The following is a 72,089-nucleotide window of genomic DNA, read 5'->3' as shown; positions in this document are numbered from 1 at the left end:
TTCGAGCTCAAGAGCGGGGAAAGGAGAAGGTCGGGGAGGAGGATGGGCCGAAGAAGTACACTCCGCACGAGACATTGTGGCTTGCGAGGAACTACATCGATGTCGCCGAGGATCCTATCATCGGCAACCAGCAGACCGGAAAGGCTTTTTGGGAGCGGATTGCGCAGAAATATAACGCTGGCCGTCCGGAAGGGTCGATCGAGCGTAGCTACGTGAAGCTGCGCAAGCATTGGGGCCGGGTCCAGGCGGATATGAGCAACTGGAACGGAAAGTGGGCCAACGTAGTCCGTATGTGGCCGAGCGGGCACAGCGAGGCGGACCTCGTCGAGAAGGCGAAGGATGCGTTCTTCACTGACGGGAAGAAGACCTTCAAGTACTTCGAAGTTTGGAAGCTCGTCGAGAAGAGCCCGAAGTACACCAGCGGTGCCGAGCCGGCGGCAACAGGTGCGGCGAAGAGAACCAAAGTTTCCGCCTCCGGAAACTACTCTTCGAGCGAAGGAGGTCCGGCGATCGACCTCAACGTGACGGACGACGATGTCTTCTGCTCCTCTCCTAGCATTCAGAGCCGCCCGATAGGAACAAAGGCGGCCAAGAGGAAAGCAAAGGGGAAGGCAGCTGCGAGCAACTCCGCTATGGTGCCACCGCCGACCAATCCGTCTCTGGATAAGATGGCCGACACTTTGTCGGAGATGAATATTACATGGCGGATGAGCCAGCTGACGGAGTTGACATCGAGGGATACATCGAAGATGTCGGACGAGGAGATCGAGTTGCACCGTGAGATGATCGCCTACCTTCGCGCCCAAATGAAGAAGTAGTAGTCGTGGCCCGGGTTTCTTGTATTTCAAATTTGCTTCGTCTAGTAATGTAATGTTAATTTCTAATGAACAATGCATTTTCCCGGTTTCAATTGTTCAACGAATTGCGTTTACGAGTTAAATAGGTTGGAGTTGTGAATAGTGTCATTTATTTGTTGCGGCCCGGGCCGCAACCTACAGGGTTACAGCAGTTGGGGCCTGGGCCGCAACTGTAGAGAAATGATGACGTGGAGGGGACTTGGGGCCGGAAATGGGGACGGGGTTAATGATGCCCTTAGGACCAAATTAAGATGGAACTTCTATAGATGTGATGTACTAATGAATCAAAATTGGACCATGAAAGACTGGTCCATGTTCTATAAAAGGCTTTTATTAATAGGTATAATGATTTTAAGATTTTGATCACGCATGAAGTGCGCTTATTGGTAGTACTCCCTCCGTTCCATAGTAGTGGAGTCATTTTGCCATTTTTGTACATTCCATAGTAGTAGAGTCATTTCCCTTTTTAGTAAAAGTTAACACATTTCTTCTCACTTACTTTACTCTCTCTTACTTTATTATCTCTTCATCTCTCTACTTTCTTAATCTCCGTGCCGAAAAGAAATGCCCCCACTACTATGGAATGGAGGGAGTACTGACCACGTGATAATACTCTGCAAATGAATTGTAGCATTAGATACCGACACTTTGAAATTATGTTAAGATAATTTTTCATTATCATTTTTTTATGTTGAGATATATAGTTGTTGTCACGTAAAAACCCTTTATTTTGCTATTTCTCCACTACTTTCTGATTTATCCATCTTTTTCCTTAACCATAAAGGGTCTAGCAAAAGATCATGAAGCTTTTTCTTGATTGAATATGAGGAAGCTAATACTATATGCTGATTGTGATAAAGAAATGTGGAGACTTAGGCCACCCGCAACGCGTCACGCGGGTGGCCCGTAATCCGTCACTAAGGGACGAGACGGCGGCGTGACGCGTTGCAGCGCCCCGTCTCGTCCCCAGCCCACCACTCGTTCCGTCCCGCCGTGACGGATGGCGAGACGTCTCGCCACGCGCCAGGGCGACTGGCGCGCTCCGGCGCCTTGCGTGACGCCCACTCGCCGACCCGCGAGTGGGCATTGTCACGCTGACGCAATAAATCAATTATTTTTAAATCCGAATAAAAAAATTTTAAAAACAAAAAACGGTAATATTACCGTTTTTTCTTTTTTATTTATTTTTTATTTTTTTACTCTATAAATACTCATAATCCATCCTCATACGATCCCATCGTCGGGAATCTGACAAACTCATAATTTAGGATGGTGTTGTGGGTAATGAGATGGTGATTTTGATGATTTAAGGTGTTTAATTTAGGTTTTTATCCACACATACACTAATTAGTGTTTTGACGAGTTTGTCGAGTGTTTGGAGCTAAAACAGGTGAAAATGACTTGAAAACGAGCTTGAAGGAAGAATAGCCCACTATATTATTCAAGTCATCCGCGCTTCAATGCGCGACTTTCGTATAATAGCCATAACTCTCTCATCCGGACTCCGATGGGGGCGTGCAAGATACTCACGCGAAGCCCTTTCGAAGACGAAGACAATGCTTTTGGAGGATTTCAGAGAAAACGCCCGACCGGGCGATTTTTATGGGGAAAACGCCCGACCGGGCGTTTTAGTCGCGAACTCCAGAAAGTTCGCCCGACCGGGCGTTTTGGCGACTTAAAATCGCCCGACCGGGCGATGTGTTCTGCGAGGCTTTACGTCTGTATTTCCGCCCCGGGTATAAAAGAGACCGAGGGTTTTCGTCTCCCACATCTCAGAGCCTCCAATCCTTCCCCCTCTACACATTCTTCCATTCCATCTTCCACACATAATTCATCCATCTTCCATTGGAGCGGAGCTCTGCAGATCCAGGCAAGAAAAGACTGAAGATTGAAGATTCAACCTTGGGTTTTATCAATTTCTTTCATGTCTAGTACTTTTATTATTGTTTTTACTATTTGTCTATGAGTAGTTAAACATCATTTGTTGAGCTTTTGGTGAAAACTATTATGAATATGTTTTGATGTATTAAATTGAACCTTTTCCTAGCTCTTGTGATTATTTTGCTTGTTCTTGTGCTTTTATTGTTCTTTTGTCTGGCCAACTTGAGAACTATGTTCGTTTAACTAGATTAATCGAGAGATAACTAGTTTTACGTGGTAAAAGGAACGAGTACAACACATAGGTTTATCTGCACTCGAGAGAGGGGACCCTTTGTGAGGACTTAAGTCTTAGGAACTTAAGGAGTTAGAATCTAATATATTGGAAGGAGACTTTGATAGTTAGAGTCTAATCTACTGGATAGGTGCACTCGAGAGAGGGCTTGTCCTAGAATCGCGACTTTCCTAATAATCCTAGAGACACATAAAGGTAAAGGTTCTGTGAGATTAATCATCACTAGGTCGTAGTAGTTGGATCCTAAAACTCTACAATCTTTAGCCTGCTTTGTATCTTTTTGTTTTTATACTTTTTTTTTATATATTTTTTGTCTAGTTTATAAAACCAAAACCAAAAATACTCTGTGTCTCTAGATAGTATATGACGCTTAGTATATGATAGCCAGCTGCAATCTTATTCCCTGTGTTCGATATCCGGTACTGACCTTTAGCTATACTAAATCTACCCTGTATGCTTGCAGGTATTTTTAGTGCTAATAAATAGTGTATCAAGTTTTTGAGCCTTTAAAGCCTTTTTCTTTGAAAGCTAAATAAAGGGGAATATTCATACACTCTTGAAGAAAGTTAGTTCATATCTAGTGAAAAGAGTCGGAGAGATAAGGTAGAAAGAAAAGTAGTGTGCTTACTTGTGAAAAGTGCATAGACATCTGTGGTTTGAATAAGATAATTGGTCGTGCACAAGAAAAAAAAAAAAAAAAAAAGAGGATGTGCAAAAGAAAAAAAAGGGAAAATAAAAAAAAAATCAAAGGAATTTGGGAAGTGGGAAGAAATTTAGACTAAGTCTAGAATTTACTGAGATATGAATTGTTGGTGGGGTGCTAAGTTTGATGTAGTAGAAATTGATCACTTTTGCTATGTTTGGGTTTAGTCACTTGTTAGCCATATTTCCTCACCTTACCAAAAAGCCTACATTATAACCTTAAATAAAGACCTTTCGGATTTTTGATTTTAATCACATAAAGTAGAGGAGAGATTAGACTTCGAGCAAGCCTATGGTAAACTTTGCATGTTGCATGATCTGAGAGCATATACTTTTTCCAATATACACTTTGTGAGTGAGTGATAAACACACTTCTAAACACTTGTGAGCGCATGTACTTCAAGGTGATCAACGAGCTAGTAATGAAAATGCACTAATAAGCTTTGCTTGATTTGATTTGTATTCTTGTCAAACTCTTTATTTCTTGTTACAATTTTTGAGGCAACTATGAAGTCTAGTTCTTAGCATCCGTGTTTCTTTATTAGTTTTTCTCTTGTTTTGTTTGAGGACAAACAAATATGCAAGTTTGGGGGAGTTGACAAACTCATAATTTAGGATGGTGTTGTGGGTAATGAGATGGTGATTTTGATGATTTAAGGTGTTTAATTTAGGTTTTTATCCACACATACACTAATTAGTGTTTTGACGAGTTTGTCGAGTGTTTGGAGCTAAAACAGGTGAAAATGACTTGAAAACGAGCTTGAAGGAAGAATAGCCCACTATATTATTCAAGTCATCCGCGCTTCAATGCGCGACTTTCGTATAATAGCCATAACTCTCTCATCCGGACTCCGATGGGGGCGTGCAAGATACTCACGCGAAGCCCTTTCGAAGACGAAGACAATGCTTTTGGAGGATTTCAGAGAAAACGCCCGACCGGGCGATTTTTATGGGGAAAACGCCCGACCGGGCGTTTTAGTCGCGAACTCCAGAAAGTTCGCCCGACCGGGCGTTTTGGCGACTTAAAATCGCCCGACCGGGCGATGTGTTCTGCGAGGCTTTACGTCTGTATTTCCGCCCCGGGTATAAAAGAGACCGAGGGTTTTCGTCTCCCACATCTCAGAGCCTTCAATCCTTCCCCCTCTACACATTCTTCCATTCCATCTTCCACACATAATTCATCCATCTTCCATTGGAGCGGAGCTCTGCAGATCCAGGCAAGAAAAGACTGAAGATTGAAGATTCAACCTTGGGTTTTATCAATTTCTTTCATGTCTAGTACTTTTATTATTGTTTTTACTATTTGTCTATGAGTAGTTAAACATAATTTGTTGAGTTTTTGGTGAAAACTATTATGAATATGTTTTGATGTATTAAATTGAACCTTTCCCTAGCTCTTGTGATTATTTTGCTTGTTCTTGTGCTTTTATTGTTCTTTTGTCTGGCCAACTTGAGAACTATGTTCGTTTAACTAGATTAATCGAGAGATAACTAGTTTTACGTGGTAAAAGGAACGAGTACAACACATAGGTTTATATGCACTCGAGAGAGGGGACCCTTTGTGAGGACTTAAGTCTTAGGAACTTAAGGAGTTAGAATCTAATATATTGGAAGGAGACTTTGATAGTTAGAGTCTAATCTACTGGATAGGTGCACTCGAGAGAGGGCTTGTCCAAGAATCGCGACTTTCCTAATAATCCTAGAGACACATAAAGGTAAAGGTTCTGTGAGATTAATCATCACTAGGTCGTAGTAGTTGGATCCTAAAACTCTACAATCTTTAGCCTGCTTTGTATCTTTTTGTTTTTATACTTTTTTTTATATATTTTTTGTCTAGTTTATAAAACCAAAACCAAAAATACTCTCTGTCTCTAGATAGTATATGACGCTTAGTATATGATAGCCAGCTGCAATCTTATTCCCTGTGTTCGATATCCGGTACTGACCTTTAGCTATACTAAATCTACCCTGTATGCTTGCAGGTATTTTTAGTGCTAATAAATAGTGTATCAGAATCAACAACCCCGGAAGTGCTTCTGGGAAAAGGGCACCGAGGCCTACCACGAGATTAAGCCGAAGGGGTCTCGCCGCCGCACATATAAGATGCTCCGCGCTCACTTTGACCGAATCGACAGAGAGAGGTCAAAAAATTATGCGTCATCTACAAGAGTGAAGCGACTGACTCATTACCAAAGCGGAGCCACGAGAGTCGACATTTTAAGGTCGGCTTTGCGAGTCTACTACAATGACACCGCCAAACAATTCAAATATGTAGATGTTTGGGAGGTCGTCAAAAACGAGGAAAGGTGGGACGGCGGTGTCCGGTCCAGCTCGGGCTAGACCTCGAAGCGCACGAAGCACACGGCGGGTGGCCAATACTCGTCTACTGAGGGCGGTTCGGGCAGCGCCGCACAAGAGTTTGCCTCGCAGGAGGTTGAGGCATGGCAGACGATGCCGGGGGTCCTCCCGTGGGCGCCGTCGGCCGCAAGGGAGAAATGCGGCGAAGGCGGCTAGAGGGAGGAGGGGCCGAGCCGAATCAAGCCAGGCGGGCTCGGGCTTGGGGGCACCCTCGAACTCCCTAATGTCCATGTACATGACCGCCACAATGGCGAACACTTCCCGCATGACGCATCCCCAATATCAAACCTATCTTGCCGGAATTGAGTTTATGACAAGACAACTTGGTATTCCGCCTCCAGGTGGCTTCAGTGCACCTCCACCGCCTTCGGGGGATGATTCGCCGGAGGAGTAGTTTTTTTATTTTCTATAAAATTGTATTTTAAATTATCTAATTTTTATTTTTTTAGGATTTTAACTATGTGTTTTTTTTTTAATTTTTTTGAATTCTAAGTTGTATTTTTATTTTATGTTGTAATTTTATTTTATTTTTAATGAAGTGTGTTTTTATTAATTGAATTTGTTGGAAATAAAAATTAAAAATGAAATTGAATGAATAGTAATTTAAGGGACGGTTCAGGGACGGATAAGAGATGGAGGGTTGGAGGTTTCGTCCCTTAGTTAAGAGCTGGAGTAAAAAAGTACAGTGGAGCCCATGAATAGTAATTTAAGGGACGGATAAGTGACAGCGTTACGAATGACCTTATACAGTTAGAACTGTTGATGATGACAGCTTTTCTAACCCATCACAGAGCAACTCTCTGGTCCAAGCCACCTTCTTGTAATCACAGCTATCTTCCCATCCTCTTTAAGATCCAATATTGCCATCAATATATATTTGATAAATAAGATCGTCGTAATATCCAACACTCCAGCCTTAATAGAACACCATACGGCATTGATCTAATGACTTCCTCAAAAACATCAACGCAGAAACCACTTGCTTCAACACCATTAGCTTCTTGATTCCTTACAACCTTGACAAATTCATTGAACCCTTTTCCAACAGGGACTCCAGCTCTCAACTTCTTCCCACTTGTTTTAATTCACAAAAAGCTGATCAAGATAAGCATAGCAAAGCAACACAATCTTGAATTCTCCATTAGGAAGCATCCAAGAATGCGGTAGTTACAATAGTCCACATTGAGTTGATAATATATAAAATCCTCAGAGCTGTCAAGGGAATCAAGTTTGCAAATGTTGTACAAAAAATATCAAACTTTGCTTAAATTCAGACACTTGGTGGAGATTATATGGCATAGGATTCGCCACGAGATTAAAAAAAATGTATGCCCCATCGTAGGTAATGGAAACATATCGGTTTTCAAAAGGGGAAGAGAGATCATGATAACCAAATTATTGCCCTCTTTTGTTCCTCAAAGAGAATCATATCATGATTCAGATTCAATGGTCATATTGCTAATCATATTGTATTATTAATTAATACTCCATAGTCAAATACATAGCATAAAAAATGTCTACCTTCAGAAAAATAAATCGTACTATTACTAATACATATATCCGGTTTTCCGAAAAGTAATCAAGCTCACTATATATTAATCCTTTTGAAGTTAAATGAGAAAAGCCGAATAAAATCGAGATTCTGTTGAAAATAATTGCTTAATAGGAGTAACAAACTATGATGTATTGAAAATGATAATCAAATAGGAAAAAAATAAAGATGATGATAATGATTAAGCATCTGCAGCATTCTGTCACTTGTCATCCTTAATAAATCGAGCATTTATGAATATTTAAAATTTACTACTAATTTACAGTTAATAGTAGAGATTCGATTGATTATAGGTTAGGTTATCTCCATGCAATATGTGCTGTACTTTCGTCTACTTCACGAAATTAAATAGGGATACATTGAATAACTGAATAATACTATAGTTTTCAACTCTATTATGATCGACAAGTAAAAAGGAAGTTGTACTACAACTCATAAATCATAATCAATTCACAATATGAAATTATAGGCTTCAAATTCGAACTTCAAACCAATACAATAAGGCAGACAACAAGACATACATCCGTCCAAAACCAACAATTCTTAAATACGTACTCCTACTATAACTTTTAATTGGGCTTACTACTGCCACCCACTCTTATAATTTAATGCCTTGTTATAGATGTTACTCCATAAAATTACATTTTTTATATAGTGTATCATTTACCTATGTTGATTTTGTCGCATAAAATTTGTGAACTAGTATTAAATTATAGAGGTCGGTCCGTGAATTATATCCCCTTTCCATTTGGCCGCATTTCGCGGTACTGAATTTGGCCCTTAGTTTTGGTTTTCAACTTTAATATTCAGCTATAGTGCATCATAAAGACATACACCAATACTTATATTTTTCATTTTGGATTGTAATCCAAATTAATAATTTTCTATTTGTAATTAAAAATAATAATAAATCTAATCAGTTTTTTTCTATATTGTTTTCTTACTTTATCAATTTTTTAATTAAAATTTGTATCTTCCACTACTAAAACTAATAGTAATGGATGAGTTTCACAAGTAATATGTTTTCAATATTGGTATATTTTTTGCACGTTTGCAAAGGTTTTGAAAGTACTTCATTTATTCTAGGTTTAAAGTATACCACATTTCGCATGTACACATGACTTGAAGGAATTCTTTTCGGTATTAATATCTTGTATGCATCCACAACTAACTCCCAGCCAACACATCTAAAAAATAGGCTATCAATGTAATGTAACTAACTGTCTCGTCTCTAGACTCCTATAATTAGGGCTGGATTAATAACATATATCGTATCGAAAACGTTGTATAGTATCGAAAATATTGATATGAAAGAATTTCATATCGTTATCGTATCGAAAGTTTCGGTATATCGAGCTTTCGATATGGATAATATCAATATCATTACCGTATCGATATTTCGATATATCATTCAGAACGATATATCAAAGATCGATACGATATATCGAAATATCGTACCGTTTCAAATACCTATATATCGAAAAATATAATTTCAAAACTGAAAAATAACACAAAAATTAATAAAACTTCAACACAATAAAATGAATATATATTTTTTCTAAATATATTAATGAATTAAATATATATATATATATATATATATATATGTTTGTGTTAAAATGACAACACCTCTTAAAGTGACACTGTGACACCACGTATCCAGCAATATTATAAACGCTACACAACAATAGTATAAACGCTAGACAACAATCTATAGATTGCTGTCTAGCGTATTGGATATTGTTGGCCGAGAAAAATTGTTGTATAGTGTATTGGATATTGCTGGCCGAGAAAATTTACCCTTGAGCATTTTTTATGATTGCCACATGGCAGCTGATTATTCGTCCACATGTACAAATGATTGGCTAGGAATGGTGGTATGGTGTTACTTTAAGAGGTGTTGTCATTTTAACACACCCCTATATATATATATTTATGATTTTAAACTTTAATATGTTTCGATATATACGGTATATATCGATAATTCAATATGTATTGATTTTCGATATAATTCGATATATCGAAAATATCGATACATATCGTATATTCGATATAAAACGATATATCGTGATATAAGGAAATTCATATTGTTATCGTATCGAAAACTTACGATGCGATATTGTATAGTATCGAAAATTACAATATACTGAAAATTTGATAATTTTTCGATATTTTTCAATACGATACGAGCGATATATCACTTTTTCGATATTTTTCCCCAACCCCACCTATAATCCTATTATCAATTATAAAATTTTACTGCTTCAATGTTCTTATTTTTTTCAGTTGTTACTGCGAAACTTCAAAGTTATTAGCTGATAATTAACAAATACTATTCCTTGGATAAATGAGATATCAGAAGTGCTCTAACTATACCAAGCCCTCACCACTTCATTCATCCACGAAAAATAATTTTATTTTTCAATGTCATAAAAATAAATGAAGTGGAGTACCATATACTTACAGCTTACTATTTTCTGGATTACCTATATGAAATGATTTATATTGTTATCCCTAATAAAAATAAATAAAATATGGTGTTCTATTTTGGCGTCTACAAACACGGAGGAACACAGTGAGTAGTCGTCAGTCACTGCGTTGATTGGAAGCACAGTACCTAAATAAGACAACATCTCATGCCTTCCTTAATCTTAAAAATAATTATAGACGGTAATCAATCAATGATTAATCCAGAAAAAATGCAGCGATAAAACAAAAATTCACAACTCACATGTAAAATTGAGTGTTAATCAAGCCAACACCCCATCCCTTCACTAATCCATACCATACCTATGCATTTGTGCCATTCTTCTTCTATATAAACCCTCAACACTTTCCACCACAATCACACCACCAAAAATGTCCCTCTCCCTCCCTTCTTCCTTTCCCATTCCAACTTTTTTGCTGTTACTCTTCGTCTTAGCTTCAGCCGGAGCTCAAACCGTTCCCAAGAAAATCGGCAACGGCTACCGCTTAGTCTCCATCCAGGAGTCCTCCAATGGCGGCCTCGTCGGCTTACTTCAACTCAAGCAGAAGAACAACATCTACGGCGCCGATATCCCCCACCTCCACCTCTCCGTCAAGTAAGGCTTTACAATTGCTACTCAATTCCCCCAATCATTGCCCCATTTTCCTGCATTGCCACCTAATTTACAAATTCCCGCAGGCACGAAACCGGCAGCCGTCTGAGAGTCCACATCACCGCCGCGGAGAAGCAGAGATGGGAGGTTCCGTACAATCTCCTGCCGCGGGAGAAGCCTCCGCAGCTCAAGCAGGCGCTCGCCTCTGCCTCTCCGAGGAAGGACGCGCTTACGGCGACGGAATACGTCGGGACGGAGCTTATCTTCGCCTACACGAGGGATCCTTTCAGTTTCACGGTGAAACGGAAATCCAACGGCGAGATTCTCTTCAACAGCCGCGCGGAGGCATCGGATCCGTACAGCGATTTGGTGTTCAAAGACCAGTATCTGGAGATCTCGACAAAATTGCCTAAAAACGCGTCACTTTATGGTTTGGGGGAGAACACGCAGCCCCACGGCATGAAGCTGTACCCCAACGATCCCTACACTCTGTACACGACCGATATTTCGGCGATTAACCTGAATGCGGATTTGTACGGGTCGCACCCGGTGTACATGGACCTGAGGAATGACGGTGGAGAAGCGCGCGCTCACGCGGTTCTGCTGTTAAACAGTAACGGTATGGATGTTTTCTACAGGGGCGATTCCCTGACCTATAAGGTTATCGGGGGTGTTTTAGACCTTTACTTCTTCTCCGGCCACACGCCGCTCGCTGTCGTCGATCAGTACACGGCGTTTGTTGGCCGACCGGCGCCGATGCCTTACTGGGCTTTCGGTCAGTTTTTTTCTTTTATCATTTTTTAATTACTGTATTTTGTATTCTCTGTTTTCAATCCTGTTTGTCTTGTTGGGTTATCCCGGAATTAGCAGTTTGTGATTGGTGTGCATTTATGGCTTATTTAATTGAGTATTGTATACTGTGTTAGGTGATAATACTCCACTAACTAAATAGTGAAATAGGAGTACTGAATGTTGATAAGGTTTAATGAGCTAGGATTGCTGATTTAATGATTAGATAGAAGAATTATTTAGAGCTTTGAGTATGGGATTTCTTTTGGTTTGTTTCACATTAAGAAATGGATATGCTTCACCTACTCTATAGATTATGTTAGCACTAGAAATTTATTATAAGCTTTCTCTCTGTAATTGCCCATACTAGGACCTTAGGCAGAACACCGTATAGACGAACATTAAATTACTTAGCTAAACATGACTAGTCGCAGTTAGGACCACATTTTGACTGTGACCAATGTTAATGAGGATGAGATTGATTGGAAGATTTACCTTTTTATAAAAAAAAAGTAGGAGTAGATCTTTGTGTAAGTACGTATTGATTTAGTAATTACTCTGTCTCAAAAGTTCTTGTGGAAAGTAAAATTAGAACTTGATGGTTTCAAGATTGAATTGAGTCATAAACAAATATGTGCATAGGATTAGGCGAAATATTTTACCAGTACTATAATAATCTTGGCTATACATAATCATTACATGGAGACAGGTGTATTAAACAATTCGAAATACGTGGAAGTATTTCTCTCTTTCAACATGTCACGACACCTTCTTGCACACGTCGCATATTACATCTACTATCTTTTATTTAGGCTCATTTACATTTATTGTCTTCATGCTTGTTTTTCCTCTGTTGCTATATGCTGCATATTTCTCCAATCTGTTTTCTGTAATTATTTTTCCCCCATAGTTTCACACTTCACGGCATCGTTTTCTTAGCCAGATAGAAATTTCTTGAAATTGCTAGTAGTATTTTTTTTCAAGACAAGTTAGCATTCCAAAGTTGAGAGTTTCGAACTAAAACAGTTACCCATGTGAGAGAATCATTTACTGTACTATTCCAATATATACTTTCTCAGCAAAGATCTTTTGTCCATGACGCTCCGAAAAATTTTAGGCCCACATAAACGCATGCATTTCATATTGTTTTTCTACTTTCATCATTCAACAGCAATAAAGATGCTCAACACCTCCCATTTTCTAAAATGATATATTCAACTATAATCGAAAAGAATATATTTCTTACATTAATAATATCACCACTACACAGAGGAATCTAACCAAACAAAAGGTGGGCAAATGTTAGGCAAAATCCTTATCTTCACATCCTATTTTCCAAGGGGACCATTAAATGGGCTTGCTTTCTCTAAAGCTGCTGAATCCTGCCCCACACAATGGGCCGGCCTGACTTGACCCCTAAACGAAAACTCAAGCCCGATGGGAATGGGCTGGGCCGGGTAGAACATTTGACTCGTTTAGCTTTGCTCTCCAACTATGCTATAATTGTTGGCTAATTACGACCTTATTGTTAGTAATCTTCCTCATTATTAATTCTTGATAGATGAAATACAAACTACTCATTATTGTCCGATCCTGTGCATACTATTATATGAACACGTCCATGTAACTAAAAGGGATGAATATCCTAACTTTTCTTTGTGCAGGGTTCCATCAATGCAGATGGGGATACCACAACTTATCAGTTGTAGAAGATGTTGTCGACAACTACAAGAAGGCGAAGATCCCACTCGACGTGATATGGAACGACGACGATCACATGGACGGACACAAGGACTTCACTCTCAACCCTCACAACTACCCTCGCCCCAAGCTGCTAGCATTCTTGGAGAAGATCCACGCCCAAGGAATGAAGTACATTGTTCTTATAGACCCTGGGATCGGCGTCAACAGCACCTACGGTGTCTACCAACGTGGACTTGCCAACGACGTCTTCATCAAGTACCACGGCAAGCCCTTCCTCGCCCAGGTCTGGCCCGGAGCTGTCAACTTCCCTGACTTCCTCAACCCAAAAACAATCGAATGGTGGGGCGATGAAATCCATCGTTTCCACGAGCTTGTTCCCGTTGATGGCCTCTGGATCGACATGAATGAGGCCTCCAACTTTTGCAACGGCCTATGCACGATCCCACAGGACAGGATCTGCCCGAACGGGACCGGACCGGGGTGGGAGTGCTGCCTCGACTGCAAGAACATTACTAACACGAGGTGGGACGACCCGCCCTACAAAATCAACGCATCGGGCATACAAGCACCTATAGGCTACAAGACCATAGCAACGAGTGCTTATCACTACAACGGCGTGTTGGAGTATGATGCTCACAGTTTGTATGGCTTCTCACAGGCCATCGCCACCCACAAGGCGCTGCAGGGCCTGCAGGGGAAGCGCCCGTTCATCCTAACTCGCTCCACCTTTGTTGGATCAGGGCATTATGCCGCGCATTGGACAGGGGACAACAAGGCTACATGGGAGGATTTGAAGTACTCAATCTCCACAATGCTCAACTTTGGCATATTTGGAGTTCCAATGGTAGGATCAGACATCTGTGGATTCTACCCTCCTCCAACAGAGGAGCTCTGCAATCGTTGGATCGAGCTCGGGGCTTTCTACCCCTTTTCAAGAGATCATGCAAACTTCTACTCGCCAAGACAAGAGCTTTACCAGTGGGAGTCAGTTGCAGAGTCTGCAAGAAATGCTCTAGGCATGAGATACAAGCTTCTGCCCTATCTATACACGCTCAGCTATGTTGCTCACACAACGGGCGCTCCCATCGCCCGTCCTTTGTTCTTCAGCTTCCCGAACATGGTCAAACTATATGATTTAAGCACCCAATTCCTGCTCGGGAGCAATGTGATGGTGTCCCCGGTTCTTGAGCCAAACAAGACAACTGTGGAGGCCGTGTTCCCTCCCGGAAGCTGGTACAACATGTTTGATCTTGCAAAGGTGATCGTGTCGAAAGAATCGAGCCATGTCTTGCTGCACGCGCCACTGCACACGATCAACGTGCATGTGTATGAAAACGCCATAATCCCAATGCAACAAGGAGGGCTGATATCTAAGGAAGCAAGAACCACGCCTTTCACGCTTGTTGTAGCCTTCCCGCTCGGTGCCAAGGAAGGGAAGTGCGAGGGGAGTCTCTTCCTCGACGATGATGAGCTGCCGGAGATGAAGGTGGCAGCAGGGTCATCAACCTACGTCGAGCTATATGCCAAGATTAGTGATGGCGTGGTGAAGGTGTGGTCGAATGTTCAAGAAGGTGAGTTTGCTTTGGAGAAGGGTTGGATTGTGGGGAAGGTGACTGTGCTTGGGTTGGAGGGTAGTGTTGCTAGCACGGTCGAGGTTGAGGTCGATGGGAACGCGGTGGAAGATGCTTCTGCGGTGGAGGTCAGCACGTCGGAGCATCAGATGGAGGCGGAGGAGGGGAAGAGGAAGCATGTGATGGTGGAGATCGGAGGGCTTGAGTTGCCCGTGGGGAAGAAATTTGCTATGACGTGGAAGATGGGAATCAAAGGCTGAAGATATTTTCATTCTTCATAGGAGTATTTGCTGGATTATTATGGAATTAATTAATTAATCTTCAATTTGTTGTCTTGATATTAAGTGGTGAATCGAGGTTGTGAATGGGGAGGAGATGACAATGGAACATTTCACATCCCACTCCATTTAATCGCTTGAACACTTCATTTTATTTTCTGGAATTAAATGGGAGTTGCCTTAGACATGCCCACGGTTCGTAAACCGGCGATTCCGAAGGCGGTTCCAGTTCCGGTTTCGAGAAATGTGGAACCGGAACTGAACCGTGAGGCTATTTCACGGTTCCGGTTCCGGTTCCGAACAGCAGGTTTTCGGACGGTTCCTCGCGGTTCCGGTTCGGTTTGGCGGGTTTTTTTTTTGCTATGTAATTTGGAGTTTTGGACTTATACAATAAATTGGAACAAGACAATGGATAATTTAAATTGAAATGTGATGAATAAGGTGAAAATCATATCAATTTTATTGAATTTGAGTTGTAACGGACAACGATACATTACAATTTACAATATATATACAACAATATGAGATAATTTACAAGTGTCGTCGGAACATAAATAAAAAAACAAGAAATGGGGGGAAAAAGGAAAAAATTGAAAAGGGCTTGAGCTCCACTTACACTTTCAAAGTTAAACTTTTCAAATTTAAGTTGAGTTGCCTACGTATCCACAATTTTATCGAGGAATCAAAGCCCACGTAGTTCTCTTACCTTGCTTACATGTATGAAACATCCAATCGGCGTTGCAACATGTCAGCCTTGTGTTCCGCACCGGAACCGGGAAACCGGCGATTCCGGTCAAAAAACCGTCTGAAAAAGCTGCTCCTTGGCTGCCAACGGCGGACGACTCGAATACCTCACCGGAACCGTGAAATCGCCAGTTAACGAACCGGTGATTCGGTGACGGTTTCGGTTCGTAAAATCTTGAATCGGAACCGGCCCGCGGTTCCAAATATGGCGGTTCCTATTCGTAAACAATGTCACGGTTTCGGTTCTGCGGTTAACCGCCGGAACTGAAAACCTTGGGCATGTCTACCTACGATGTACTTAGTACTTGAATGTTTATTATGGATGAATAAGGATTTGGTGAATAAAAATATATTCACAATAAGTACTTGGAATACTAGTGCTCGCTTCTTGCGATTGGTTGCTTGTGCATTTATCATTTTTTTGTGTATATAAATAGCATTCAATTCAACATCGATCATGAAGTGTCAACTTTACATTAATTTTTTTCAAATTACAGAAGATGTGTTATCCGTGATTGAAATAACTAAATGACACTTTTTCAAGTAGCTAGGACACGTGGCATGGATACTTTGGGTACCACCTAAGATTTTGGCGGGAAAAGAAGGGGGGGTGTGGTGGGACCCTTCGCCGCTTTGGCGGGAACACCAAGCAAGCCAAATCTGGGCCCACACTTCCTGCCACTCCCCATTCTCCTACGCTATCGTGCCACCGCCCTTATGTCAGTACGTGACTATAACTAATTTTCACTACTTCCCTTTCTACACAATTTTAAATTATATGAGGTGATTATTTAGTTCCGTTGTATCTTCAACTTTTATAACCTTTTCTTTAATTCGCGTTCAGCATTTTCTTTTATATCCTACCTCTTTGTTCCTTCCCTTCCCTTCCCCCAAACAAAATTTCTTATTCCAATGACAATCTTAATATGGAAATGTAATAGAAGACTGAGCATCGAACTGTCTAGTCTAACATAATACGTTCGACATTCTTTAACTTAATTTATGGTGTACGTATAAAAATATGTCAACAGATTATTTATATAATACCTTCCTTAGCAGTTGTACATGATACGCACTATTATTTATATAATACCTTCCTTGGGGTCTAATGGAACCCCCAACTTTTTTATTATTAGGTTCGCAGTTAGTACATGTATCGTAGTTAGCGCAATCGATCTTCACTTCAGCCTTCCATTTTCTGTAGGCAACGTTCCTTTCTTTACGGTTAGTAACATTTTTTCAGCTCTCTTTTCTTAGACAAGCTACATTTTTTTTTTATTTTGTGAAAACATTTCCTATTTTGCTATTTTTTTTACTCCATCCGTCCTCAAATAATATGCACTTTGAGTTCAACATGAGTTTTAATGTAAAATTGGTAAAGTAAGAGAGAGATAGCGATGAAAAATAATTAAAGTATTGTTAGTGTAGAATGAGTCCCACCTCGTTAGAGAGAAAATAGTTTCTAAAATTAGAAAGTGCATGTTCTTATGGGACGGACTAAAAAGGAGATAGTGCATATTCTTGTGGGATGGAGGGAGTATTATTTTGCTTTATTTTTTCAATTCTCCTTTCCTTTCTTTTCGGTTAGTGCGTAACATTTTTTCAGCTCTCTTTTCTTAAACAAGCTACATTTTTTTATTTTGTGAAAACACTTCCTATTTTGCTATTTTTATATTATTTTGTTTTCATTTTTTCAATTCTCCTTTCTTTTTTAATAGACAAGCTACTTTTTTTTAGTGAGAACACTTCCTATTTTGCTATCTTTTTCTTTTTCTTTTAAAATTTTTTAACTACTTTTAACTATCATTTATATCTCTAGTTATTGTCATAACCATTTTATTATTTGTCATTCACTATAATCTATACATATCATAACTTCCTTATCACTCATGCCACAACTACTTACGGTGTGATTACTATCGAAAAATACTCTGTAACTGGTAATAGTAATTTGGACTCCCCAGAGTCGAAATCCTGCGTCCGCCACTGATCATATGTAATTAGGACGTTGCTAGATTTTCATAAAATTAGCTTTAGTTTGGGAAAAAAATATTAGAAAAGAGAGATATAAAAGGTTCGTTTTTTAAAAAATATGAAAAAGTGGTTATTTTAAGTGGTTATTTTAATTATCACCTATATTTAAAAAAAAAATACCATCTAATTGATACTCTACATATAACTAACAAATAGAAATAGATCTAGAATATCTATTTTCTAGTCCAATAATTGATTGATTCTATATTCTTTTCCTTTAAGTGGGTTACTGGGTTCTTAAGAGATCACGCCCTACATAAACATAGGAGGTATACTATTTTTATTAGATTTCAAAAAAGTACTAATTGGTTATATTGTCGAAATACATGATAAAAACGTTAGTATAACAAATTTATATTATTGAGTTGCGATAGTTTGTCATATTTATCAGATTCAATTAAACTTGTATTCTGCTATATTAATTGAAATTGCGAATCTACACACTTCATAATTTCGTATCATGTAATTATTCAAACTATTTTTGTCACGGTTTTGTTGTGTACTCTCAGCAATACCCAATAAGATGAGAAATTCCATGATTAAATTCCTATTTGGAAAGGAGTGCTATTGAAACTCTAGTACTCCATCTGAATTGGCAATAAAATAACGTATCTCATTAATTATTATGAAGTAGAATTCTTATCAATCCCATGTTAATAATATTACTCTCTTATAAAAGAAAAGGAAAATCCTATGCAATCATGTAGACTGTAGTACATGGTTATAGTAATCTTTAGTGACGATTAAAGAGCTGAGCCGATTGCCTTGATCATTTAATTACTAAAAATAATTCGCCTAACTATTTTGCATTTGAGTATCCAGAAATCGGAAATGGCAATTCTGGCACGTTCATGATCAAGTACAATTATATCCTCAGGAAATTCTAATTTTTACATCTGGTTAAATTTGTTTTTTTTTTAAATTTTTTCATATTTTTAAGGATGATTTTGTCAAATAAAAAATAATGTATTGCAAGGATTACGGTCTGCATGTCAAAGTTAGGTACATTTCATATTTCATGTTTTTGTTCTAGTTTTTGAAGTTTAATTTGATCCATATAGGTTTTTTTAAAATGCACAATGATTGTCTTTGTCTCGTTGATTTAACATAGTAATTACTCAACGAGGTTTTAAATGATAAAAAAACATAAATATTAGGTCAATGCAATTTCCAACAAGGGAATAATTTAGATCATTGAGGTTTACGGAACTTTTCTAATTATATTTGTATTTTAACATAGATTTTTTTTTCTTCATGATACGTTATAAACAAAATGTCACTTAAACAATAAAGTTAGTAGTATGCAATTTTGAAACTATAAACAGTGGGCACAGTTAAAAAGTTTAAGAAAATAAATTAAATGACTCATTTCTAGAAATTATCGATTCAATTCCTCAAGCCAACAGAGGTAGAAGGGAAAAAAAAGTGGTACCAAGTTTATTTGGCATATAGTATAAACAAACAAGTGGATAAGTTGAAGAATTTATGTATTCTTATCCTCCATGCAAGTGTCAGTTATATATTTTCTCAAGTTTTTTTTGGCCAAAATTCAGAAATAGGATGAAGACTCATTTTCACAGTGAGTGGCACAACCGCAAATTTCACCACACAGTCTGTTACGGACTCAATTCCCACATTGGTTGTGAGAACAACTGATGTGGGGTACATAGACTAAATGAGCTCTCTCTCCTAACAGACTAGTCTTTTGGGATGAGTTCTCCCGTTTGGTCTGTATCAATTGGTGCTTTCATTGAGAGCCCAAACGGCTCGGAGTGGTGGCCGGGCAGCGAACTCGCCGTGACCAACGAGTACGTTTGGGGCCGCTCGGAGTGGTGAGCCACGGAGTGGTGGCCGGGCAAAGAATCTGCCGTGACCAACGAGAACTCGGAGTGGTGGCCCACGGAGTGGTGGCCTGGCAAAGAACCAGCCGTGACCAACGAGGACGTTGGCCCTTAAAGGAGGGTCGAATGTTACGGACTCAATTCCCACATTAGTTGTGAGAACAACTGATGTGGGGTATATAGACTAAATGGGCTCTCTCTCCTATCAGACTAGTCTTTTGGGATGAGTTCTCCCGTTTGGTCCGTATCACAGTCTCAAATTCCAACCAATAGGTGAAACCTCACATCTGTTGTGAATTTAAAGTATTTAACTATGCCATAATGAAAATTAAAGTATTCTATCGTATTGTTCAAAACAGAGGTCTTATTTATGTGATGTTATAGTCAGATCAAAATAAAGAGTTAATGGGCATATAATTCATGTGCTTTGACTCATTACCTACTATTTTTTTTGGTTTAGACTTTACTACATTGATTGCAAGATTCCCATGATCCAATTTCTACTTAAAGGAAATTCATATTATTTGCGGAAATAATTGCATGACTTACAAAACGATTTGTTGGTTGTATAAGAGAAAACGTATGGTCATTAGGATTTAATTGTTGGTGTGCTAGTCGTATTTTGTTTAAAATATTGGAGCAATTTCATAATCGTATTTTGAGCAGAATATTGGGTAAAAATTAAAATATTGGAGTATTATTCAAAATTTAAGGGCAATATTTGAGCAATTTCGACGTCATTTCTGTTAAAAAGGGCGATTTTCTAGACAATGGAGGATCGATTTTTTTTGCTTCGTTGGTTGATTAAATTTCTGATTGTTTAGTGCAAAATGGGGTGTTTTAGGATTGAAGGTTAAATTTGAGATGGACAATGCACATTTGATATAATTAACCGCATCAGTAAACAGACTATAAAACATCTGTGCTTACAATCTGCAAAAATTAACTTTCATAAAATATCATCATCCATAAGTAAGATATCATAGACCATTTGCTATTTTGCTTTCTTATAATATCTCATTGTCATAAATTACGTAGGAATGCACTAATCGTATTTTATCAGAATTTGTGTCACACTATTAGTAAGTGGATGTAGTAGTAATATTGATCAATTTATTATGCCACTCAAACTTGTAACGTGAACGCTTATAAACATGACAACGCCACACTCCTTTTAAAGCAAAAACGAAAAAATATTTAATCTCCTCTAAAAAATTTGTTTAATTATCATTTTCAAAGCCGGTGTGACTTAGTAAACAATCCCAATTTTAGAGTCAATTATAATATTTTCAATTAAAAAAATTACTTTTTGATAGATCCATAAATCATATTTTCTCTTCTCGAGCTAGTGGTGATTTTGAATTTTCAGAAGAGATATAAAAGTGGACTTAAATGTCGAAATACATATTACGAAATATAAATCCAAATCCACACATATAAATTAAAAATGATAATAAGAATGGATGTTTACTCGTGAAAGTGTATCATAAGATTGAATCCAGAAATCGAAATGTACTCCGAATAGTAGCCGGCGATGGGCATGAGCTATGGCAATGGCATGGTCATCATGCATTAATTTGCGCATACCCAACCAAAATATACTAGGCAATATCTGTACATACGAATACGACATTCCGCCACTTTTCACTGCTCGTTTTCACCGCAACAACGACTCAGTGATTTTGGAGAGGTAAAACACGGAGAAGGCGAAAATAGCAGCACAGACAACACAACAGATGTACAGAAAATGTAGAGGCCTTAGGCCACCTGCAACGTGCCCCGCGGGTGGCTCGTATCTTGTCCAGCCAAGACGAGATGGCGGCGAGACGCGTTGCAGCGCCCCGTCTCGTCCCGGTCTCACCGAGACGCCCGTCCCACCGAGATTAAGCCGAAGGGGTCCCATCGCCGCATATTGAAGATGCTCCGCGCTCACTTTGACCGAGTCGACAGAGAGGTCAAAAAATTCTGCGGCATCTACAAGAACGAAATGGCTCATTACCAAAGCGGAGCCACGGGAGCCGACATTCTGAGATCGGCTTTGTGAGTCTATTTCGACGACACCGGCAAAGAATTCAGACATGTCGATGTTTGGGAGGCCCTCAAAGACGAGGGAAGGTGGACCGGCAGTGTCCGGTCCAGCTCGGGCTCGACCTCGAAGCCACGAAGCACACGGCGGGCGGCCAATACTCGTCTAGTGGGGGCGGTTCGGGCAGCGCCACACAAGAGGTTGCCTCGCAGGAGGTTGAGGGTACGGCGGACGATGCTGGGGGGTGCTCCCGTGGGCGCTGTCGGCCGCAAGGGACCAAGGCGGCAAAGGCGGCTAGAGGGAGGAGGGGCCGAGGCGAATCAAGCCAGGCGGGCTCCCAAGGGCCGCCCTCCTCCTTAATGTCCATGTACTTCACTGCCACGATGACGGACACTTACCGCATGACGCCTGCCCAATTTCAAGTCCATCATGCCGGCATTGTGTATCTGGCGGGACAACTTGGTATTCGGCCTCCACTGCCTCCCTCGGGAAATATTTACCGGCGGAGTAGTTTTTATAATTTCTATAAAATTGTATTTCAAATTATGTCTTTTTTATTTATTTTGCCACGAATTTAATTATGTATTTTTTTTAAGATTTTAAGTTGTAATTTTATTTTATTTAATGAAGTGTGTTTTTATTAATTGAATTTGTTGGAAATAAAAATAAAAAATGAAATTGAATGAATAGTTAAGGGATGAGATGGTTAAGAGACGGATAAGAGATGGAGGGTTGTAGGTTTTGTCTCTTAGTTAAGAGATGAAGTGAAAAGTACAGTGTGATCCATGAATAGTTAAGAGATGAGACGGATAAGAGACAACGTTGTTGTAATTTTATTTTATTTAATGAAGTGTGTTTTTATTTTTAAATTGATCTTTTCTTTCTTGACATTTGTGGAGGTTGTGAAATTAAGAATGACATATCAATTCCTCACTATTGAGATATACTGTAACTGAAATGATGATTATAAAAATCGTGAACCCTTTTATGAGGGCCCTTTAGTTTCCTCTTTATTTGAGTATTGACACCTGAAATAATCCTTTCATTTTCATGGATTTAATATTGTCTATATTGAAACAATTGCATTTAATAAAAAGTCTAAAACTTTATAAATCTAAGAATTTAATTCGACAAAATAAAAGCACAAGAATATATTAAAATATGGGACTTAATTCAATGCACAATTGTATTAAAACAATTTATGTCTAATATTCCATATTTTTACTCTTAAAAATTATTATTTTAGAAAATATTTTACTGACGCCGTGTGCGGTCGAATATTCTAACTGAAGAAAGCAGGATTAATATTATTTCAATTGCATTCACCTGTATATATTTGCCAGAAATCTTCTCTTAAAAATACGTAATTAATTTCAATAAAACAAACTCATTAAATTTAATCACCCAGTCGTCGTCATCGAATCGATACGTAATTTGTGAACACCGTTTCACTTTTGACGTTATTTATTACATTTGGAAACCAACCAAAAAAATTAATTAAGAAGAAAAAGAAAGAGTGATAGAGTCCATATTTAGAAGCACAACCAACCACCAAATGAGGTTTTAGAGATTAGTCTCCATTTCCATTTCCATTTCCATTTCCATTTCCGTTTTGATTTTGATTTTCAATTTCTGGGGATAGCTGTAGAAGAGGTCTCACTCACTGTACTTTCCTGCATATTTCTTCTTCGATACTACCATAATCCAATCCTTTGTCATCTTCCATCACTTCGGTCAAATTCACAGCCATTAATTTCTCATCCTCTTTCCTTTCACTCTTCAAAACGTCTTCTTCCTCTTTCTTGGAAGACTAGATAGAGGGAGATAGATATATTTATCCTTTTCTCTCTGTAAAGTGCATCTGATCCAATCATCTCTCCTTTTTTGGGCTTTCCCGTTCGAGGAAGAAGAAGAAGAAGAAGAAGAGGGTTTATCGTCAAGGTCTGGACCAGGCGATTTTATGTCGGCAAGTTTTGATTTGGTTGCTGTGTTTGGGTCTCCATCGTCGAACCTCTGTTTCTCCTCTTCTTCTTCGCTCTTCTCTGCTCACTGCATGCGCGAATCCCTCTGCTGTTCACCTCAGCAGAGCGCTCTCTCTCTTGTCCCAACTGTTTCGATGCGTTTGAGGCCCAAAAGGTATTTTCTTCTCTCCCTCTTTAAACCCTAGGGGTTTTCCCTCTTTCTCTCTCTTGTTCAATTGCTGGGTTTTATGAGCCAGATCTGTTCATTTGATGCATGTTTGTTCAATTAATTTTGTATGTTAAAATCAATTTGATAAATAAATTAAGGATTGTTTGTGTTCTTTATTGGCAGGACTAGTTCTGGAGTTCAGTGTTTTGGGGGTTATCACATAAACCGGTTCAATCTCTTCTTGTTCTTGCGAGGGCCTCTCACTTAACAATTTCTCTAATTAATCCCCTTTAAAAAGTTTTGTTAGACTGCGGCTACCGATTTTTCTGTTTTAGAGTTTACAATTTTGAGGGTGTTCTTGTTGAGGGGCAAGGTTTTGGTAGGTGATTATCAGAGAAAGGGTGAAAAAATGGCAGAGCCGCGAAAATCAATTTCTTCAAACCGTGAGAACCTAAGTAGAAAGCCGAGAGTGAAGCCTCCTCCCTCCAAACCTATGCGCCGAGTGAGAATCGTCTGCAATGACCCTTACGCTACCGATTCCTCCGACGACGAGGCGGTGGTGAAGCGAGTCAAGCGCATTGTCCGGGAAGTCTGCTTCCCGATAGGCGGCTCTGCTTCGAAAACCCCTGATTTGGAGAGCTCTTCAATTCAGGAGAGTAGCAGCAGCGAGAGGAGGCTGAGCTCTACTTTGGGGAAATACAGAGGCGTGCGCCAGCGCAAATGGGGGAAATGGGCGGCTGAGATCCGCGACCCGGTGAAGCAGAAGAGGGTGTGGCTCGGCACCTACAACACGGCCGAGGAGGCGTCCGACGCCTATGAGCGCAAGCGGTTGGAATTCGATGCTCTGACCGGCAATGCCGATGGCAAGACTGTTTTCACTATGGTTGTTGCTACTGATCAGCAGCTCACTGACGCTGTCTCCGCCTCCGAGGATTCCAGTGGGAGCGTCATCTCGCTGACCTCACACGCATCGCAAAACTCCTCCAGCTCGGACTTGGCCGTGGAGGCGGGCAAGTTTGAGGATGCTCTCGATGAGGTGATGGACGACGAGCTGGCCGCGTTGGCAAGGATTGGGGAGGAGATTGAGCTTGAATTCGAGCTCGACTCGCTTATGATGGCGGACGACCCGTTGGATGATATTGTGTTTGGTCTGAATGATCTCCCGATATGCGGATTTGATGCTGGTGATCGGGCTGGGGCGTTGCCGGATTTCAGCTTCGATTTTAACTGTGTGGAGGCGGTGTCGTGGATGGACGAGGCAGCGGGTCCGGTGATGGGCGGAGCAGCGGCGCCCCTCAATATAGCATGCCCATAAGTTTTGCAGCTAGTAATAGTAGTATTATTAGTAGGTTAATATAAGCAAGAGGCGTTTTTAAGTTAATTTTGAAATGAGTTTTTGAGGATTATGTGAGGTTGAAGGTGTGCCCTTTGGGTTTTCTTGTAGCCGTCCAAAGGCACATTGAGATCGAGTTGTGTTTGTTGAATTTCTACCAAGTCTCGCTTTTTTTTTTATCTAAATTTGAGGTGTAATGAAACTTGATATGTTGTTATGAGTTGCAGTGTTGTTTTGATTTGATTTTGATGGGACTGAATATTAGTGTTGTTGCAATTGTGAAAAAGCTGTGCAAGTTGATTTAGTTGTGGTGGCCTTACTGTTTAGGCTGCTACACACTTTATTGACTTTTTATTTATTTATTCCAACTGCATTTAAGTTTTGCATTTTAATTTGACATTATTCACTTGTTTCACTCTCTTTTGATTACGAGAACGTATAGTAGTACTCCCTCCGTCTCGGACTACTTGCACATTTCCTTTTCGGCACAGAGATTAAGGAATGAGTGTATAGCAAAGTCAACAATTGCGGCTGTAGGTGATAATTTTTACTAAAAATGGAAAGAGTGCAAATAACTTGGAACGCTCAGAAAGGAAATAAGTGCAAGTAGTCTGGGACGGAGGGAGTATTAGAATTGTTTTTACAATTATCGACACCTATTTACTGTTTGAAAATGTTACATTGTCTAAGTTGTGATCAAGAAATAAGTAAATCCTGATGTATAATATTTTAAGACCAATTTAGTTCAGAAGGAGGTTATTTTGAGATTTAGTTCATAGCCCTGAACTAAAAAAAAACGCTATAAACAAAAAGATTTTCAAATGATTTTCGTGCTTTTATTTCTATCCTTGTATTTTTAATTTAATAGGAGTAGTTAGAGATATGTTTACTAATTATGCTTTAGGATTTAGTTAATTTTTTACTATGATTGTTCTTTGATATAGTCTTTATATGCCGAGACGGTGAGACCGGCTTTAATTTGATAAAACTTACAAAAGTTACTATTATTGTTCATTAAAGTTAAAATTGGTCAATGTAATGCGCATTGAGCAACGAAGAAAACAAGTATCACTCTAATTTTCTTCACACATGACATCAATTTCAAGATTTTTAGTTCAATTTAATTATTTTAGTATGCCGACATTTTGGAAATATCTGGGAAATGTTCCCTACTGTTTCAGCACCAACTGTTTTTAGATCTTTGACAAACTAATTTTGGATTATCTATAACCTTTTTTTATTGTCTTATAAACCAACGCAAATCTCCTAGATCAACAAATTTTACTGTACAATGATCAAGTAGAAATCATAACTAAATTTATAATGCGAGTGAAGTGAATTGTGTGGTATCACATCTATATAAAATTTATATGTATGTTTGAAAAGAATTCTGATGGAATTTGTATGGCTCATGCACTTGTCTATTTTTCGGAAATAAGTAAGTACTTTTTGGGTCGATTTTATGGCTTTATATATTTATGATTAATAATCTCGTAATATATAAGTTGTGATATTTGATGAAATTGTGGTTTCACCTAAAGTAAGAGGAAAAATAAATAATGAGCTCCGTGCTTTGTTATTGGTAATTAAGAATAATGATAATGGGTGGGTTTGGAACATGTGTTGGTCGACACATGTTTTTCTAGATACAGAAAAGTGGTGGTTGAAATTTTAAAGAAATATCAACCAAGAGAAAAGTAAAACTTAATTCCACCGTCTTCGATTTGATTGCTGACTTTATTCTCATAGATTACAACCTCACTACACATATTTAATTTGTTCAGTTATTAACGACTAATTCCTCCTACCAAATTCTCCTTTTTCTTCTTCCTATTTTGTAGGCGAATTGGTGTTTTGTTGACAAAAAATGCATATTATATGACTCATCTACCCTATAATTAGCATTCATCAATAGTAGTACTACTTATTTAGGAGTTATTGATTCACAATTAAGTTTTTTTAGACTTGAGTTAGAATTTAAAGCGCGATTCACCCAAAATAGGGAAAAGTATTCCCTAAATTGATAAAAAGACAAATAATAATGAAGAAAGCTGTAAACCAAAGTATGAGCTGAGATTGCTTTTGCTCTCTGGCAGTCCAATTTATTTTAAGATAAAAGTAGCTAGTGCAATTTCTACTTAAGGAAAAAAGTTAAAAATAAATGCTAGTGCATTATCTTAAAAAATTGGAAAAAAGAAACTACTATTGCATTCACAAAAGTTCTTTATAAAAACCCTTTAAAATAGTTCTATTTATGAATAAACACTTATCCTCTCCCACGTTTAATTGAATAAAGAATTGACACGTTTTTCTTCTTCTGAAAACTACACGGCTCATTACCTGAATAAATAACCTTACAACAGAGTAACAAGTTTTGAATCATGTGATACTTTAGAGTTAATAATCCATCAATTGGTGTAGATGGTTTTGGTAAATTGTAAGATGATTAAACATGGTAAATTGGTTATTAAGTATACGAATATAAATAGAATTGAACTCGATCGGAAGGGTTATTTTGGAAGAGAAGCTCCTATACCAAAGACATCTAAGGTTTTAGCCTGTGTTTTAGGAATCATATCAGACCGACTAGTGCATGTCTAGTCTGTTTTGGACATCAAAACTCTCAACGTTGAATTGGTTATGAACCAAAAAAATGGATGGTTTTACAATTATTTGTTTAACAAACGAACTAAGGTACCAATGTGGTCTTTGATTCAAATAAGTAATGAGAGTAAAAGAGATTATTATTAAATAACTTGTAAATTTGTTGAAAATTTAATGGTATTAAGATTTAATATTTGTATTTTATGATATTTCAGCTCAACTAGTGATCAGATTGGTGTAATCGGTTGAACCGTGAACCAATATTGCGTGAATTTGCTTAACGATTCGATTTTGAAAACTGCTAGTTTAACAAATTCACAAAGAAGCATGATAATCTTATAAAGCATAAATGATAACAAAGAAAAGAAAACATAAAAATAGAAGAAATGTAAGGATCTAAAACTTGAAATTTGATCATTGTGGAGTGAGGCCCGTAATGAGTAACGGGCCTATACAATGACGAATATCTGTAAATTGGTTTATTAATATGAAAAACTCTTGGAATTGATAGTTGAAGAATTAATCATTCGTTGAAAATTAATCAAAACATAATCTTCCTTTGCCGTTGAAATATGAAATTGAGTTGTGATAGGAAAGGATCCCGCGGCAAGAAGCTGATCGGCGCGCACAAGAGGACATCGGGGAGGTACTCCACTGAAATTTGGGATCCACATCAGAAGAGACGAATTTGGCTGGGCACTTTCACCTCCGCGGAAGAGGCCTCGCTGGTTTATCTCGCTGCCAAGCGCCAGATTCAGGAACAGTCCAGACCCACAGATGAAACAATCAACTGCATTTCTAGCGAGAAAACCCCGGATGAGAGCGGTGGCGCCGCCGTGAGAGAGGACGTTTCCGGCGACAAGGACATGCCGGAGTGGAAAATAGGGTTTCTTTGCGGCGTGGAAATTGTTGATCGGAATGGATTTCTAGTTGGGGAATTCAGCAAGGTGGATGATCTCAGCATTTCCACAGCGGCCGACGGCGTCGTTTTGGCTGATTAAGTTTGATCTCGACGCACCAGTTGTTACTTGTAACGCATCTCACGCACTCTGTAAATAATCATCTTTTCAGCGTTTTCGTTTTCAATTTTGTATGAATAGAATAGTATGATTTCCATTGTCAAAATGAAAAAACTAAGCCTAACGAAATTGAATAAAGACCAAACCAAAAACGGAAGCCCAAGTTTCGATTTAACTGAGCCATGAGCCATAAATAACTACTCCTTCAGTCCTGTAAAAATAAGGACTTGGCACCGTCACATGTTTTAATACGAAATTGGTGAAGCAAGGAAGATGTAACAAAGGACATAATGCAATAGAGTAGCATAGACGTTCTTGTTTAAATTCAAGCAGAGAAGTAGCAATAGTAAATCTATGCAAGGTCCTCTACCAAATTTACACCCAAAGACATGTTTTTCTTTTCCCTTTATATTTGGCACCAAAGGTCAGATTTGCATCTCGTATTTTACTCATTGGTATTATTGTCATAACTCATAACAGAAAGCTAGCTACAATACCAGGCCGGACAAAGTAAAACTCCCATTTCATGACTTCGTTGGGGAGAATTGACTATGTTACCATAATTCAGACCCTGAACAAGGATTAACGTCGAGGAGGACCACCGTGTTTGTCGTATGATCCCCACGGGCCAGGGCCATATACATCCCCATATGGGCCTGGGTATCTTGTTTCAGGGCTCCCATTCAGCAGTCCATATCCTCCAGCACCTGGGTAAACAATAAATGTCAAGCTCGCAAACAATGTTTTTTAAGGTTTGACCAAGTGTTACAACTTTCATGCGTAATTCTATGCTGCTTCCTGTGTGTGTGAGAGATAGAGAGGTTCATGTGTCGGGCTATATGTGAAACAATTGATTCTTACCCCTCCTGTCAGCACTTGCTTGTTCAGCACGCAGCTTTTCAATTTCTCGAGCCATTGCAATAAGGTTTTTCTCCATGGCTCTATTTTGTTCCGCCAACTCTTCATTTCCTTTCTTCTCATATTCATATACCCTCCTGAATACATGCAGCAGCAGAAGATTCATTCAGAAACCAAATGTATTTCGAAAATTACATCTAGATCGCTTTCGAATTCTCTGGTTATTTTTATGTACAAGTTAAAATTCTCTGTCACCACTTTAGCAGGATAAAGGATTAAATGATAGGGTGATTATTGCAGAATAAATCAAGTATACACCCATTTCATACCTCGCATCAACCAGCTCTTTGCGCATCTTATCAATGTCAGACTTCATGGGAGCTACTTGCTTATTCTCTGATTGTAGCCTACTGATATCCTTTGTCATATTTTGAGCCTGGGAAGATAATTCCTTATTTTGTGAGCTCAATTTCTGTGTGTCCGCCCTTAATTGCACAATCTCTACTCTCAGAGGTTCAGTGGAGCGAAGTTCAGCCTCTAGCTTCATCGCCCTCTCGATCAGTTCCCTTCTTCTGGCCTCTTTATCAGCATGCATTTTCGGGATAACCTGATTCAATCTGTGAATTTCATCTTTCACAGAAGTCAAATCCCTCTGAAGCATCACATTGTCATCAATGACATGTCTATTCTCAGTAAGGAGCCTCTGAATGTCTCTGTGTTGGAACTCAAGTTCCTCTTCCAGTACCGCAGGATGTGGAGGAGGTGGCATTGGCATCCGGTGTGGAAGTGAACGCGGATCTTCATGGGCACCTCGGAAACTATCAGGGTGGTGGGGCATCCGGTTTCTCCCAGCCATAAAGAGGAGACTGCATAAGCCGTTAAGAAGAGTAATAGGTGAACATTTTCACTGGAATTAATGTCAGAAATGACATAAAAATAAAAGAAATGGTTCTGAACTGATTTTCCCACTTACAGATTTGCAAGCACTGTACTACCATCACCTATGAGGCTACAATAAGTAATACTGAATGTTCAAATGTTTTTTTAATAATTTTACAGTGGGTCATTCAAAAATACTCTATCCTGCCTGTACATATCCTCCACAAAATTGACTAAGCCCGAAACTATGACAGGATATGCAATAGTAATAATAATCATTGAAAGAATGAAGATCCAACATCTGCTGAGGAATAAGAAAGATAGTATGTTACGCAAGAATTGAAGGCCAAGAAAGGGAAAAAGGAGAAGCAGAAAGCGTGAGGCTACTAAAATAATGTGCTGCATAATTCTAATCTACATTATTCAGAGATTGCATCTAGGTGTTCACATTTAAAGTGTTTAATAGATATGCAGCAGGAAGCAACGTAACAGACATAAGACATACGAATAGGAAATACATACAAACTGAGTATAGCAATCTCTAAGCTGCATAAAAGGCCAAGGGTACAGTAAGATTTTAGTTATGAGAAGCCATTTTTTATAGCAAGGTTGCATAGTTCCAAGAGAGTTTTACAACATAAAGAAGCAAAGTCACGGCGGAAAGTGAAAGGGATGGGGGCTTAAGCTGGACTTGAAAATTATACTGCCTGCTATCATTTTTGTTGATACATTGTAAACATAACAATTACAATAACCTAGACAAGGACAGGCCCTACTCCAATTGTATTATCCTCTACCTTCCTAATTCTTCCCAGTACGTGATAAAACCTCGAGGTATATTATTATAGGAACTTTATACCGCAAAATTCGAATTCAGGCACAAAAAAACATTACTGCAGTTTCAATTTTGTTTCACATTTCGTTTCAATTCCACTCACTCATTTTAAACATTGTTAAACAGAAACATAAAAAAATCAAGGAATAATCTTAAAAGGCATCAGCAGCTATGCAAATTTCTCAACAGTATAAAAAACTTCCAGGCAAGTCATTATCAACATGAGAAATACAAGCAACAAGAAAAGCAATACGTGAATTTGACAGACGAAACCGTAAGCTCGACGAAGAAAACTAAACCTAGAAAAAAAAAATTGAGACAATTAATAGAATAAAGTTGAGCTATTTCCAGATTTCTCAGATGTAAATTCCGGAAATTCATACCTATGAATTGAAGGGGGTTTAAACGAAATCGAAATTGAAATTGAAATTGTAAATTTGATCGTTTGGGGGTTTCTACTTGCTGCAGCTGAAAGCGGTAGACTCCGATGATGTATTTTGCCCTTTACTCAATATATATACTCTAAAATAAAATTTGAATTCTTAGGACTAATTATTTCATTCATACAAACAAAAATTTATTTTATATTGATACAAAAATTTTAAGTTATCATATAATAATAGTATAAATTACTTCTTTCAAGCTTGTTGTGAAGATCGAGGATCATGTAAAAAGAAAGGTGATTATAATACTGGAAGACCTAAATTATTGATAACGGTAAAAGTTACGAGATAAATAATTGCATGAAGATCAATATAAACAGTAGTAGCATCGAAGTCAAAATGACCGACATATCCTCATATATATTTATAGTAAACAAGTAGTGAATAAATGCGAAAACAACAAAATGCATTGTACATTTATTCTTAAATTGCGAAGATCGCTATTTAATTATTTTAAAATAATTTTATATAATTTATTGTAGAGTTATGGAATAATAAAAATCATTAAAGGAAAACAAATACAGAAATAACAAAATTATATTCCCTCCGTCCCAAAAAAATATGCACTTTGGGTCGGCACATGTTTTAATGTAAAATTGGTGAAGTAAGAGAGAGGTAGAGAAAAAAAGTAAATAAAGTATTGTTAGTGGAGAATGAGTCACACCTCATTAGAGAGAAAAGACTTTCTAAAATTAAAAAATGCATATTCTTGTGGAACAGAATAAAAAGGAAATAATGCATATTCTTGAGGAACGGCGGGAGTATGATATTTATATAATAATTTTTTATAGCAATGATGAATATTTAATATTCCCAAATTATTTTTTGCATAAATTTATAGTAAAGTATTGAAATGATAAAAACAAATAAATAGAAAATATATTAATAAATGGGAAAAGGAAAATCTACACTGCTCTAAAGGAGGAGTTAAACACAAATGATATATAATAAAAATAAACAAGAAAATAATGTATAAACAAATATCAAATCTGAAATGCAGAACACAAAACACAAAAGATAAAATGAGACTAAGAAAATGAGGAAAATATACAAGGAAGAAGTAAAATGCAATGTCCATCGCTTGACCGAAATAGACAGAAGCGGAAGGAAAACTATTTGCGACTGCAATATTACAAGTAGAAGTTAATATGTACGTATAATATATAAATTTAGGGAGATGATCTTTGGTGGGGGTACCATGCCCCCCACCCCTAACGTAACTTCGCTACGTGTAAAAGTAACGTCGTTGGGTTGCATGTCAACTTTTGTACTACCCGTTGATCAGGGGCGGATCTAGAAAAAATTGCCAGTAAGGGCTCCACTAGGGCTTGAGGTGCAGTCGAGCAGAGAAGCGTTGCCGCGTTGGTGTCGCCGTGTCTCTGTGCATCAGGCAGCAACGCTGGTGTCGCCGTGTAGAACAGAGAAGCGGCGTTCCGAGCCTTCGGATGGCGCGGGCGGCGGCTGTCCGCAGCGTCGTGCCTCGCCTCGATAGAGCGATGCGGAGCCGCTGGCGAAGAGACGTTTCAGAGATATTTTGGAATTGGGGATTTTCAGTTTTGCTGCTTTTCTCATTTTTTTTATTTACTTTTTGTTACTGAGTTATTTTGAGTAGTATTTTTTATTTTGGGCTGAAATCAAATTTTTATTTTGGACCTTTTTATGGGCTGAATTTTATTTATACTCACATATCTAACACTTCTTGGGCTGAATTTTATTTATTTCCTGTGATGGGCTTAATTTTCTGTAACTATATATGTATTATTTAACTTTAAAGTCATCTTCTTCCTCACAATAATCATCCACCATTGTTAATGCTCGGCAAATTTGTACTTCTTTCATTAATCTCAACCCTTTCTATTAATTATTTCAAGATAATTTGTTCTACATTAGCATCACCTTAATAAGGGCTTAACATGATTTTTAATTTTTTTTAAAAATTTATAAATAAAAAATAAAAAAATAAAAAAAATAGGTAAGGGCTTAAGCCCTACCCTCTTATAGTGTAGATCCGCCCCTGCCGTTGATCGTTTATGCTCAAATCGTTGTCCTTCTACCTCCGATTTGTCTTTATTGTTTGACTCACATTTGATGTCATATTGTTAGACTTGTAATCGCTGCCGTGTTAATATAACATTCCTCTACTTCCTATTTATCTAGTTTCGAAACATCATCTATGAGGAGGTGCAACAGATAAGCTTTAGTTGTAGCTCCTTAAAGAGGCATCAACCGGTGTCTATGTCACTCGAGCAACATATGGAGAGGTGCATGTCTAAGCCTTAATCTAATTTATATATATTTTTTATAATGAAATGGAATATGATTTTTATTAATTATGAATGTTTACATAATTAAAATAAAAATAACATAATTCAAAGATTGCACAATAACAATTAAATTAAATTAAATTATATAATTGTAATAATGTTTTTTTTTTCTCGCAGGCAACCGTTTTTGTCATTAAAACCGATAGCTCGGATGTTCCGTAGGCAAAAGTTAATGTTGTGAAACGCCTGATTACGAAATCTCTCACAATGAGACCATAAATCAAACATTTTCTATCAATTATTAATATGAAACTTTTTAAAGCAACTAAACTACTATAGCTTTTACTATATGAATTGTTTAATTATCCCCTTTTGGAATAAATTAAATCGATGGTTCAAATGTCAAATATCTGGTGACTGAATAATACAACGAGACCGAATGAAAATATTTTACTCTTATCAATTTAAACTGTGTAATCGCCACAAGTTCTTATCTGCAATTTCAATTTAGCTGGGGTTGAAAATTTTAAGTATCCTCCTCCTATATTAGGCTTCGCTCGTATTGGGCCGGGCTTTAGTTATAGTTATATTTGTATCATAGTCTGCCAACAATTTTTAAAGCATTTCAACTTGTTTTTACTTGTATGTATGTTTATAATGTTTTCACCGATCCCTTAGTAATTATTTTGAATTCAATAGTATAATTAAAATGTTTGACTTTGACCCATAATCAGTTTCTAAACAAAAGCACCAAAGAACAAAATCAGTTTCAAATTGGAATCAGATTCGATTGGCCACAACAACAGATTTAAGGTATCTGATTTCCCCTTTCAAAATTATATTTTAGATCCGCCATTGTCTCAACTAATAATTATTTTTTTCATTTATCACAATTTGGATGTCCCAAAAATATGCTTTTAGTTTTAAGTATTTTACTCTTTAGATTTCATTACACTGCCATCTTTAGTATTTACATTGTTTAAGCAGACGATGCTACATGTATTTTTGTTTCCTAAAACCCAATAATAAAGTCATTATCAGCTTATTAGTTAGTTCCTCTGGAAAAAGTGTACAAAACATTAGAATTTAGAGGCATAAAATGTTGGCTCTAGCTAGGTTGTAAGTTGTAAAGAATAATTTATTAGTTGAATTTGATGTTGAGATTTTAAAATGAGTCCAAATTAATTGGAAGTTATAGGCTGGTTGGGATGATGGGCAAAGTATGGCATTTACTTGGTTTCTATTCATGAAAACAACATTATATTTTGGGCTACTTGTCTTACTTTCGTTCTACCATGTGACTCTCTGTCTCTATTTAGTATTCTTTTCTAATCACAGTTTGATATTTTCTTTTTCTAGTTGAGATGTAAATACATACACTGACACACATAGGAATATATGAGAAATACATTTAACTAGTTCTCTGATTATAAATTTTAATTTATTTTACTTTTTTATATAAGAATTATTAAAATAGTTATAACATTTTGTATCAATCTAATGTTTTTTCTCTATCTTGAATCATTTATCATCAACATTTTTATAAAAAAAATACTTTTAAAAATTCACAATAAAAACTCTACATGGAATATAGTACTGTACCATTAGTAGTGAAATTGTTATTTTTCCCTGTGCATGTGAGAAAATGATGGAGTCGTTTTCAGTTCCATGACTGTGCCATATTTTGATAAACCAATTTTTTCTTCTGAAAATTGAGGTAAGATTTAAAAACGGATAAATTCTAATCTTATTTATCCACTATGGCGAAACATATAGCAAGGTCTTATCTTTTTATTTTTTGTCTTCATCAATATATCCACCTGCATTAATTGGGAATTTATCAACCCAAACCTTTTAGATTCACACCTTTAATTAACTCAATCAATTTGATGCACACGATTTCTAAACATCACAACCACATCCTCTAATTGAGGTGGATATATATGGAACCAATTACGAATTGCGTGTTACCACTTCAACCGTGACCAATTTTATAGATAATAAGATAATTATCACCCCTATTGGTGAATCGTTCTTAATCAATATAGTGGTAGAATCCTCTCTCATCCATTATTTCTACTTTTTTCATATCGTCCAATTTTACCATTTGCCATGAATTTTAAATCTAATTAAATTAAAGTTTGCCTATGACTGAAACTTTTTTCTCATTACACACTATAAAATAAGCTATATATCAAACTGAAATTATAAACGGATCAAAGTTCTGATTATAAGCTACAAATAATCATTTTGGTTATTAGTTATTATAATGCCGATAATTTTTATTTGAGTTATTTAATGTAATATTAGTACAAAGTCTATAGTTGCTTTGGTTGGAATATGAAGAAAATGCCCCGACTTCATTGGCCAATGAAAATGAGCTGTTTTCTTAAAGGAAATTTTGTTATACTATATTTCAATACTTCACATTTTTAATACATGTACTACTACTTAAGAGCATTCGGCAATTATGGTGTTAAATCACTATTATATAATCAATTTTTTTCATTTTCAAATTTTCTTCAAACTTCCTCCTCTATCATAATTTCGCCATGATTAAATATATAGTACTAGTATTCACGCACCCAACCGCCATAATACTCACTTTTTAATGTAGATTAATAGATCAACATGTACTATTATCTCTAATTGTGTGTCACACATACATAAATTGGATTAACAAACAGGAGTACCAATTTTAAGAACAATTTTCGGTCTTCCAAGCTCCAACTATGAAAATCTACGATGAATTCATCATTATTACAAATGAGTTTATGGTATTGGTTTTGAATCACATGCATGGTACTATATCATTGCATTTTCTAAACCATAAAAATTGATTGTACTATTTTCAGATCAACTTTAATTGCACAAAAATTTTAAACGATGTATAATAATGTGTGAAAATGAGGCATCTTGTGTGTGCCTGGACTGGACTACATTTTAAGTTCGTTAAATTCTAGCAAATACTATAAACTCTATCCACATGGACATTGTGTTTACTCTATCTATGTTTACCTAGATAATATATGTATAAAATTATTTTAATACTTTTGGTGGAAGAGGGGACCAAACTCATTCTCAATTTCTAACAGTGTTAGTTACCTACAAATACGTACAACAGAAAAGGAGGCAAATAGTAGCAAAACTGTCTATTTCAAGCGAGAGAGAGAGTGAAGCATATAGATATAGTATAGATTGGAACAACGCCTTAATCCATGCCTAGAGGGGTGGTAGGCCCCACAGAAAATCCAATAATCAGAAATGCAGCCAATCAGCTCTCGCAGTTAGGATTAAGTTTTTATGCCCAGCCAATGGGAGACGATTATCGGTCCCCACATCGGGCCCTTCTAAATCCAATGGGATATAATCATTACCCAATTTTAATACTACTCCATATATTGTGTATGATTATTGTAAGTAAATAATTATAATACAAAAACAAAGACTTTACTCCTATTTGATGTGTTTGTTTGGATATACTTTTAAGGGGAAAAATAGTTGAAGGAGCCATATTTAGAAGTTAATATTCAAAATTTTCGGCTTGAGCTCACAATCAACAGTCACTTACACCTAGATAAATCTAATCTAAACCCTATTCCTTTGAATAGTCATCACATAGAAAATATAGCAAAAAAAATTTGCTATGTTGACATAACTTTTCTAACTAATGAGTCTTAATTATATCCAATCCAACACTGGGATTGTAAACAAATAAAATTAATCTTAACTTTCTACTTAATGCATGGTTCTATCTACCTTGAAGTTTTAGAAAATTTTACAATAGTCACGTACCCATCAAAATAAACCTAGTTAATATCTTGGACTGTTACATCGAGTTCGAATATTCCCCCAGCACAAAACGAGTCAGGCATGAATAAGATTCAATTTTTAATGGATTAGTATATTTATAGTTGCTCAGATAAGTTCTAATTAAAAAATGACATCATGACTTTCTCAGCCCTATCTATTAGTGAAATTTCTCGTGCCAACCAATCATGCAATAGATATGCTGTGAAATTGAGGCATTTCTTGACAGATCAAAGCCACTTATCTTCTCACTTAGTCGTGGACAATAACACCTCCTACATATCCATTCACTGATTCACACTAATCTTCTGATTTTGTAAAAAATCATCTCAAGACATTGAAAACAAAAAGTAATTAAATTCAACATTAATTAATCAGGGTCAAACTCTCACATTGATCAACATCATTTGTATTTTTACTACACATACATACTAGCTAATGGTGATGAATTGATCATAGAGAAATTAACATCACCAACAACTTGTATATCTACTCTAGAACAAAGTCCAAACACTAAAAAGCAACGAAATTTTCTGAATGATTTATTTAACAAAAAAAAAAAACTTCTCCAAAAAGGGCGAAAAGTGCATGCAACAAAAGCCCTACATCATTAAAATAATACTTTACAAAAGTGGATCTCTCTGTGTGTGAGTGTGTGTGTGGGTCAGTGATTAAATAATTGCACTCAGACATCAAACTATCACACCCCCATCTCTCCTTTTTCCCTTCTTCCTTTTCAATCTATTCCAATCCCACACACACACACAACTAGACATATGCAAGAACCAAAACAATCCATGGCTTCCGACACCAAACTAGCCCATGCCGTCGGGGGCAAATCCGTCAGAGCATGCGACAACTGCGTCACAAAACGCGCCCGCTGGTACTGCGCCGCAGACGACGCCTTCCTCTGCGACGCCTGCGACTCCTCCGTGCACTCCGCGAACCCTCTCGCGCGCAGGCACGACAGGGTCCGCCTCAAAATCGCGTCATCGCCGCCTTCAAAGGAAAATGAAATCTCACTTTCATTATGCCCAGGCGGCGATGACACGAGGCCCTCGTGGCACGAGGGTTTCACTAAAAAGGCCCGAACTCCGCGGGGCCAGAAGAAGAAGAAGAAGTTTAACGGCGAATTCGTTAGCAATATCATTCCGCAGCATCTGGTGCCGGAGCAGGAGAATTGCAGCGAGGAGGAGAGCGAGGAGCAGCTGCTTTATCGGGTGCCTGTGTTCGCCGTTGAGAATTATGGAGAAAATAATGCGTTGCGTTGCGCGAAAGTGGAGATGAGTGATTTAGAAGGGATTATTCCGTCGGAATCGGAGTTTGCGGCGGATGTGGAAAGCTTGCTGGGGAAGGGATTGGAGGATGAGGCGTATGAAATGGAGGGGTTGGGGATTATTTTCGACTGCGACGATCACGATGAAGCGTCGTGTTTGAGGATTAAAGCTGAAGATGAGGAGATTGGGGAGAAGGATCGTGATTTTCTTCAGATTGATTTGGGAAGGGAGACTTTTGAGTTGAATTTCGACTACTCGTCTCCGATTAACACATGTGGAGAGGATGAAGAAGATAATAAAGCGGGAATTCGAGAAAAGGATGACTCCGGTAAGGCCTTGTTGAAGCTCGACTACGACCGCGTCATGACGGCTTGGGACCACAAAAGGTCGCCGTGGACGAGCGGGGAGCGACCGGAGCTCACCTCCGGCGACTGGTGGCCTGATTGCTGCACCTTGGTACTCCTAATCCAATCTATCTCAACTATATTTAATTTCAATAATTATGATTTCTATTTTGATATACAACACATTATTCAAACTCTCAATTTACGAAATACACTTCATATTAGAGGTGAAGCGGCTTATCAACTGAGGTGCACTTTGTGATCACAATTATTGTTATTTTAAAATTTATTGATTAAACCTCTTTAATGATATAGTGTTTCATATTTTTGTAATTTGTGATTATTGAACATGTTATGTTATTGAATGTACATACTAATATGAGAGGGAATTGATTAATTTGCAGGGTACAAGCTGGACAATGCATGCATACGGAGAGATGGCGATGAAGAGTGGAGGGGCGGGGGCGGGGGCGGGGGGCGATGGAGGGAGAGAAGCGAGGGTATCGAGGTATAGGGAGAAGCGGCGGACAAGGTTGTTTTCGAAGAAGATAAGGTATGAGGTTCGGAAACTGAATGCGGAAAAGCGGCCGCGAATGAAAGGGAGATTCGTGAAGAGAGAAAGTTTTGCGGCTTCTGCTTTCCCTTTGCTTAATAAATAGGTATATATTCTCACACTTTTAATTAACTACTGACTTGTTTCTGATGGAAACAGTCAGCAGGCTTTTCATGTGAATAATCGATAAAACTAGACATATGTATAATTATAAATGTGTGTTTGTGTTTTAACTAATAATCATATGTAAATGATGGATATTTGTTGCTATGTGTTTGATTTATGTTGAATTCTTGTATGCAATTTCTGTCATTGGTCCGTATGCTGTGTTTTGTTATGCCAATGGGATTCGAAATAGGTACGTTCAGTTGGACTTTACTAGGATTTGGTAATTTCTTAATTTGTATTTGCAGTTTTCGAGGGAAAAACGTGTATAATGTGTTATGAAAGAGTGTTACAGTATGTTAATATTGTTGCGCCATTTACTAACGTAAAGCTCTTTTTATTAGTGCATTTGATATGAAAAAAGCGATTATATACATTTCCACATGTCGTTATTGTTTACAATGATGAAAAATCACTTAATGGATTAGTCACTCAAAGTATACTTATAGGTATATATTTTGAGTTATTAATCTTGTGATAATGGATCCGAGATCATTGTAATTTATATATTAAAAACTCATGGAAACAAGTTCTACCAATTGCATTTATATTTGGTGTTGATTAATTCATATTATATGTACAAATTATTATTTCACTGTACATACTCTATTAAAATTCATAAGGAAACACTCTATTGATGAATATATTTTATTCATGAATGAAAAAAAATATGATCCCAACTTAGGACCAACAATAAATAGGAATAATCTTTGAAATTGTCATAATTAATTCATTTTTTTCAGGTCTCACCTTAAGGAAATGCACCTTCATTTAAGAGTAAATTATAATACCTCCATTCATAAAACGCAGTTTATATTTTGTATCCCAGGAAATATACTCTCAATTTTAAAATACTGGAGTATTGTTTTAAATCTGACAAAACAAATCAGTCAAGGATGAGTTCATGCCTAGTATAGATTTATCTCATCAATCTGAATTAGTTCGTAGTCTTCATGAGTAATTCAAATAATTAATCACTTTAGAGATGCCTATCACAAAGGTACTAATAGTTGTGATAATCAAAATTTTCAAATTAATAGTTTCAAATCAATAGCAATTCCAACCTAGTTCCCATCTTTATAGAGATGTAACCGCACCGAAGTGTAGCATAATAGTACTAGTCAATAACAATAGTCGCGACTTTAATTGACAATGTTTCCCATTTATCAAGTGAAATATTTTCTGGAGTAGAAATAAAAAAGAGGAAAGTATCAAGCATGGTGGCTAGAGTGGCCCTAGAATTAAATTTGAGAAGTGGCATTTTCTCATAATTGATCTCTGCGTGGTTGACATGCACAAGTGGTCCCTTTTTATTACTCTGTTTTTTTAGATATTTAATGCTCATTCCCATTGACATTTTTTACAGTTGAAAAAGACTTGATTTTGATAATTTTGTGACACTCTATTATTGTTTTTCCCATTTCCGAATATGGCTGAGGTGAATTGGTAGTATAAATGAATTTTATCTATTGAAGTGTACTACTATTACTCAAATTTACATAATTTTTATGATGCTATTATCTTCGTTATAGAAGAGTATGTATTTTTTATTAAATATATATTTTAGTGTATAATTGATAAGAAGAGGGATAGAAAAAGTAATTAAAATATCATTAGTGAATAATGAGTCTCATCTCATTGGAGAGAAAAGAATTTTCGAAATTAGAAAACGCACACTCTTGGAAAAAACTTAAATGGAAAGAGTGCATGCGCATGCGCTTGTAGGTGGAGGGAGTAGTATACTCCACTCATCTTTACATATGGATGCTAAACACATTCACTTTCACTAAAATAATTATAGTACAGTACCCCCTTCATCTCACTCAAGATATTCACATTCTTTAATGATATGAGATTTTGTGAGGAATTGTTAGGTAAATTAAGTAGAGAGAAAAAAATATTTGTATCTTTAATGAGGAGTGGAGAGAGAGAGATTTATTTTTAGACATGGAAAATGAACATCTTGAATTAAGCAAACTAAAAAGAAAAGGTGAACATATTAAGTGAGACAGAGAAAATATTATTTATAGTTCATTTTATAGTTCACTATGAACTATAAATAATATTTCCTTCGTCCCACTTAAGATGGGATATCTAGCATTTTTACTGCCCAAATTTTTTTGCATCAATCTTATAATATAGCTTTAAAAAATTCATCTCACCGATTTTGTGCAAAACGCTTTTTGTATGGATGATTGGATGGGATATCTAGCAATTTTACGGCCCAAAACGTTTTGCATCAATCTTTCTGTCACTAGCTTAGGTTTGGCCCATTTTATCAAAAAATGGCCCATATACGAGAAACATTTCTCCTCATCGCTACATATTTATTTCGTTTTTATTATTTAGTATTTTTATTCAAGTTCACGTGCACGATTTGAAAAAATTAACGTAATTTGCACTTTTGGGATTTTAATAAGTTTTTTGTACTTATCGTACCACGTCCAACTAGCTAGTGTACTTATTAAATAATTTGATAAGAGGGCATTCCTTGAAGGAAATGTAGTTGTACTTATTAATTTTCTGATTCTATACTTAATACTAGTGCCATATATAATGAGGTTTCGTGTTTCCACGTAGTTGCCATTTTGTCAACCAGTCTCAATACAATGTTTGCATGACTCTTAATTCCTAAGCTTCATCATATACTAATATTTTATTTTGTGTGTTAATTGATACATTAATTTAAAATAATCGTGAAATAATATATGTATATATATTGAACTAATTACAAGGATTAAAATCTATGGAGTATATTTCTGGTTTAGTTATTGTTGACATTATGATTGTTCAATCAATAATACTTTTAATTTAAATTGTAAAAATCAAATTTGAGTTTGTGAATAGTCGAGTCCATTCTACTACTACTACTACTACTAATTATGACTTATTACCTTTAGGCTAGGAATACAAACGCTTTAATCATCTAATTTATGGGTGCTACAAACTTACAACTTAAGGTATCTTTCTAATCATTAATAATATGTATTTTGTTAATATAGTTATTGAGTTCTATTTCTAGGTGATCAAAGATGCCTTTCAGTCCCATGTGGAGAAGGGAAAACGATGCATTTTTCTGACAACTATAGATAATTAAGCGTTCATAAACTTCCAAGTACAAAAAGAAAAGATTAAATAATTAAGGGGTTGAGTGATGTAATGTTTTATACTATAGTTATTATGATTGTAGCTTCCATTTGATGTAACTAAGCCCTATAAAACCACAACCACCCAAGTGGAAGTGGGTCATTTATAAATAATCAAACACCTATTGATAATGAAAGTGGTTCCCGCCACTTTTTATTTACTCAATTTTATTACTATATTCTTGTTTCAGTTGAAAAAAAGAGACGTACTATACGTTCTCTCGCAACATATATTTATAGCACTAATAAATGAAACTATTGTACAAATTCATTGAACTGCCACGCCTTAATGATTAATTAAGGTAATAAAATATTATAATAAATTAAGTGAATGGAAGTTTATGAGCAGGAATCAATTCAGTTTTAGGAGTTCAAATTTTATCATTATTTATTGGCAGAGATCCGCTGCGGCTTCTTTCCAGCGTTTCCATAGACCCCACATAAAAGTGTCACAGCATCAAAATTAGTCCTAATAAAGAAAACTCAAGATTAATTATAGGCAGCACGAATAATAATTAATAATACTAATCAGTAAAAATAAGATTGTTCTAAATAAGATTGTTCCAAAGAAGCTTTCATTTATTTGTAAACTTGACAATTCCTATAATTACTTACAAGGCTAGACCTATATTTTGTTACTAGTAAATAGTTACTTGTATTTGAAAAAATAAACTTCGAGTATACGTAGAATATGTTGATTTTATTCTGAAAGAGTTTTACATACCTAAGTTGGAGAAAACACCAGTCTACTATAAGAGAATTCATTTAGTCTATAAATCTCACACTAGTTGTTCTTATAATCGATGTGAGACATCGAGTTCGTAACAAAGAGTTAAGCATTGTTTTTCCAACATCTAAAATATGGAAATTGACACAACAACCACTATACTTATAGAATGTTAGCTGATTAGTGAAGCATTGTTGCATATATGAATCAATATCTAACTGCTCTGGTGAAGAAAAGGATCATGGACTGCCAGATTAATATATTCAATTCAATACAATCAAAGCCGTACAATAATTATGTGAACATGCCATGTCTAAGACAACGACTCAACCATTATTTTAAGTTTTTAATTAATTACGAATATGTGGCGTCCCGCTCATGTTAAGGCATTAACTGTGCCCTCACACACAAACACACATTGAAAGGTTTGAATCCGGATTCAATATATAATTTAACATAATTAAAACTGGAATCTCGGTTTCCTTTCACTACATTAAATATAAAGTTTTCTGACTGTTCAGAAGGAAAAATGAATCTAAATTGGTTTGGAAATTTTTCGTGGTTGATGTTGTCATCTAAAATTAATTAATGAAAGAAAAGTTTGAATCTTGAAGGTCGTTTAATTGGTGATCATGTCAAGTTGGGTGGGGAAGTAACAAGTTTGCTTCAATAATGTCGAACAAAGTAATAATTAAATAAATCTGTCAAATCTTAATGAAGTCATACGTATGTTTTTAATTACTTAATTATGCGACGAGCGAACAACGTTTAAAGACCATTCTATTTTAGAACGAGCAAAAGGGCAACTTTTCGATATTTGTAGGATTTCTTTTTTTTAAATGGCTTTAGAATTTAATCAAGAATTAGTATAGACCGATTTGCTAGTATTTAATTATTCCTTCCGTGTTCGAGACAATTATTTTCAGCATGCGATTTAAGAAAATTTGTGTTAAGTGAGTTAAGTAAATAAAAAATGTTGAGTGATGCAGAGAGAATAAAATAAGTTAGAGTAAAATAAGTTAGAAGAAATGTGTTGACTTTTACTAAAAAAGGAAAATTGATTCCACTATTATGTAACGTATCAAAATGGAAAAATGAATCCACTACAGTGGATCCGGGGGAGTATCTCAAAGATCGTGATTATTGATATTAACACATGTCGCAACGGAGATCCTTTCCTTTAATTTCTACATTTAAAAAAATGTTAATGCTTTAATTTTTTCAACTTATGCTAGCTTTAATTAATACTCCAAGAATCAATACATAATCATCAGATTCAGGCAGATTCAAGTCACTAAATATATAGGAAGTACCTCATCTCCTTTCCTTCTTTTTTACCAGACAGATTTAATATTGGCTATATATCTAGACACGGTATCATCAAAATATTAAATATCTCACATCACAATTTATATGAATGAAGATTACTAAATACTAATCCATGCAGTAATAAATATCACTTCTTTATCAAAGCAGTCACATTGAAATGTAGTAGTATACACATAGACTCAAATTTCTAAATAACAACTTCAATCACTATGATAGGAGTAAGAAATAACTGAAATTCCGAAATAGCAACTATGATCTAAAAATACTAGATAGGTTTATTAATGGAATCTAACTCATTCGCTATCAGAAATGTCAATGACTGTAGATAAGTAGGTCTGCAGCAGTGGATTAATTCCCAAACTCAACTCGAGCTCCACCTCACTGAGTCCAGTTTCCGGAACCGTTCCTTTATCAAACAGCATCAAACTCGTCTCGACCGTTTCAACCGAGAACGAGTCATGGCTCGGACCCCTTCTAAATTCCTCACCAATCACCAATTCTTTGCTATCGTCCCACCCCGTGATGGTGAACTTCGCCTCCGCCTCCGCCTCGCTAACATACTCGGCCGCAGCCGAGTCAGCCAGCGAGGCAGATCGTCTGCGGCGGCATCGGGTCCCGGCTGAGCCTTTGGAGACGTGGCGGATGTCGCAGAGGGTCGAGATGAGCTGGGCGCCGCCGAGGACAGCATTGACGGCGGCGTGGCAGCGAGGCCACTCGCCGGAGCTCATCAGGCCGACGGAGCCGTGGATTGGGTTGATGATCCGTCCGCAGGCTTCGTAGAGGAGTGACTTGAAAATATCTGTTGACCAAAAATGTAAAATTAAGTAACTAGTGTTACACCCGTGGGATGTACTAGTATCTATTAATGTGTAAAATTAGTTAGTGGACGTACCGGGGCGGGTAGGGGGTGGGGCGGCGGCGAGGAGGTTGAGGAGGCCGGCGCGGCCGTAGAATTTGGCGAGGAAGAAGGTGGCGTTGGATTGGGATTGGGGTGAGTTGAGCCAGTAGAGGCAAGGTCTGAGGATGCAATCTTCGCTGCAGCCTTTGCGGAGGACTCGGCACCCGTTGCAGCTTAATCTCATTTTTAGAGAGAGAGAGAGAGAGAGAGAGATTTATGAAATGAATATATGGACGGAGATGAGGAGATAGACGGCGGTATTTATTTGCAAAGGGGAGCCACCTAGTGAAGCCAAATTTGTGACTCAAATATATACATTATGTATTTTACTTTGATCCGGTGAGTTAAAAAAATTAATGCTAATATATAGTTTGCAAATCTTCCCTATATATATATATAGGGTAGTGATCTATGGCAAACACCCCTTAACCAAATAACTAGAGAACAAATCATAGCCACAAGATCAAGAAAATCAAGGGCTATTATTAATACATGTAATTTTTGAATTTAAAGGAGAAATTAGTTCCCCTATCACTAATTTACTTCATAATAACAAGGCGGGGGTATAATGGTTATTGCACAAATAAAATTAGGGTTAAACTCTAATTAGTCGCTCATTCCTGAAAATCATTTCTCCCGCTCTTCTATTTTCTTCTCTTCTCTACTCTCTTCTTCTCGTTGAGGGAGGTGGCGGTGGGGCTGTAGAGGAGCGAGAGAGGTTTTTATGGGTGGTGAGGTCGTTGCCGACGGAGGAGCAGGCGGTATCTGAAGCCGCCGGAGGAAATACTACTAATTTAATCAGTTGTACTACTACTAATTTCCAGTTCACTTATCCAACTATCACCGAGGAAATCATGAGTTTTAATTTCCAATTCACTTAACAACAGTAATAGTAATGTATTTTGTTAGAATAATAGTGATGTGTTTTGTAAACAAGAGTGAAGTAAAATCAGAATAAGAGTGATGTGTTTTGTAAACAAGAGTGAAGTAAAATCAGAATAAGAGTGATGTGTTTTGTAAACAAGAGTGAAGTAAAATCAGAATAAGAGTGATGTGTTTTGTAAACAAGAGTGAAGTAAAATCAGAATAAGAGTGATGTGTTTTGTAAACAAGAGTGAAGTAAAATCAGAATAAGAGTGACGTGTTTTGTAAACAAGAGTGAAGTAAAATCAGAATAAGAGTGACGTGTTTTGTAAACAAGAGTGAAGTAAAATAAGAATAAGAGTGACGTGTTTTGTAAACAAGAGTGAAGTAAAATCAGAATAAGAGTGACGTGTTTTGTAAACAAGAGTGAAGTAAAATCAGAATAACAGTGATGTGTTTTGTAAACAAGAGTGAAGTAAAATCAGAATAAGAGTGATGTGTTTTGTAAACAAGAGTGAAGTAAAATCAGAATAAGAGTGACGTGTTTTGTAAACAAGAGTGAAGTAAAATCAGAATAAGAGTGACGTGTTTTGTAAACAAGAGTGAAGTAAAATCAGAATAAGAGTGACGTGTTTTGTAAACAAGAGTGAAGTAAAATCAGAATAAGAGTGACGTGTTTTGTAAACAAGAGTGAAGTAAAATCAGAATAAGAGTGATGTCTAGCTAAAAGAGTTTAACCCTAAATTTCAGTTCCCCTTTAACTGGATCATATGAATCAAACTCCGCTCCACGTTCTCGAATCATTTTGACCAAGATCTCTTTGTAACTCTCAACTGGAGGCCCTTCAACATACTTCTTTCCTGTCTTTTTGCTGATGCATTTGACATTGAGCAGAGTGACCTCAGCTGTCTTGTTACACTGTCCCCCATCTCGTGGCTTCTTTCTCCCGTTCGGATAGACGATCACTTGCCGATTGTTCAACTGCACAATGGATTCAACATCGAGATGGCAGACATCTGTTTCTCCAAGAAACTTGATGCTTCCATGACCCTTCCTTCCCATAACAAAGTCCTTCACACGCCTGCAGAATCCTGCTCCTGCTTTTTCCTTAGCTGCCAGCTCGCGCAGTGAAGGTTCTGTGTAATATTCAACTCCATTGGGAAGCTTTGGCAGTAGTGCTAAAACATATTCAGTTGTTGCAGCGACTTCAACTTCGTGCTGATTCAGTAGGGCATGCATGTCTTCATTTATTTCCATAATTTGTACACAACTACAACTCTCTTTGACCTCATCACCTTTGCCTGCAAATTAAGCATTTTCGGGATCGCAGATTTGGAAGGAAAAAGAAAGGATCGCAGATTTGGAATGAGAGAATGAAAACCGCCATATTTAAATTTCATAATATAATTTCCAAAAATACCCTTGACCTATTTTGTATTATTAAAATAAATGATATTTTTTCCATTAAGATGTGTGGCTGAGATTTGTTCTCTAGTTATACACTTAAGATTAGTTATATCTTGATCACTACCCTATATATATATATACATATATTCCTATTATAATAGAGTATTAACACATTTTATTCATATTTTATTATAAAATTAATAATTATTCCAATCATAAAATATAGTCTCATTTATAGACGACACAATGCTTAATAAGAAATCAGTAAGTAAAAGGAAGAGAGAGAAAAATTGGGTAAAATAATAGAGATTATGAAAAAAAAAAGTGGGTAAAGTATGTGGTTGGATCCTCTTTTGTGGTTGAATACACAACACTTGTTACACCCATTCTAATATTTTATAGATTTTTTTATATATTTTAATATTATAATTTAAAAATAAAATATGGGTCTAACATCACCCCTGCGGTGCATTCCACCACAGTAGGAAACCAAATCCATAAGGTATAATAGATGACAAAAAGTGAATAAAGTAGTAGAAATTATGGACAAAAAAGTGTCTAAAGTATGAGAAATAATAAAAAATGAAAAAAATATAAAAGAAAAACTTTATATTTTTAGAAATAACACTAGTATTTTTGTGGACATCCCAAAATAGTAAAATATAACTATTTTTTTTGGAATGAGAGAGTATATAAAAATATTAATCCAATCTTAAAAAAAATTATTCATATTCTATAATCTCATAACAAGTTCTGGATGTGCTCTGCTCTAATTCTCCTCCATGTTTTGAAACAAAATATACAAGCAAAGCGTGTATTGTATTGGTATAAGGCATGACTAGTTGAGATTTGAGCCAATAAAAGCTATGAGTTGATCCCAAAATTACTAAGCTAGGAACAAGCGGCGCGTGATAGCCACGTTGATTGGCAGAGCCGCGCGTGCGCCTTGCCACATTTCCCTGGTTTCCCTCCATTAAACTCGCAGTTCTTTACACTGTTAAATTCACTTAAATCTTAACCAGACTAGTGTAGGAGTAATAAAAATAGTGTTTGTATAAAAATACTTATCATGTTTTTTGGGGCCTTGAATGTTGTGTGTCTGTAATAATTATAAATATCAGAGTACAAAAGAATGTTGTTTTTTGCACTGTCGTTTAAAAAATAAAAATTACAAATTGACATTCGAAGAGCTAAGTCAAGATTTCAGAGTCGGAAAATAGACACAAAGATATTTTTATACAGAGTCAATAGTTTATGATTTAACTAAATATTTTTACTATTCATAAGGTTTTCAATAGAGCATGTATTGTTTGAAGTTTAAAGTATATAGAACTACTAATATTAACCTTTTTCATATTTACTCTCGCTGCCCAACCCCTCCCCTCCCCTCCAGAAATATACTCTTATGGAAATTCATGAAAAAAATGACGACATAAAACATAGAGTTTCTCAAATATGATAGTGTTTCATTTTATATTTTAGAGTATCACATGTTTTTATTTTGTACACCTAATTAACAACAATTCGAATGTACATCTCTTAAGTAACTTTAACTTATATCCATATCTTAAGAAAAACTTGTTTTTCTGTATGGGTGTGAGCAAGACAATAAAGAGGCCTTCTCGGTGAAATAAAAATGGGCTTTCAAATAAGTAAAATTTAAACATTGTAAATGGGCTTTACATCTATTAATATGGCCCAATTTTGGTTTAAACAAGCTATGACTACATGGCTGTGTAAAGGGCCTATTAATAGACATTTTTTTGATGGAATCCTATTTAATAGACCATAAATTTGTAGTACTATAAACTACATGATCATACAACATCTGTTGAAAATATGTGAATGCTATAGTTCCTTCAGATTGTAAAATTCGTATCAAAGACCAAATTTTCATGACGACAAAGATTTTTTTGGTGGATATTTTAGGTTAATATCAGTGGATACGTACAAACTACCACCCGCGACGCAATAGTAGTAGTACTTTTTTTCATCGATTGAAACTTATATTTGCATTCATACTATCCTAAAGAAATTTGACATGTGAGTTAGACTTAGTATCACACATAATAACCCATTATTTTGCCAACAGTTATAAGTTTTTTTTTTTATAATTTATGGGAAGTTGGAAACACTAAAATAAGGATTAACAACATATAATCGCTGAAAATCAAATAGTAGTAAGTGCGTGTTTGGAGGAAAAGATGCGTTAAGGACAAAAGTTGATGCCAATCCAAGAAGCTACCAAACAAATCCTTACATGAGTCTTTTTCAACCCTGGGCTTGTCTACCCCGCCGCACAATCCCATTAAATCTCTTTATTTTCCCTTTTTTTCTATTTTTTGTCTATCAAAATTGAAACCCAACATTTTTTTGTCTATTTCTATTTTTTCTACTATTACTTAGCATTTTAATCTTTCTAACACTATTTAACTCTGTACTTAAAACTTCATCAGATCTATATTATGAAACACAAGTTTTACATAACCTAACCTATCCTAAAATACAAGCTAAGAAAAAAGAAAAATAAAAAAAGGAGGGATCGACAAGGTATGGATGTTCCTTTTTAGTCCCAATATATATGCATATCTAAGTGGTACGGATATTAATTTATAAGTAGTTTGTACTCTGAAGACTACAAGCTCTGTCCACGATTAAGTGACTTAAGTTGAATCGGCATAAATTTTAAGGAATGTAATGGAATGTGGGTATAAAAGTTAGCAGAATATAATTCTTCCTTTTATAGAATAATATAATGTGAATAAGATTAATTAGTGGAATTTAGAGTAGAAAAAGTAAAGAAAACACTTAATCATGGATGGAGAAAAAAACACTTGAGACAGTTGATCATGGAGGAATTAGTATATTGTGAGAAATGTTTCCATAGTAGTATAGCATTGTAAAGAAAAATTGATTTTAGGTTTCTCATACTACCATTATTTTAGTGAAATGCTGAACCAATAATAATAAATGATAGCATATCTCTATAATACCCCTTAGTTTGACGTAATCCTGTAAGTATTGTTTCCATTTGGTAATATATTTTGTCTACACACAATTTTTACTAGAAAATGACAAAGAGGTTAGATTTATATGGATTTCAGCCAAACTTTGGCGTTTGATTGTGAAGTGGACCAAATTTTAACTGTTGTGGAATGGATCTGTCTTCCTTTAAAGTTGCATCAGATTTATGTATGTAATGATCAATCTTCTCAATGTCACAGTTGAAACCCTCTGCTCCTTCCTGTCAATCTATCTAACTTCTTCTGGGTAAAATAATAGCTTCACCATTTTTTTTATTTCTTATTTCATGTAATTTCTCAATCATCTTATGTTTATTTAAGACACCCATGTGACAAGTTTCCTTTGACTCCATTTTTGTATATATTTTACACTTTTTCATAGTTGCATTGCAATAGTTTGTTCAGTTTTACATCACCTTTATATGCATTTGAAAGTAATGAGAAATTGTTTTAAGACATATCAAGATTGTGACAGTCTCCGGCCGAGGGTACTTGTGATTTGTAGTGTATGTAAGTTTTATTGTAAATTAGTAGTACTATACTAGCAAACCACCATTTTATTATAATGATATTGCAAATACGTTTGTTACTTCCCATAGCAATTTTAAATGGATGATGAAAATACTCCAATTTAGTTGTTAAGACATTTTAAGTATAAAGTGAATAAGTGTGTGCACAATTCATTCGTGGGGTAATAAGTTGAATTGGATAGTCTTTATCACATCTTACAATTCATCAGTTCGTGAAAAAAATTGCCACAATTTTAGTTTCGATTAATCACAAAAATTTTGCTAATTTTATGATACTACATAGCAATATATATGGAAGTATATAATCTTGTCGAAGGTGCATTTAATTTTGTTGGGGTGATAAGAAGCCAAAGAGACTTTATTTGAATCATTTGATATCCATTTGCTTTTACCATACGTTTATAACAATATTTCTGAAGTGAGTGTCAGTACAAGTAGTGTCCATATTAGTAAAAATCAAATTTACTGTTAAAGCGACAATTCAATACACAACAGATCCAAGTAAATTCACCCAATTCAAGTAACGCAGCTGCAGACAAGAATTACCAAGGCATACATCAAGTAATTAGGGAATTCTTGATATCCCAATTCCTAAATAACAAAAAAAAAAATTATCTCATTGAGCGAGGGTCAATTTCTTTCTCTTGCGGTTGTCCATATTTAATTTAATTCAATTTAATATGTCAAAAACCATATATACACCTGACAAAATTAAGACCTAAAAAAAAACTAAAAACTCCACTGAAATTCATGAAAATTCCCATGTGGTCCCATTAGCATAATTCAAAATCAAAACAGTTTAGCAATGGCATCACTTGAAAGGAAAATTCAAGACACATCAATCATACACATACATATTTTGATGAGAGTAAATAAAAAAGTGCAGTAATTTTTTTGCAAAGGTAACTTTTGTATAAATGCATGTGGAGTACTAAATGACAAGTGTGTGCAGAATCTGCAGTTACCAAATATGGAAAAATGAGGTAAGTATACCAAAGTGTAAAAAAAGTTTCACTCATAGAAGAGCAAAACGCTTCAAGCAATACCAAAAATGTAAACTTTGCCCCAATTAATTCTCACTAAAAAGAAATTTTGGTCTTGAGCGACGAAACAGTGACAACACTAAACAATAGTATCTGTGATATTCTCAAAACTGATTATATTATCTTTCAAAAATCTTTTTTTTATGAGGGGGTCACAGTGATAGTGAAATAATTTAGATTTGAAAACATATAGCCATTAAGATTGAGAATAATACTCAAAGCAGAATTAATTGATTAGAGATGATTAAATTTATTCAAGAAATAAAATACATGTGCATCATGATTGTTTGATCCCCATCGTTACTTGATATATGAAGCAAAGTAAGGAAGAATCTTGAATTCCCAAAATACCCACGGTTTAGCCCGTGGAATATAAACATTAAATCTACATAGGATTACAAATTGTATCATCATGAACTGAAAAATGAGAAAAAAAACGTGGGTATTTTGGATAAAAAATCCAAGAAATTAAAAATAATGGACAAAATAAATGTACTAACACTAATTGTGGAGAGGATCTGGGCAGCTAGGAATTCGCCTTTTATTTTCAAGAGAAGAAGTGTTTGTTGTAGTGGTGTTGAGACCGGAAATTCTGGCTTTGAAATACTCTGTAAAAATCTGGGTTTGATTGATGTTGGGAGCGGGGAATGACCGAATTGCCCCTACCTGGATTTGGGCTGAAATCCAGAGATGCAGAAGAGGTATGATAAGCAGGAGCAGCGCCAGCGACGGTGGGCAAAACAGTCTTTTTGTGCCGGAAAGTGACATCGGGATGCGCCCACATAAAGTGGTAGTATTACCGAAATAGCCCCCTACCGAGTGTTGTTGTATCGCCGGCGGCGGGGTATATGCGGAGGCTTCTGATCTTCACTTTACTCGCTGTGGAGATAGAGAAGAGAATGGGATGAATTGACGGCTGAATGTTCCATTTACATGTTAGAGAAGAGAGAGAGGAGAGAGGAGTTGTTGATCATACATGTAATGTAAGGAAATCTCGGTTTTTTAAGCTGGTTTTGTTGTTGTGTTTTTATGGCGGAGAAGAGGAGAGGTACAATTTACTGCTAGAGATGGGCCCCACTCCAACGCCACACGTCGATGGATAAATTTGTTGTAATCAAATGGAGTATGTCACAATCAAGTTTGAGATAAAAATTAAATCAATTTTTAAGAAGAGCTAGGTATACCTGGGCGTCCACTATGGCAACCGCCGCGGCGCCCCCCCTTCTCACACAGCCGCCAACCGCCGCGGCGCCCGCATCCGCCCCGTTTCCACACTATAGGGCGCCGCGGCCATCGCCCCACCCATTCTTCCTCCATCTCACCCAGCCGCGGGCTCGCCCCGAACGCGGCTATCCCGCGTCCGCCCCCCTACCGCCCCGATTTCGCCGTCCGCCCGCGCCCTCCACTATAACCCGCCCGCCGCCCGCCGTGAACGCGGCTATAGCCGCGTCCATGCCATAGTGGACACTCACGTCTCTCGGTTATTTAGTTAGAGACGGTTATTTAGTTATTGAGAACCGAATTGAAAAAGTCGGTAAAAAAGAGCTAGGTATACCTTATATGTCTCTCGGTTATTTAGTTATTGAGAACCGAATTGAAAAAGTCGGTAAAAAAGAGCTAGGTATACCTTATACGTCTCTCAGTTATTTAGTTATTGAGAACCGAATTGAAAAAGTCGGTTATCGGTTAATCGAATAGCCAGTCTAATCTGGATCGGTTTGGCCCTGGTTCCATGTTCAAGGACGAGATCAGTTATTAGTTATAACCGATTTAATCGGTTTAGCAAAAGTAATTAATTAAAATTTCTTTTATACATAGAGAGATTATTTATAATTTTATGTGTCTAAATTATTTATATTTTATTTAGAGGAATTTTATGATAGATTTGAATGAGACCGATCTTTGATTATATTTGTGTAAATTTCCTAGGTTATAACCCTCACTTTATTTAAATCATCATTAATTGTTTTTTAGAAAAGTCATTTAGATAAATTTGTGGGGAAAAATAAAATAGTTGTGATGCTTTTAATATTCACATTGTCCAATAGATTATAGCTACAACACTTTTTGAAAAAAAATTCATTCGGTTCCTATGCGGTTCATCGCAACCGAACCGAATATACTAGTTAAGAAGGTTTTTCGTTTTCGAAAGAAGCATGGGTTAACCGAATGTAAGTGAACTAACCGAATTTTTTCAAAATTTACTTGTATGATCAATAACTCCACTTTTGAGTTATATTTGATTGTTAAGTACTAGGATAATGAATAAAGTATATATGGTCATCCACAACGCTGTTCCTATACCGTTCCTTAACCGTTCCTTAAACCACTATTTGCGGGCCCCGCTGTACTTTTTTACTCTATTCCTTAACTAAGGAACGGAACCTGCAACCCTCCGTTTCTTATCCGTTCCTTAAATTACTATTCATTCAATTTCATTTTTTATTTTTATTTCCAACCCAATTCAATTAAAGCAAACACACTTCATTAAAATTAAAATAACATTACAACATAAAATAAAAATACAACTTAAAATTCAAAAAAAAATAAAAAAGACATAATTAAAATCCTAAAAAAAATGACATAATTTAAAATATAATTTTATAGAGACATCCTTGAATGTTTTATGTTTCACTTTCGATGTGGGACAAAATAATTCAAGGATGTCTCTATAAAAGAGAAACAACCAAGAATGATTTTATCCCACATCGAAAGTGGAACATAAAACATTCAAGGTTGTATCTATAAAAGAGAAACAACCAAGAATGAGTTTGTCCTACATCGAAAGTGAAACATAAAACATTCAAGGATGTCTCTATAAAAGAGAAACAACCAATAATGATTTTGTCCCACATCGAAAGTGGAACATAAAACATTCAAGCTAGTCTCTATAAAAGAGAAACAACCAAGAATGGTTTCATAAATTCGCAAGCCCATCAAATATATATGGGATATTACGAATTTCTTGTATTAATTTATTTGTAAAAATTATTTTTAAGTATAAAAACAATTTGTATAAATAAAATGTTTTTTTTTTAAATTCGATTTTTAAAAAAAAATCGAATTATTGCGTCATCGTGACGACGCCCACTCGCGGGCCGGCGAGTGGGCGTCACGCACGACTCGGGGAGAGCCACGTCGCCGAAGCGCGTGGCGGCACAGACCGTGCCGCGTCTCGTGCTAACGGCACCCGGGACGGCATGGGAACGGAACCGCGACGAAACGCAGCGCCGCAACGCTTTTCGCTACGGTTTCGTTCCGAAGGAACGAAACGCGGAATGCCCGCGGCCCGCGTTACCGGTGCTCTAATAGATTACGAATTTGCGATATTTTCTATTCAGGAGTGACTAGTGAGTAGTGATCGATAAACTCTGATAATTGACCCTTCACATGATGAGATTGTAGTAGTGCTAGTAGGTCCTTTAATAATTAACAAACACATGTTAAAAATGACGTTGAGGATGGGCGGCTTTTTGCATTGTCACGTAATCACATTATATATACTCAACTATGGCTGTGATAGACATAGGTTTGACTCGATTTCGTACGATAATATATTTGGGTAGACCAAATGAATAAGAAAAATAATACATGTCGAAAATCCAGAATATAAACAAACAAATGTATTAGTCTTATGGTCCTCTAATTAGTCCAAGGGTCCCCGTGTTATGTGGTTGTTTTGTAATTGCCATTTGCTATTCACTATAGTAAGACTACAAGTTGCTCATTATTGTACTACCTACTATTTAGTTTTAATAGTAACAAATAAGTATCAAAATCATCCTCAACACTCAAAATCTTTAGTTAATAGTTTATGTATCATCTAATTTTAAATCCATACCAATTTCTTAAATCTATATAAAAGATGATATATATATTGAATGTGAAGCAGTTAGAATTAAGTTTCCTAATACCAGCAATAGAAAAGTTGAATTGTCTCTAAGACTTAGGGGTGTCGAAACAGGTACCCGCGGGTACCCGCACCCGATTTTGGCCCAAAAGTTAGTCCCGATACCTGTCCCGCAGTTAGTCGGGTATTACCCGATACCCGAGTCGGGTATCCCGCACCCGACACCGCGAGTACCCGACCCGTAACATTTTTTTTGAAATCTTCTTTTTTTAAATATTATTTGTATATTTTAGATGTTTTTTTAAAAATACTACTTACTGAATGTAATAGTCTCACTTGAAACTTTTTTAATTATTATTTAATTTTGTCGAGAATTGAGATCAAGCCATGTAATCTTTGATTCTTTGTCTTCGTCTATTTCTAATTTTTAAGTTAAAATTCTTAATCTTTTATATTGTTACACTTATACATCTAAATTCAAGAATAAATAAGGAATTAGATGATTAAATAATCATATGAGCTGCACAAATGCTCATTTGAATAAATTTTAAGAATAATTGAGAACTTATTATTTTTTTTTTGTAATATCAGCTTTAAATAATCATATGAGTTGCACAAATACCACCTGTAAATATGTAATCCAAATTCAATTACAATACCAAAAAATCCAAACTCCAAATTACCATTCAAAAATCTAAATATGAAAACAATTAACAAAGTAAGCAACAATGTCTTACTTTAATCAAAAGTCTAAATATAAAATAAGTAAATAACTTCAACCAAAAGTCTAAAGTAATAAAAGTTTCACACGGTTTCACCAATCATTCTTCATCTAGCGCGTGCTTCACTCGTGCACCATGGACATTGCTCGTTGGAGCCATGGCGTCAATCCTGACTAAAACTAAACAAATAAAAAGAAACAAATAAGAATTCTAATTCTTATAATATGAAAAGGAAATGTAAATTGTGTATAAATAAGAATTATACTTACCATCACGGTATTCCTTTTCTTGTTCTTCTTCATCAACGTCTTCTTCATCTTTCTTGTCCAAATCACAAGTCTTCAACCAATCTCCGGTACAAATCAAAGCCTCCACCATCGTGCAAGACAATGAACTTCTATACGGAGAGAGAACACGACCACCCCATGCTAAAATCAGACTCTGAAGCAACACTCGAAACGGGAATTGCTAGAATATCCCTTGCCATCTCGCTCAAAACGTGATAGTGTGTATGCTCAGACCACCACTTCAGCAAATCAAAACTTCTCATTTCTTCCCTCGGGACTTTGTGTCTCATGTCTGTTAGATAAATATCAAGCTCGGTCTGATTACTTGAATCCTCGTCATCATCACTCATAGCAAACATGCTGTAAGTGTCTTCTTCACATGAGGAGTTCTCTTTATTCGCATCAACTGATGATCGACTAGGAGGACGAGGTGCATACCTCGCACTATAAAACACAAACAACTCCCTCATGGAGTCTCTCACCTCTTTCACCATTTCAAGTCCTCGAGCATTTCCATACAACAATTTCAAGCACGTTTCAACATGCTTCATCTTCTGTCTCAGATCTAGAACAACAACCATGTATAAAATCTTGTTCATCTTCACATTCAGTTCAGTTTCGTCCAACCAATACTTACCAATCTTTAACCTCATCCTTGAAGCCATGGAACTAACATCATAGTCACTGCTCATCTCCAATCGACGGATAAGGTCAAATATACCACACATCTCTGTAAAAAACAAATGCGATGTTGGCTTTTTGGTAACTCGCCTAATGGAAATGACAATTTCTTTCAAATTGTCTTTTACAATTAAATTCAAGACATGCGATGCACAACGCACGTGGAAGTACTTGCCACCCAATATATCTATGTTATTCAGCTCCATGTGAGTCTGTACGACATCAATTGCTGTATCATTTTGTGATGCATTATCCAAAGTGCAAGAGAATAAATGATTCAAACCCCAATCCGTCAATGATTTCACTATAGCAGCACCAATGTCATCACCCTTGTAGCTGTCGATCTTGAAAAAGTTGATTATCTTCTTGTGCAATATCCTGTCTTTCCCGATATAGTGTGCCGTGACACAAATGAAGTTGTTGTTGTTCAACGAAGTCCAGCAATCGGTTGTGATTGAAACTCTTCACATGCCTCTTCTCTGAAAGAATTCGACCAAACTTTGTTTCTCCTCAAGAAACAATTGCACACAGTCCGAACGTATTGTTTGTCTTGAAGGTATCTGAAACTGTGGACAAACCAGCCACATGAAATATTGAAAACCTTCCCGCTCAACAAATAAAAAAGGAAGCTCGTCGAGAAGGATCATCTTGCAAAGTCCTAGTCTTATCGTCTTCTGATCAAACTTCCAAGTTGTCAATCCTCTACTGCCACCATCCACGGAGTATGCCAAAATTGTCTGACCATCACCAACTTCGGTATTATTCTTTAAACAAGAAATTGTGTGGTTCTTCAAGCCGTTGGTCCCGCACCCCCGTGAGTCTGCAGCAATCAACTTACCACAACGCTTGCACTGTGCTTTCATTCTCTTAACAGGGGGATTACCTTCTTTAACCATCACTTTGTCGTAGTCTTTCCAATGCACCGATGTGGTTTTCCGCTTGGAAGCCCCCTTGGCTTTTTTTTTATTTGGACTTGGAGCTTCTGTCCTTGCTTCTTCTTCATCTTCAATATCCTTTAGTATTTCATGATCCTCAGATTGTTGATCATCATCCGTAACGGTAACAATATTGTTATTTTGACGCTTCCTTGATCTCATCCTACAAAAACATAAAAATCTCAAAATGAGATGTTACTGTATGCATTGTGTAAATATGAGTATGAGGTATGCCGTATCATGTGTAATTGTGTATATTTCCCAGTAATAAAATGTAGATTATAGATATAGATATGTGTGTAGCATAAAATATAATAGATCCTATATGTGTCATGTGTGTTGTTTTGTATAATATAGTTTGTGTACTAATATACTGTGCATTAAATATATATTATATGTGTACAGTGTGGTAAAATATATACTCATTAGTCATCACACCGCAAGTCCGGAAATATATGACAAATTCATATTACTACTTTTGTCTTTTATGAAGCCAAGTAGGCAGTAGGACCACCAAAGTCCAATATGCCAAAATATATATAAGTTTATCACTTTCAATTTTCAAATAAGAGAGCAATCGAGCACAACTGCTGCAAAAGTTTCTATCGTTGATCCTTCTATTTCTATCTCCAACTTTTACAATGGAAATTGGAAAATACAAAAGCAAAAAAAACTCATAGTTACCTAAATGAATTGAATCAGCGGTGGCAGATGCGGATGGAAGGAGGCAAGGAGTTGAATCATAGACTATGGAGTAAGAGAAAAGACTAGGGTTGGAACGGTACGGTATACCGTGCCGAAATTGCCATACCGCATACCGTACCGAAAAGTGCGGTATGACCAAAAACCTTACCTTTACCGTACCGCTTTTTTCGGTATACCGCATACTGGTATACCGAAAAGTCGGTATACCAAAATTTAGATATCGTTACCTTACCGACATTTCGGTATACCGTACCGTGATTTCGGCATACCGCAATATGCGGTATACCGTGGTATACCGCATATTGCGGTATGCCGAAATCACGGTACGGTATACCGAATGCCGCATGTCAAAACCTAACATTCATGCATTAAATAGCAAAAATATCATTTTAAACATCTAGGAAATATCCAAAGTGATAAAAATCCATCACAAAGCAAACATAGTTCATGACATTCAAAATCCATTCTATTATGTATAATAAAATTATATAATACAGTAATATATTTTATAAATAATAAATATGTTAAATATGGTATATCTGCGGTATATACCGCCAATTACGGTATATACCGTATTTGCGGTATACCGTGTTATACCAGTATATACCGTAAATTTACGGTATATACCGCAAATATGCGGTACATATCGCAATTGCGGTATGATGCGGTATAACGCAGTATACCGCGGTATATACAAAATGCATACCTTTACCGTACCTAAAACTGTCGGTGCTGTATGATATCGTACCGAAAAGTACGGTATACCAAAAATTCGGTATTTTCGGTATTTTTTCGGTACGGTAAGTGCGGTATTTCAGTATATTTTCTCAGCCCTAGAAAAGATGGAAAAAAGATTTGTGATCTTAACCCTAACCCTAATTAAAAGTTAAAAACTTAAAAAATACGTTTTGTAATATATTAAGCCAGCCCAGTCAGCAAGTATTAAAATAAAAATTTATAAAATATTATATAGGGGTGCATTATAATGATAACCCTAATTTCCGTAATAACCCTATAACTAAATCTGGACCACACATTTTTAAAATCACGTGGTCTAGATTCAAACTTAGATTTACTTCATAAAAAAAAGCGCGGGGGTAAATATGTCATTTCGCTCATGATAAAATTTACGTATCCAAATTTCGCTAATTTAATTTTTTGATTTCGCTCATTTTATCATTTTATCAGTCAGTCAAAAGTATCATTTTATCAACTCAGAGTATCATTCTATCCGGCAAAACTATCATTCTATGCAATAAACCTAACATATATCATTTTATCAGTCAGTCAAAAGTATCATTTTATCAACTCAGAGTAGTCAGAGTATTATTCTATCTGGCAAAACTATCATTCTATGCAATAAACCTATCATTTTATCAGTCAGTCAAAAGTATCATTTTATCAACTCAGAGTATCATTCTATTCGGCAAAACTATCATTCTATGCAATAAACATATCATTTTATCATTTTACGTGATATTTGGTGAAATTCAGAAATTAAATGAGGGAAATGACAGTTTTACTCCCGCGTTTTTTTTATGAAGTAAATCTAAGTTTGAATCTCAAAACTATCATTCTATGCAATAAACCTATCATTTTATCATTTTATCATTTTACGTGATATTTGGCGAAATTCAGAAATTAAATGAGGGAAATGACAGTTTTACCCCGCGCTTTTTTTTATTAAGTAAATCTAAGTTTGAATCTCAACCGCATGATTAGAAATATGTGTGGTCCAGATTTGGTTATAGGGTTATTACAATATTTAGGGGTTATCATATGATCACGACTATATATATATATATATATATATATATATATATATATATATATATATATATATATATATATAGTCGTGATCATATGATAACCCCTAAATATTGTAATAACCCTATAACCAAATCTGGACCACACATATTTCTAATGATAAAATCATAAAATGATAGGTCCATTGCATAGAATGATAGTTTTGCCGGATAGAATGATACTCTGAGTTGATAAAATGATACTTTTGACTGACTGATAAAATGGTAAAATGATAGGTTTATTGCATAGAATGATAGTTTTGCCGGATAGAATGATACTCTGAGTTGATAAAATGATACTTTTGACTGACTGATAAAATGATAGGTTTATTGCATAGAATGATAGTTTTGCCGGATAGAATGATACTCTGAGTTGATAAAATGATACTTTTGACTGACTGATAAAATGATAGGTTTATTGCATAGAATGATAGTTTTGCCGGATAGAATGATACTCTGAGTTGATAAAATGATACTTTTGACTGACTGATAAAATGATAAAATGATAGGTTTATTGCATAGAATGATAGTTTTGCCGGATAGAATGATACTCTGAGTTGATAAAATGATACTTTTAGCTTATAAATGTTAGGTTTACTGCATAAAATGATAATTTTGCCGAATAGAATGATACTTTCAGCCGATAGAATGATAGTTTTGCCGGGTAGAATGATACTTTCAGCCGATAGAATGATAGGTATTTTTGGTGTATAAAATGACATTTTTGTTTAATAAAATGATACTTTTACCTGATAAAATGATAATCTAAGCGGATAAAATGATAGTAACCTTATAAAAATGATAGTTTAGCTGAAGAAATTGCATATAAGTTGATAAAATGATACTTTAACGTGACAAAATGACATAAAACTGATAAAATGATAGTTTTGCTGGATAGAATGATACTTTCAGCCGATAGAATGATAGTTTTGCCGGGTAGAATGATACTTTCAGCCGATAGAATAATAGGTATTTTTGGTGTATAAAATGACATTTTTGTTTAATAAAATGATACTTTTACCTGATAAAATGATAATGTAAGCGGATAAAATGACAGTAACCTTATAAAAATGATACTCTGAGTTGATAAAATGATACGTTTACTGCTTTGTAGGTTTGTATATTATGTATTGTGCCGATTATATTATGTTTATTGCATAGAATGATAGTTTTGCCGGATAGAATGATACTATGTGTTGTTAAAATGATACTTTTGACTGACTGATAAAATGATAGGTTTATTGCATAGAATGATAGTTTTGCCGGATAGAATGATACTCTGAGTTGATAAAATGATACTTTTGACTGACTGATAAAATGATAAAATGATATATGTTAGGTTTATTGCATAGAATTATAGTTTTGCCGGATAGAATGATACTCTGAGTTGATAAAATGATACTGTTGACTGACTGATAAAATGATAAAATGAGCGAAATTCAGAAATTAAATGAGTGAAATTTGGATACGTAAATTTTATCATGAGCGAAATGACATATTTACCCCCGCGTTTTTTTTTATGAAGTAAATCTAAGTTTGAATCTAGACCACGTGATTTTAAAAATGTGTGGTCCAGATTTAGTTATAGGGTTATTACGGAAATTGGGGTTATCATTATAATGCACCCCTATATATATATATATATATATATATATAGGGTCCTGTTAGGTTGAGATTATTTAGCTAAATTGAGAAATGAGATGCAATATCAGCCACTAATCCACAAGATTAACTAAATGTCAACAGCTATCACATTATGTCAACACGGGGGTATAAGTGTCATTTTGTGTTTTAATGTGTCGGATTGTTGACATGGCTTGTATGTCTAGTTGACATGACTTATAATTGTTGTTGACATGGTTTCTATGTGCAGTTGACATGGTTGTACGTGTAGTTTACATGGCTTGTAACACAGTTGACATGACTTGTATGTATAGTTGACACGATATGTACCGTAGTTGACATGACATGTATGTGCCGTTGACACGATATGCACCATAGTTATCATAGTGTCACCAGCTTATATATCAAATGTCAACAACTAACAAACACTGTAACAAAAGCAAAATTGATCAATTGCATAATCCTCTCGCATTTAGATCTGCTCGATTCTGGTCGCAGTTCCACCAACATACAGATCGCACCGGCCTTGATCGCCTTCAGCCTCGACTTCTTCGACGCCTCCAGCATCTGCATCAGCAGCTTCAGCGCGCACGAGCTCGCCTTGTTGCAGATCTCGTCGGAGACGATCTCCAGCAACGATTTGAAGCGTGTCAAATGTCAATGGAAAATTGCTACTGGCCAATCCTCAATCACACCGACGAACCGCTGTGGCTCCTCCCTCCCGCCTCCACTTCCTCCTCCAGAAGCCATAGCGAAGTCGAGAAACGCCGCAGAGACAGAATCAACGCTTAGCTCTCCACTCTCCGCAAACTCATCCCCAAATTCGAAAAGGTATTTTTCCCTCTCTCTCGAATCAAATCAAAATCAAAATCAAAATCAAATTAAAATCGAATCAAAATTCTCACTAAATTGACCGATTCTGATCAATGTAGATGGACAAGGCGGCGCTATTGGGGCACGTGGTGGATCACGTGAAGGAGCAGCGGCAGAGGACGAAGGAGGCGAGCAAAATCAGCAGCGGCGTGCCGAGCGAGATCGACGAGGTGATCATCGATCAGATTGAAGACGGATCGGAGCAGATCAAGGCGTCGATCGGCCGGAGCTCTTCGCAGAGATCGGGAGCGCGCTGGAAGCCACCATTGTCGAAGCCGACATCACGAAGCCGACATACACCAGCACCCTCACCAGAATCCCCTAATTAAAATATGAAATTACCCTTCTGCCCTTTCATAATAAATTAATCTAAAAATATTTTTTGTGTGGCAAAATCTGGACCACTCATTTAATAAAAATGAGTGGCTGATGTTTCATCTCATTTCTCAATTAGCCTAAAAAATCTCAATTGATCATGAACCTATATATATATATATATATATCGGGTATTTTCGGGACTATCGGGATTACCCGGTCAGGTATCGGGTTCCCGATACCCGCAAAACCCAAAATTATTATACCCCCCGTTTCCTGATTCCGTCGGGTAACGGGTACCCGATACCCAGTGGGTATCAGGTCGGGTTCGGGATTACCCATTACCCGCTACCCGTTTTGACACCCCTACTAAGACTGTTTCATTTTTCAACATTGCACAAAATTATCACATGTTACTTCGTACAAGCGATTATAAAACAATGAAGTGGCTAATGTATATGAAGCTTATAGTACTGTACTGTTTTATTAATTGACATATTAAAAATAGCATAGAATTGCAGAGACGATAGATTCGGTTGATCCAGCTGTTGGGTTGGTCGGCAATCCAGCTATGGTATTATCAGAGTATTACTATTGTGAGAATGATACCATGTCCCGCAAAAAAATAGTTTATAATATGTCTATTAAAATTAGGTATATTTTTATTTAAAGAATTTTTTTCACAAAAGATCAAGTATCATAGTTAGAGGTCCCCAATCCGAACCGAACCGGACGAACCGGCCCGGAACCGTCACCGGCGGTTCCGAACCGGAACCGGAACCGTCGGCGGCGGTTCGAACCGGCACCGGAACCGCCGGTTCGGCCGGGCCGGTTCCGGTTCCAATTTTTCCCTAACCGTAACCGGCGGTTCGGAACCGCCGGTTTTGCCGGAACCGCCGGTTCGGCGGTTCCCGGCACAATTTCAGGCCTACTCCTAGCCTATTCAGAAACCGGGCGCGCGGCCGCCGGATTTGACCGAAACCATGGGCGGAAACCGCCGGTTCCGCCGGCAAACCGGCGGTTCCCGCCGTTTTTTCCAAATTTTGAAAATTCAAACGGACGCCTAAACCGCCGGTTTCCGCCGAAAACCGGCGGTTCCGGCGGTTTCCGTCGTGTTTTTCAATTTTTTTTTTAAAATCACAATTTTCCCCTATAAATACCCCCCAATCCTCTTCATTTCTACTCACCACATTCTTGTGTAACTGTGTTAATAAGAATTTCTCTCTCAATCTCAATTTCTCTATTCTCCATTTGATAAGTATCTTATTGGTGAAAAAAGTGGGTATCTTTGGGGCAGATGGTACTGGAACACAAATTTATATATGGAATCTGGATGAATGGGGATCAGATTATAGTTTAAAATGGGAAGCTGGGTTCACTGGCGGGAGTTCGTTTCATCAGGCCATCAGGGTGGTATATTCATCTGAGTCCGACGATGAAACGAACTCCCGCCAGTGAACCCAGCTTCCCATTTTAAACTATAATCTGATCCTCATTCATCCAGATTCCATATATAAATTTGTGTTCCAGTACCATCTGCCCCAAAGATACCCACTTTTTCACCAATAAGATACTTATCAAATGAGGAATATCTTTTAATGATCTTCTAAGTCTTTTTTGTCAACACTTGTAAGTTGTAAATTTGTAATTGTTGTAACTTGTAATTGTTGTAACTTGTAATTGTTGTAACTTGTATTTAAATTTTTTGATTTGTAATTGTTGTAACTTGTAATTGTTGTAACTTGTATTTAAATTTTTCGATTTGTAATTGTTGTAACTTGTAATTGTTGTAAGTAACTTGTATTTAAAGTTTACGATTTGTAATTGTTGTAATTTGTAATTTTAAAGTTGTAATTTGTAATGTTAAGTAATAAGTTGTAATTTGTAATGTTAAGTTGTAATTTGTAAATTTTAAGTTGTAATTTGTAATTTTAAAGTTGTTTGTAGTTTGCAATTTTAAAGTTGTAATTTGTAATTTTAAAGTTGTAATTTGTAAATTTTAAGTTGTAATTTGTAATTTTAAAGTTGTAATTTGTATCAATAAAATTGCATTTGAACATCGCTTTATTCTAATTTTATTTATGCAAATATATCTACATATTTTACTTGAATCACAAATTTAAAATGCAAAAAAAAAAAAAAAAACCGCCGAACCGGATGAACCGGCCCGGAACCGGGCAAACCTAGGCGGTTCCGCGGTTCACGTGAACCGGCGGTTCACGGTTCCGGAACCGGAACCGCCGATCCTTGGCCGGTTCGGTTATGGTTCCATTTTTTTTCGAACCGGAACCGGCGGTTCCGAACCGTGAACCGCCGTCTAATCATAGTCCAAGTCCAAAAGTTACTTGAACTAGAAAAATAATAGTAGTAAACCATAAGATAAGCCCACATATCAGGCACTACTACCAAACTGTAAGAAACCAAAGAGGCATCATCCACTACAACCATAAACGATGATATATGTGTGTGGCCCAAAAGTGACCAACCCCCACAGAGCGAACAAACTGAGGTAACCAAACAAGTGCCCGTAGGGGCGTAGCGCAGTTGGCAACGGAGGGGCAGATCTTGCTCCAATGAGCCTGAGTTCGAATCTCACTGTTGTCGTGTAGTTGCTTCCATCTCTCAGGCACAAGTATGAGGCATTAGGAGATGGGCTTCTGACAGCCAGTGGGTTAAGGCCTCCCCCTTAACGGGCTACTCCGTACCCTGATTGAACCCTCTCACATGATGTCGGGCCGGAGTGTGGAGGCCGCCAAGGACGGAATCGCCTTTTGCTGCAATGAGGTAACCAAACAAGTGACCAACAAATCACATTTGAAAATGAGTACTACATTTGGTGGGACTGGGACTTGATTATTTGTTATTGGCCAGCAAAAACTTGATTTTGGGTTGGGCTGGGCTCTTTTGGTTGCAATTCTATATTCTTTATTATTGACGAGAATGGTTACAATTCACACATAGTGATAGTAGTATTACATATGAAATCATCGATGTTTACTCACTCAATGATACAGGTAACTTGCATAACAATATAATTAATCACTGATAAATACTGTAAGCCATTATATCAAATATCATAAATTCCTTCCAGACATCATCTCTGTTTTAGTCCCAACGACACAATCATCAGACAAAATCTAAACAAGCCAAAATCAGATTCCACTGCTTGATCTGATTTTGGCTTGAATTTCACCATTAATCAGTCAACAGATATTGTAGATAAAAACAATCACATCTCCGTCGCCTAAGGTATACATACTATAACAGTCACTCACACTAACAAGAAATTCTCTTCACGATTCACCTCCCTATACACGCCCTGTCATGCCAACAGCCGAACCAGCATGGTTGAGCTTCTTCGCCGGCTGAGTGGTTGCTCTCGTGAAGTACACGTAGTAGTAGACGTTGAGAATCATTGTTGCAACCACAAAGACAGCTCCAGCGATGAATATGCCCTTCCGTAGCGACTCACAAGAGAAATTATCTGCGTAGATCATGTTCCTGTATTGCGTGTGGTAAGCATTCTTCTTGGCACCAGCTATCAGACAAGCTTCAGCCACTATGAATGTCGCCCTGTGAAAGTTAGTCAAATAAGCGATATAGCAATGGTTACTATGCTGTGATTAAACATATCATAATTCCTGAGTCCTGTGAAAATAAAGGGACACGTGGTAATTTATATTTACCATGAGGCGAGAAAATATATTATGGCCCAAGCACGGTTTCCTCCGGGTGTCAAAGGCCTTCCTAAGCACATGCACCGTGTGACACCCATGAGCAGGGACTCGCTTGAGAGAAGGAACAAGAAAGCCCCCACTCCGTAGCCAGTAGCAGCATCTGAGTGGTAAACACAGTATGTTTGATTAGTAGCAGCATCCGTATGTAATTCACCCTGTTATGCAAGGAGAGATAAGAAGAAAGTCATAATTATATTTCTACAGAGCTCAAATAATGAAAAGTAAATAAGTTAGGAAGCAGGTTTGAGGTATAGACATTCAATGCTAGCATTAGTCAATAGTTTTCACAAGGCAACATGCTAGAACAAGGTCTCTGGGATCTTGATAACAATATTTAAGAATATATGTCGTCCAACATACCCAAAAAGCACCAATATTGTTTGAGTACAAAAACATGTGTCACAATGTTTCGAAGTTAGGACTGTACAACTATCAAGTAATTCGAAGTTTTTATTGAAAAGATGTAAGCATACGTATCTTGGACAGGGAAAAACATAAAGCAGTAAAACAGAAGTTCACTAGAACAAGAATCAATCAGGTTATTATAACAAGTACCAACACCTAGCTAAAACCAGAACAACATGAGACGATAAAGTTAGACAAAATACTATGTTTAAATCCAAGTTTTAGATATATGCATAAAATATCTGAGTCTTCCGTGGCCAACTAAAACCTATTGAAGCACTAAGGGTACACAACTATGTGGATACTCACAACATGTGTAATAGGAGATACACAGCCAAGAGGAAAAGGAAAACTTTTCACTTCTGATATCGGAGAAGTAAACTACACATTTCTTGCCCACCAAATGTTGCTCCCAAAATTCAAATATCACACGATAAGCACCTATCAAGTATCAATATACAGCCCAACATTGATATCTTCAAAAATCATTAAGTAAAGTATATCAAAAGTTTGCGAGGTTTTACTTCAGGAAAAAAAAAGGAATCTTTATAACAAACCTAACATATTGAAACACTCAGGCATCAATGTGCCACAATAAATGATTCTTTTGCTCATATACTTCCAGAAAATACCAAAAATCACATTAATTCAGATATTCTTGCCTCAGATCATGGTGGCATCAGCAAATTAATCCAGTTCCACCACTTTAAAACCTAGGAACTAATAAAAGCATATTACGAAAATAAATCAATTCAAAACTGGTAGAAATCAAAGATTAAATGCTCTCATCAAGTGTCACAAGCTATTAATTTAATGAAAACAGAAGAAAAACAATCCTTCCCCAAAAAAGACACACACGGTGAAACCCCAGACGCACTGGTAAAGCTAAGTATAGAAAGCAAGGAAACAAAAAGGCACAGACACCAGAAGAAGAAACAGCAGCATTTCACAATCATGAACTAAAATCGAGTCGGAATGTCTCGAAATGAACAGAAAAAGGCGGCAGACAAGAGAGATCGGATGAATTACAGTGCTACGGCGGCGCTCAGCAGCGATCGAGAATCCAAATGCAACTAAGCTGAGAACAATGACAAGGAGATGAACGAGCGACGACCCTTTCCCTTCCCCCATATCAGCTTCGGCGCTACTTTGTCTCAGTGAGAGGGTAATTGAGGTGTAATCAGTGAGAGTGTTTGTGCAGATTAGAGAGTAGTCTATGGAAAAGAAGAAACAATAATACTCTGTTATCCGAAAAGCGCTTTTTATGTAAATTCTTTAAACCGACGTGGTTTTGAGCAAGTGCATCGCACGCCTGGTCAAACTAAATTTAATGGAATTTAATTTATTTTAAATAAACGGGTCTATAAATATTGCCTTAATTATGGACGAAAGTAATACTCAAATTTTAGTAGTAGTAGTAGTATTTTTTTCTAGAATTTAATTTTTTTTTATTGGTAAATAAACGTAAATTTGAAAGTTAGTGTCACAGAAAATGTAGTTAATAAATTATTATCTCTATCTTTTAAAAATATAAATTTTCTATAACAAGAAACTTCTTTCTTCCTATGTGGTGATTCATTATGTACTAATAATATCATATTTTAATTTTAATTTTTTTCTTATTTTGTTAATTGTGTATTAAACTTGTGTTATTTTAAAAGTTCTAAAAGATGGAGGTAGTAAAATGTATTGGCTGAAAATAGGTATGCCCATTCAACCTAAACCCAATGGCTACCCGATTAGCCCGCTAAAACTAGACGATTAGGATTGAAAATTTACAACTTAATTAGACATCAAGCTAGCCTGCTTGGCTGCACAAAAATACTACGTTCTTCCTTTAAAAATATAAACTTTGGAAATAACACGAGATCTAATATACAATTAGTAAATTAAGAAAGAAATAGAAACTCAAATATTTAGGGTTGGGATTGTAAATTTTTAACCTGATAAAATACTAGCTCAATTAGCCTGAAACCTGAGCAGGATTGGCCTAAAATTCAGTAAACTGACCCGATTGACATTTTTGAAAGAGGGAATTTGTATATTAACTTCGAAATGCGGGTGTTCATTTTCACTTAAAATTGCGAACATAACACTATATTTTCAATTAAGAGTTGATGATATTGCAAAAGTCATACAAACTTGCATAGTAGAGTAATTTTTTTCCTACCCTATTATCTCATGGTTTGTATATAGATTACAAAATACTCTCTCCGTCCACAAAAATATGCACTCTTTCCTTTTTAATCCGTTTCTCAAGAATATGCACTTCTTAATTTGGAAAACTCTTTTCTCCTATTAAGGTGGAACTCATTCTCCATTAACAATACTTTAATTATTTTTTCTCTCTACCTCTCTCTTACTTAATCAATTTTGCATTAAAATCCGTGTCGAACTCAAAGTGCATATTCTTTAGAGATTGTATTAAAATATGTGTCGAACTCAAAGTGTTTATTCTTTAGGGATGGAGGGAGCAGTAGTTTACGTCTGTATGACATGTTTGAACTCTTATACAGTAAATAATAAACCAACTATTTCTTCATGTTTGGTTTGAGGCCGAAGAGTAAAGCAAAAGTCCGCCCTAGGCTCCTAGGGCATCCAATTTATACTGTTCGGCCTTATGTTTAGCCACTAAATTTATGGCCAATTAATTATAAATTTAATTATTCATCGAATATGTCAATAATCAGTGATGTTAATTTAAATTAATTATTGTATTGAGAATTCAGTTAATTTAATCAATGATTCATTATTTCAATTTATAGAAAAATTTTACGCATAAGGTCATTTTTGTTCTTACAATTTTTATTTACGCACCAATCAACATCATGAAAATTGTACGTCTTGGAACACAAGCAAGCCATAAAATTAATACTCCAAACCTTATAATTAAACAAGCCCTAGCTAAGTGTATACATATTTCCATCAAGGAAGAGCAAACTAGTAAACATTTTACAGAGA

General features: G+C 36.5%; 7 protein-coding genes and 1 pseudogene across 7 annotated transcripts; 4 read left to right on the top strand and 4 right to left on the bottom strand.

Moving 5' to 3' along the window:
• Window positions 1-10,334: 10,334 nt before the first annotated feature.
• Window positions 10,335-15,247, top strand: LOC121771749 (alpha-xylosidase 1-like). Its single transcript, XM_042168611.1, has 3 exons — window positions 10,335-10,725; window positions 10,809-11,497; window positions 13,176-15,247. Exons 1-3 carry the CDS (start codon window positions 10,502-10,504, stop codon window positions 15,044-15,046), a joined length of 2,784 nt encoding a protein of 927 aa, XP_042024545.1. The 5' UTR covers window positions 10,335-10,501; the 3' UTR covers window positions 15,047-15,247.
• Window positions 15,248-23,222: 7,975 nt separating this feature from the next.
• Window positions 23,223-25,415, top strand: LOC121772063 (ethylene-responsive transcription factor ERF118-like). The gene is made up of 2 exons (XM_042169008.1): window positions 23,223-23,845; window positions 24,023-25,415. The coding sequence occupies exon 2, from the start codon at window positions 24,249-24,251 to the stop codon at window positions 25,152-25,154; it is 906 nt and encodes a 301-aa protein (XP_042024942.1). The 5' UTR covers window positions 23,223-23,845; window positions 24,023-24,248; the 3' UTR covers window positions 25,155-25,415.
• A 3,668-nt stretch (window positions 25,416-29,083) lies between these two features.
• Window positions 29,084-32,066, bottom strand: LOC121771014 (protein FLX-like 3). Its single transcript, XM_042167812.1, has 4 exons — window positions 31,751-32,066; window positions 29,983-30,519; window positions 29,657-29,790; window positions 29,084-29,502 (listed from the first exon to the last, which is right to left on the bottom strand). The coding sequence occupies exons 2-4, from the start codon at window positions 30,507-30,509 to the stop codon at window positions 29,378-29,380; spliced, it is 786 nt and encodes a 261-aa protein (XP_042023746.1). The 5' UTR covers window positions 30,510-30,519; window positions 31,751-32,066; the 3' UTR covers window positions 29,084-29,377.
• A 6,474-nt stretch (window positions 32,067-38,540) lies between these two features.
• On the top strand, window positions 38,541-40,361 carry LOC121772744 (zinc finger protein CONSTANS-LIKE 16-like). The gene is made up of 2 exons (XM_042169953.1): window positions 38,541-39,617; window positions 39,910-40,361. The coding sequence occupies exons 1-2, from the start codon at window positions 38,661-38,663 to the stop codon at window positions 40,162-40,164; spliced, it is 1,212 nt and encodes a 403-aa protein (XP_042025887.1). The 5' UTR covers window positions 38,541-38,660; the 3' UTR covers window positions 40,165-40,361.
• A 5,213-nt stretch (window positions 40,362-45,574) lies between these two features.
• Window positions 45,575-46,519, bottom strand: LOC121771257 (LOB domain-containing protein 41-like). The gene is made up of 2 exons (XM_042168038.1): window positions 46,318-46,519; window positions 45,575-46,224 (listed from the first exon to the last, which is right to left on the bottom strand). The coding sequence occupies exons 1-2, from the start codon at window positions 46,505-46,507 to the stop codon at window positions 45,719-45,721; spliced, it is 696 nt and encodes a 231-aa protein (XP_042023972.1). The 5' UTR covers window positions 46,508-46,519; the 3' UTR covers window positions 45,575-45,718.
• Window positions 46,520-47,910: 1,391 nt separating this feature from the next.
• LOC121770156 (nuclear pore complex protein NUP98A-like) lies at window positions 47,911-48,426 on the bottom strand. Its single transcript, XM_042166946.1, has one exon. It carries the CDS (start codon window positions 48,424-48,426, stop codon window positions 47,911-47,913), a length of 516 nt encoding a protein of 171 aa, XP_042022880.1.
• Window positions 48,427-64,458: 16,032 nt separating this feature from the next.
• LOC121770155 lies at window positions 64,459-64,996 on the top strand (annotated as a pseudogene).
• Window positions 64,997-68,036: 3,040 nt separating this feature from the next.
• On the bottom strand, window positions 68,037-70,372 carry LOC121769821. Its single transcript, XM_042166583.1, has 3 exons — window positions 70,158-70,372; window positions 68,673-68,878; window positions 68,037-68,559 (listed from the first exon to the last, which is right to left on the bottom strand). Exons 1-3 carry the CDS (start codon window positions 70,257-70,259, stop codon window positions 68,295-68,297), a joined length of 573 nt encoding a protein of 190 aa, XP_042022517.1. The 5' UTR covers window positions 70,260-70,372; the 3' UTR covers window positions 68,037-68,294.
• Between the last annotated feature and the right edge of the window lie 1,717 nt (window positions 70,373-72,089).

This window comes from Salvia splendens, chromosome 16, assembly GCF_004379255.2.
Source record: "Salvia splendens isolate huo1 chromosome 16, SspV2, whole genome shotgun sequence".
NCBI classification, from domain to species: Eukaryota; Viridiplantae; Streptophyta; class Magnoliopsida; order Lamiales; family Lamiaceae; genus Salvia; species Salvia splendens.
Note: the sequence above shows the minus strand (reverse complement) of the source record. Positions and strands in the feature narration are given on the sequence as shown.

Excerpts from the sequence above, each read along its gene's own strand:
- LOC121771257 (XM_042168038.1), bottom strand. The coding sequence starts at position 46,507 with ATGAGATTAAGCTGCAACGGGTGCCGAGTCCTCCGCAAAGGCTGCAGC. Across the intron at positions 46,225-46,317 it reads CCCACCCCCTACCCGCCCCG|ATATTTTCAAGTCACTCCTC; the intron begins GTACGTCCACTA and ends TTTGGTCAACAG.
- LOC121772063 (XM_042169008.1), top strand. The coding sequence starts at position 24,249 with ATGGCAGAGCCGCGAAAATCAATTTCTTCAAACCGTGAGAACCTAAGT.
- LOC121772744 (XM_042169953.1), top strand. The coding sequence starts at position 38,661 with ATGCAAGAACCAAAACAATCCATGGCTTCCGACACCAAACTAGCCCAT. Across the intron at positions 39,618-39,909 it reads GGCCTGATTGCTGCACCTTG|GGTACAAGCTGGACAATGCA; the intron begins GTACTCCTAATC and ends ATTAATTTGCAG.
- LOC121771749 (XM_042168611.1), top strand. The coding sequence starts at position 10,502 with ATGTCCCTCTCCCTCCCTTCTTCCTTTCCCATTCCAACTTTTTTGCTG. Across the intron at positions 10,726-10,808 it reads CACCTCCACCTCTCCGTCAA|GCACGAAACCGGCAGCCGTC; the intron begins GTAAGGCTTTAC and ends AAATTCCCGCAG. Across the intron at positions 11,498-13,175 it reads GATGCCTTACTGGGCTTTCG|GGTTCCATCAATGCAGATGG; the intron begins GTCAGTTTTTTT and ends TTCTTTGTGCAG.
- LOC121771014 (XM_042167812.1), bottom strand. The coding sequence starts at position 30,509 with ATGGCTGGGAGAAACCGGATGCCCCACCACCCTGATAGTTTCCGAGGT. Across the intron at positions 29,791-29,982 it reads AAAGAGCTGGTTGATGCGAG|GAGGGTATATGAATATGAGA; the intron begins GTATGAAATGGG and ends GCATGTATTCAG. Across the intron at positions 29,503-29,656 it reads AGCAAGTGCTGACAGGAGGG|GTGCTGGAGGATATGGACTG; the intron begins GTAAGAATCAAT and ends TTGTTTACCCAG.
- LOC121769821 (XM_042166583.1), bottom strand. The coding sequence starts at position 70,259 with ATGGGGGAAGGGAAAGGGTCGTCGCTCGTTCATCTCCTTGTCATTGTT. Across the intron at positions 68,879-70,157 it reads CTGAGCGCCGCCGTAGCACT|GGTGAATTACATACGGATGC; the intron begins GTAATTCATCCG and ends CTTGCATAACAG. Across the intron at positions 68,560-68,672 it reads ATATATTTTCTCGCCTCATG|GGCGACATTCATAGTGGCTG; the intron begins GTAAATATAAAT and ends TAACTTTCACAG.
- LOC121770156 (XM_042166946.1), bottom strand. The coding sequence starts at position 48,426 with ATGCATGCCCTACTGAATCAGCACGAAGTTGAAGTCGCTGCAACAACT.